The sequence below is a fragment of the Herpailurus yagouaroundi genome, unplaced genomic scaffold, assembly GCF_014898765.1.
Source record: "Herpailurus yagouaroundi ecotype Mexico unplaced genomic scaffold, PumYag 142, whole genome shotgun sequence".
In the NCBI taxonomy this organism is placed as follows: domain Eukaryota; kingdom Metazoa; phylum Chordata; class Mammalia; order Carnivora; family Felidae; genus Herpailurus; species Herpailurus yagouaroundi.
The window spans coordinates 16,489,696-16,561,098 of NW_024412397.1; the positions used below are offsets into that span (position 1 = coordinate 16,489,696).

Here is a 71,403-nt window from a genome sequence, read left to right on the forward strand (position 1 = left end):
AGCCACCCAATTTGTGGCGCTTCGTAAGACAGCCCTCGGAAACTGATATATCCCCTCCTGTCCCGTGGAAAGAAACAGCAAGCTGGTGTGCAAAAGCCACTCAGGACTGCTGCTGAGCTCTGTGCACCAGCCTTCCTGCCTAGTATGGTTGAGAGATTTCTAGGGGCCCCTGGGTGGCTCAGTTGGTGAAGCATCTGACTTCGGCTCAGGTCCTATCTCACGGCTCGTGAGTTCGAGCCCCAGGCCGGGGCTCTGTGCTGAGAGCTCAGAGCCTGCAGCCTAATTCCGATCTGTGTCTCTGTCTCTCTCTGCTCCTCCCGCACTCATGCGCTCTCTCTCTCTCTCTCTCTCTCCCCGTCTCTCTTGCGCGCGCACTCTCAAAAATAAATAAGCATTAAAAAAAAACCTTTTTTAAAAAAAGTGATTTCTTCAATGGGAACTCTGAGGCTATACTCTGCTCTGCTTTTCAGGAAGATTCGGCTTGTATATTTTGTTCCCTATGGTTTCACTCATGGCGCCCTGTTTGTTTTCTTGGAGCACTTGTCACTGTCTCTACCGTCCATCTCCCCACCTGGATCGTGACTTCCCTGGGAGCCTGTCTGGTCCACAGCCCACACCTCTCCCACTGTCTGGCATAAAGTAATCTCTGGACGAAGGCTTGAGTGAGTGCATGAACGTGCAAACGGCACTCCATCTTGATCTTTTCGGCTTTAAAGATTTCATTTTTTATTTTTAAGTAATCTCTTCACCCGACGTGAGGCTTAAATTCGCAACCCAAAGATTAAGAGGCCCCGCTCCACAGACTGAGCGGGTCAGGTGCCCCTAACAATCTTTATCTTAATGGACTTTGCTGCAGCTTCACCCTCTTGGTCACCTCCCCTCCTCATCTGAACGAGGCCAAATATTCTCCTGAGCATTGTGATTATTCCTTCTTCTTAATTTCACTGGCTTCTCTTTCTCTGCACATACCAAAGCCCTTGTGTTCCTAGGTTCTTTTTTTTTTTTTCCAAGTTAATTTATTTATTTTTAGTAATCTCTACACCCAACGTGGGGTTTGAACTCACAACCCCAAGATCATGAGTCACGTGCTCCTCCGACTGAGCCAGCCAGGCGTCCCCCACGTTCATTTTTTATCTCATTTTCTATTAGATTTTTTTAGTTGTCACTACCACCGATATCCATAGGACTCCCAAACCGTGGGCCAGATTCTACCCTGAGCTTCGTACTTGTATATCCACACCGTCTGCTAGATGTTTCTACCTGAATGTCTCCCGACTACGGCAAATAAAAGTCAGTCAGCTTTACCTCTTCTTTGTATCTGAGATCTCTCTCTGATTCTCTCACCCTAAACCACTGCCAACATCAAGGCCTTCATCGTCTTTCTACAACAATCTCCTCTGTGGTTTTCCAGATTTTATACTTACTTCCCTCACGTGCATCCTTTGTATAGGTGCAGGCTGAGACATTTAAAAGTCAACCTTCTAGTCACTCCCTATTTATACTAGCACAACCATTCTACAAGATGTAGTCCAAGACCCTGAATATGACAAACCAGACCCCACTTATCACTCGTTCTTGAAACCTGAAGACCCAGAAGCATCAAAGTGTCTTGCATGCTGGGTTAGTCTCCTCATCCTGCATTTGCTCTTGCTGGTTCCTCTGAGAGAAATGAACCGGTGACCAGGGTGCCTGGGTGGCTCAGTCAGTGGAGCGTCCGACTTCCGCTCAGGTCATGATCTCACGGTCTGTGAGTTCGAGCCCCGCGTTGGGTTCTGTGCTGACGGCTCGGAGCCTGGAGCCCGCTTCGGGTTCTGCCTCCCCCCTCTCTCTGCCCCTCCCCCGCTCATGCTCTGTCTCTCTCTGTCAAAAAATAAATAAACATAAAAAAAAAAAAAGAAATGAACTGGTGACCTTCTCATTCCCACTCATTGGGGCGGTGGACAGCCTTTCAAAACAGATGTCAATGATGCCCAATTTTAGTATTTATGCCCTGTGTAATCCCCTCCCCTTGAGTGTGGATCGAACCTAGTGACTTGTTTCTAACAAACATAACATAGCAAAAGTGATGGGATGTCATCTCCGTGATTAGGCTATAAAAGATTATGATTCTGTTTGCTCGCTCTCCTTCCTTCTTCTTGAATGCTTCTCTGATGAAGCAAGATGAGGAAGCCCACGTGGCAAGAAACTGGGCTCTAGCTAACCACCAGTTAAAGACTGAAGACCTCACTCCAACAACCATTAAAGAATTGAGTCCTTCCAACCACATGAGAGAGCTTAGAAGTAGTTCCATGCCCATTTGAGCCTTCAGATGAGACCACGTAGTTAACAACTTGATTGCAATTGAGGTGAGAAACCCGGAAGCAGAACAGAAGAGAAAATCTCTCTACTCCACGCCTAGACTCCTGACCCACAATGAGATAATAAGTGTGATTGTTTTAAGCTGCTAAAGTTGGGGAGGTAGGGGCGCCTGGGTGTCTCGGTTAAGCATCTGACTTTGGCTCAGGTCATGATCTTGCAGTTCATGGGTTCGAACCCGTGTCGGGCTCTATGCTGACAGCTCAGAGCCTGGAGCCTGCTTTGGATTCTTTGTCTCCCTCTCTCTCTGCCCCTCCCCCACTCACACTCTGTGTCTCTCTCTCAAAAACATTGAAAACAAAAATTAATTAAAGAAAGAAAGAGAGAGAGAGAAAGAAAGAAAGAAAGAAAGAAAGGAAGGAAGGAAGTTGGGGAGTTATTTATTACATACCAATATATAACTAATGCACTCATTCATGCAACATATATTCCATGAAGACTTGAATACCTTCTGCCAAACACACACACATGCACACACACACTTAGTGAACCTGAGAGCAATGCTTTGTGTTTACTACGTAGCACTGTACTTGACTTTTCTTAATGTTTATTTATTTTTTTTTAATTTCTTTTAACTTTTTTTTTTTTAATTTATTTTTGAGACAGAGAGAGACAAAGCATGAACGGGGGAGGGGCAGAGAGAGAGGGAGACACAGAATTGGAAGCAGGCTCCAGGCTCTGAGCCATCAGCCCAGAGCCCGACGCGGGGCTCGAACTCACGGACCGCGAGATCGTGACCTAAGCTGAAGTCAGCCGCCCAACCGACTGAGCCACCCAGGCGCCCCTGTTTATTTTATTTTTGAGAGAGAGAGAGAGACAGACAGACAGACAGAGCATGAGCAGGGGAGGGGCAGAGAAAAAGGGAGACACAGAATCTGAAACAGGCTCCAGGCTCTGAGCTGTCAGCACAGAGCCCGACTTGGGGCTCAAACCCATGAACCATGACATCATGACCTGAGCCGAAGTCAGACCCTTAACCGACTGAGCCACCCGGGAGCCCCAGCACTATATTTAATGGATTCATTGTAATCACCTGATTTTGTTTTGGTGTCTCCACTGAACTTTGAGACATTTGAGGCTGTGATGTATGTTCTTTGTTATCTTATCCTTATATCTCCAGTGTCAAATGTAGCTCTTGGTACATTTGGTCAAAAATTATTTTATGGATAAGTGAACAAATGAGTGAATGAATATCATTTTGCTAAGTGATGCACAGGGATTAAAAAAATACAGTTAGATCTGTGTTATAGGTGTAGAAGCTTATAATCAAGTTAGAGAGACTGACATAAAACCAACTAACAGAAATGTGAGTGAAATAAATGTTGGATCAAAATAAGAAAAATGTGCCATAGAAACATGAAAGACAGAATGTCCTTTCTGATCTGGGCAATCTGAAAATATTTCTCAGAGGAAATGGCTTTTGACATTGACCTTGAAGGTTAACCGAACTTTAAGCAGCAAAGATGGGAAGGAAAGGAATTCAAAATTAATAAAAACCATAAACAAATCCTAGAAGTGGAAAAATCTAGCAGAGTGACAGAGTCAGGCCTGGTCCCAGGGTGAGAGAAACCAGACGGAGATGAAAATTGGAGATCAATTAGCTTCAAAGGCGCAAGTGAGGTCACTACTCTTAGAGAACACATTGAAAGCAGAACCTTGGGAAACTGACATTTAAAGACCAACAGGAAAGGGGAACTTGCCAGGGAGAGTTAAGCGGACTCAGGCATGTGATATGGTATGCTAATCACTTTACATAAGTTTGAAGGAGGAGGTGATGTTCTGAGGTTGAGTATGATGCAATTTCAAAAGAGGCCTTTGGGATGGGGCAAGTAGGCCACTAGTAACCTTTAAGAAAACAGTACCTATGAAAAACTGGAGATGAAAGGTTTTGCTGATAAAAATACATGTTTGAGGAAGTCAACTACCCTCTAAAAAAGTGTCCCAATGATACCTTGGGAGACCTGCCTGTTAAGACTTCTGAGTCACTGGCCATTTTGATAGTGAAATGACTTATCTGATAAGCAACATTTACCTCTGAAATAAAAAAACACCTATACGACTCTCCATCTCGGGGTTGTGAGTTCGAGCCCTACTTTGCGGGTAGAGATTACTTACAAAAATAAAATCTTTAACAAACCGAAAGCAAAAGCCTGCCCTACCTTTCTCCAAAGGACTGCTTCATGGTTTATAACTGTTAATTCTGGACCACTTGCATGTTTCATCTGGTTGCACTCGTCCGTTTCCTCAGCTAAACTGCAAAGTCCATGAATCATGACTTCCTTCACATCTCCACTCAGTACGTACTTAATAATTCCCATAAAAACCGTGATAACCTCTGGCTTCTGTACACTCTTTGTAATCCCCCAGAGTATTTTTTTCAGCAACTATTTATTGGAGGCTTCCTAACTGCCAGGCTCTGGGCTGAGAGCATCACATCCATGATCTTCTTCAGTCCCCTTACAAATCCTGGGCTTCCACAGGGCTGGGGAGCTATACTTACTCTATTTTCACAAACGAGCTGACAGTGGGAAAGAGAAGGGAGATCTAGTTTATTTCAATGAAGATCCTCAGAGATAAAAGTGCATTACAGCCACACCGGGGTGACCAACTGTCCCAGGTTGCCCAGGCAGGAGGGCATTTGCAGAACATGAGACTTTCAGTTTTTATTTATTTATTTATAATGTTTATTTATTTTTGAGAGAGAGACAGGATGTGAGTGGGTTGGGGCAGAGAGAGAGGGAGGCACAGAATCTGAAGCAGGCTCCAGGCTGTTAGCACAGAGCCCGACGCGGGGCTCGAACTCACAGACTATAAGATCACGACCCGAGCCGAAGTTGGACGCTCAACCGACTGAGCCACCCAGGCGCCCTGAGACTTTCAGTTTTAAAACCAGGACTGGTCCAGGTAAACCAGGGCTAGGAAACTTTCCATAGTCTTTAAGGATGAGACAGTAAAATGCGTAATGGAAGGGCTAATATCTATGTCCTATTAGCAATATTCATTATGAAGAGAATTCCTATGTACCTATAAGATGACTTGGGTTGAAAATTACACCAGACTTTGTTCCAAGACATGTAGAAATACACACTTCTTCATTTCCCAGCTGATGCTTGAAAAAGTGTGGGTTGCAAGTGGCACACGTAGGCAGCCTTAATGCCCTTCTTCCTCCTGTCTGTTAATTTCAAGTCTGGAAGAAAAGTCCAGATTTATCATCCTGGCTGGCACTTTCCCCGGGCTCCCATGGGTCCTCGGTGAAGCGTTAGCCTGACTTCCTTATGTTCTTCTATATTTATATTATGAAACTTAAATAAAAGTTTAGTCCTAACTCTCAGAAACCTGTTCTTTTTAATGCAACACCAATAAAAGTTTCAAGAAGAGGAAAGGAGTATTTTTATCATTTTATTTGCAGGTGCCATACGGCGTTGGGTCTTTTTTTTTTTTTTTTTAAGATGGGCAAAGTAAGATGTTTTCGCTCTCTGCTTTCTGATAAACGTTTGCGCGCCCTCCCGACAGAGGATCTGGGAATCTCTTACTAAAAAGTAAACTTCGAAAAACAAAAGGATTTCACAATCGCCACAACCACCCAACGCTCCCTGCCCCTCCTCCTCCTCCGACACTTGTCCGAATGAATCATCAAGAAGGCAGACTCGTTAACTTAGATGTTCTCTATTGTTTGGGTTTAAAAAAAAAATGGTGGCAGCATGTTCTTCTTCCTTCCTCGCCGCTGCTTGGCTTTGCTGAAATAGGGCAGCCCAATCTGACAAAACACACAAATTGCTGTTTTGACTGGCTTCTTTGAACCCTCTTCTTTCCCTTCACAAACAGCTCCTGCAGGTCTGTCTCAGGAAGGTGCTGTTTTGGCATTCACCGGTAAAAAGCAAGCCGGTAGGGAGTGTGCCTTTCAGAATTAGTTCCATGCCCATTCCCTACAACATCCCTCCGGAGGGGTGAGATGCCCCAACACCTTCCTTGCCTCCAGGTTCCCTCTGGCTTCTTGGAATAACGTGACACCCTTTCTGAGGTCACGTTTTCATCACTGGGGGTTGGAAAGCACCTAGGAGCGCCCAGCTGCAGCGCTGTGCTGGGGGGGGGCGGGGTGGGGGGGAGCTGGCACTGACCTTATCAGTATTTTTCACATATCAGCTGGTTTAATAATCAACCCCGCACCCTCAGAAAACCCAGGGGCATAAAACTTGGCTGCATCTAATGAGGCACCGGAGCGGAAAACAAACTAGCTTTGCTCTGGGACGGGGCCCTTCCCCGGGGCCCCTGTGGGAAGCCGGCTGGACTGTGGTGGCCGGGGAAGACAGTTTGGAGGTTAGAAAGGCTCGAGTTCGAATCCCATGAGTGTTCCAGCCACTTGCCAATCAATCAATCGACTTCGGGGAGACTGCTGATTCTCTGAGGCGGGCCCCCTCCCCTATAAAATAAGAAAGCTAATCAGAGGTTCCAAGTAGGTGACCACAATAAAATTGTATCACCTTGTGAGTGATTACTAAGAAGTGTTTCTCTTGGGGAAGTATTGGTGATCTGAACACAGACTCAAGAGAAGTCCTCTGGAAACCCTGTGGTTTCCTAAAGCCAAAAACAGAAGCAGCGGGGATTCAACCTCTGTTCCCCAAATTAGCACATTTTATTTTCACAGTTTCATCCCAGGAGAGAGACTGCCTTTTATGATTCCCTGTTGAATTCCCTTACCCAAATCTGTCCAAAGTCACTACACAGGACCTTCTTCCTATTTTTTAAAAAAAATTTTTTAATGTTTATTTTTGCAGACAGAGAGAGAGAGACAGAGACAGAGCATGAACAGGGGAGGGTCAGAGAGAGGGAGACACAGAATCTGAAACAGGCTCCAGGCTCTGAGCTGTCAGCACAGAGCCCGACGCAGGGCTCGAACTCACGGACCGCGAGATCACGACCTGAGCCGAAGTCGGACGCCCAACCGACTGAGCCACCCAGGTGCCCCCCTTCTTCCTATTTTTTGACGCAGTATTATATAAATCAGGACCTGCATTTTTAAATGAATACATGCCAGGAGCTTTGGGCAATTCAGTAGTATTCATGAAGCCTATTATGTACAGAGTGAAAATAAAGGTTTTACCATCACTAGAAGGTTATAAATTAAAAACAGATGGCCTCATCAAGGGAAAACCTGCCACTTCCTTTCCAGCTTCACCACTGCCTTTTTTCCAAAAGCTTTCATTTGAGTCTAATAATCTTAATTGGGCAAGATCTTCCATAGCTTTGTAAGGAAGCTAATATCTAACCCTCCGTCTTGAAAGTGAAGTTAACTGGCATTTACTGAGCATGACTGTGAGCCACACACCATGCACATTCTCACCTTGTTTGATTCCCCCAGAAGCTTTGAAACCGGTGTATCTTACACTGTTTTATAAGAAAACGGAGACGAAGCCATTTATCCAGAGTCCTCCAAAGAATAAGTGGCAACACCGTAGCTGATTTCAAAGTCCAAAGCCAGTGATAATTGTGGCGAAAGAAAGTTTGTGGTTTTAAAAATAGATGTGAAGTTGGAAATGGGCAAATCTCCTAGCTCCGTGAGAGGTCATTAGTGAGAGAGCCTGATGAAAAGAAAGAAAAAAAAAAGTCTTTCATTAAGACACAAGAAATATCAAAGGGCTATTTGCACATTCCATTCCCAGCCCAAATCCAAGCCCAGGCTCCATGCACTGTGAGACTTTCTTTCTTTCTTTCTTTCTTTCTTTCTTTCTTTCTTTCTTTCTTTCTTTCCAGGCTCCATGCACTGTGAGACTTTTTCTTTCTTTCTTTCTTTCTTTCTTTCTTTCTTTCTTTCTTTCTTTCTTCCTTCCTTCCTTTCTTTCTTTCTTTCTTTCTTTCTTTCTTTCTTTCTTTCCTTCTTTCTTTAAAAAACTTTTTTTCCCCACTGTGCAGTCTCTGATCACACCTGGGAGCAGTCTGGGGACCCAGCCTTCCAAAGTAAGGGAATCCTAAGTCCCCACCTATAACTCCTCAATTCTCCCCCTTTTCTGGTGTTTTTTTAAATCAACTGATTTGGAAGAAGACTGTCGGTAGGTCTGAATTTGTTAAACTGATTTCTGAAAGTCCTTAACAGAGAGAGGGCCTGGATCGTACTGACACAGGTTTTGTTCTTGAACGATGACCTATGACGTGAGATACAGGGTAGGGTGTGTCCTGTCAGGTGACCCCTTCTATTTTCAGCTGCATATAAGAAGCAGCCCAGACTCAGGGACACCACCCCCCGGGGAAGCCAGAACACATGGGGACTTTTCATGTCCAAGAAAATACTTCTGAGTCCAAGATGTTTCTGCCCAACCTCCTCCAGGACTTCAATCGATGTGGAGGAGAAGAACTTGGAAAAGAGATTTTTGGAGGGGACTTTTTACACCCACTCTCCTACTTCTTTTTGCAAACCCTTCAGTTCACCGTGTGCCGTGAGTGAGGTCAGGAGCGGGTCTGCTAGGACCAGGCGTGTGGCAGATGTCTCCAGACCCCTTTGCCGTCCCAGTTTCTGTCTCAAACCACAAGTGACCTGAGAGGTGATTCGGGGGAACCACTCTGGCTCAGACAGACTGCCTGGCTCAGGGTCTGGAAGCTCACTGATGGCTTTGCCCTCAAAGTCGGGCGTCAGGCTTCCACTCTGTACGGCTGGCCACGCTCGGTGGTGACTTGTTTCAAGGTGCCAGTTATCTTCCTGCTGGGTCATTCCCTCTGACAAAGGTTTGAGGAGTTTGGCAAGATTTTTAACAATTTATGCTGTTCCAGCCCAAAGGGGGGTGTGTGTGTGTGTGTGTGTGTGTGTGTGTGTGTGCTGGGGCAGGGGCAGAGTTATTGCAAGGGATTAAACAGCCCAAATCACAGCACACAGAGTCTTTAGACTGAAGAAAACAACTTATCTCATTCATAGATACATTGATAGATAGATGATAAAGAGAGAGGTGATAGATGACAGACGACCTTTGTTTCCCGCCACCCCGCCCCCGCCCGCGTGTGTCATCAGTCCTCACGCAATTGCCATAGGAAGTATTATTCCCATTTTTTACCTGCGAGAGCACAAGCTAGGAGAAGCTAATGAGTTGCCAAGTTCTCAGGGCTGAAAAGTGACAAAGCCATGATTTGAGTGTTTGTTTCCTCTTCTTCATTGTTTCTTTAGAACTCTTTCTCATCCCCTCGATTTACACAAAAAATGACAGTATTCGGGGGGGGGGGGGGGCCCTGGCTGGCTCGGTTGGTAGGACATGTGCCTCTTCATCTCAGGGTCATGAGTTCAAGCCCCATGTTTGGCACAGAGCTTACTTAAAAAAATAAAATAAAATATTACAGTATTCATTAATGAGTGCCATGAGCACATATGGAATCAGTTGTACACACGAGATAGTGGAATAAGTATAGACTCAACATGCTAAAAATTTGAAAATTTCTTTTTAAAGGTTTTGATGGGAATTCTGTATCCTTTAGTTAGTAATTGCAAATTACAGCACAAAGAGATTTCTACCCCTCTTCTTTCCTCCCCGTTTCCTACCTGCATCCCTGCCCAGCCCCCACAGGCCCTGAAATGATGGGTTATTTGGGCAGTATTTAATATTTGTAGAGAGACAATACAGGCATTTCGCCTAAGCACAGGAGAGACACATACACAGAGATAAATAAATTCACCAAAAAAAGGAAAACTTGCTTTGGGAGAGACTATGATAAAGCTCTATAGCTGTAGTGTGTTGACGATGCAAAATCTTTGAATTACTGAGATGTTTTTGCCGGTTTTCTCTTAAATTGTTTGTGTAAATGTAAATGACACAATTTGATACCTGTTTTCTCGATTAGTGATGGTAGGAGAGCTGATAAAAACATCTCAAATAAAACTATCAGCATAGGAGGGGGTCCCTAGCGGGCTCAGTCCGGGGACCGTGCAACTCTTGATCCTGGGGCCATGCATTTGAGACCTACGCGGAGTGTACAGATTACTTAAATACGTAAATAAATTTAAAAAAAACCTATCACCATAAGAAAGTTTACCAAAGCATGTCATGTTATCCCTCGAAGCATAGCCCATTGTTTTTTTTTTTTAATTTTTTTTTCAACGTTTATTTATTTTTGGGACAGAGAGAGACAGAGCATGAACGGGGGAGGGGCAGAGAGAGAGGGAGACACAGAATCGGAAACAGGCTCCAGGCTCTGAGCCATCAGCCCAGAGCCTGACGCGGGGCTCGAACTCCCGGACCGCGAGATCGTGACCTGGCTGAAGTCGGACGCTTAACTGACTGCGCCACCCAGGCGCCCCAGCATAGCCCATTTTAACCTGATGACCCATTCAAATGATACAAGGACATAACTTCAGAAGAAATTCCATCCCTATAGGTGCTAGCTTTCTTGACATTTGAAGCACACTTTTTATTTTTTAAGGGTTTTTTGCTTTTTGGCTTGGTTTTGGTTTTCGGTGTTTGTGGTTTTGTTTGTGTTGTGTTTGGGGTTTTTGGTTTGTTTGTTTTATTTTTGTTTTGAGCGAGAGAGAGAAAGCATGAGGGCAGGGGAAGGACAGAGAGTGCGTGAGAGAGAATCCCAAGCAGTCTCTGCAGTGGCATCACAGAGCACAATGTGGGGCTCGAACTCCCCAGCTGTGAGATCATGTCCTGAGCGGGAATCAATAGTCAGATGCTTACCTGGCTGAGCCACCCAGGTGTCCCAGAGGCACTAATTTTTCAGCGGTTTAGTATATTTAGGATTCAGAATGAAGTTTCTGTGGGATTCAGTCTTCTTCAGCTCCCTCAGTGGTGGTCACAGCTTCTTAATTCTGGTATTATTGCATTTCTGATTTTTTTTTTTTCCCCGCAAAGGTCCATCAGTTTTTGCCACAGTCTAAAGGGTGAGGGGCTGCGCTCTGCTAATGTGATTCACTATTGCTTTAATCCAAGACGCAAAGCCTGGGAAGGCTTCACTTACACTTGCTGTGGAGGGAATGACAGTAACTTTGTTAACGTGAAGGATTTCGAACATGTTTGTGCAAAAGGCAGTGAATTTTTTCTTGCTCAATTTTATTTTATTTTTTTTAATTTTTTTAACGTTTATTTATTGAGACAGAGCATGAATGGGGGAGGGTCAGAGAGAGAGGGAGACACAGAATCTGAAACAAGCTCCAGGCTCTGAGCTGTCAGCACAGAGCCCGACGCGGGGCTCGAACTCACGGACCGTGAGATCATGACCTGAGCCGAAGTCAGACGCTTAACCGACTAAGCCACTCAGGTGCCCCTTCTTGCTCAATTTTAAACTAACTAGAAGCAATTCAGAAGCAAAATTATACTTCTATGTAACCATTTTGCGAATAGCACTTTGCCATTTCTAGGTGACTTTTCAAATATACGAGTTATGGTTTTCTCTTAGATATAAATGCAAGTCAGGGGCACCTGGGTGGCTCAGTCGGTTAGGCGTCTGTCTCTTGGTTTCTGCTCAGGTCATGATCTCATGGTTCATGAGTTTGAGCCCCGCATCAGGCTCTGCACTGACAGCATGGAGCCTGGTTGGCATTTTCTCTCTCTCTCTCTCTGCCCCTCCTCTGCTCTGTCTCTCAAAATATATAAACTTAAAAAAATTAAAAAATAATAAATATATAAATGCAAGTCAAACTGTTTTTTTAATTCCTGGTAGCTTTTTGTTAGTCAGCATTTACAATTACAACGATGTGGGCATCGTGGGAATTTTTTTACATTCAGAGTCCTGAGTGGGGGAGGGGGGCTTCTGGGTGGCTCAAGTCAGTTAAGCGCCTGACTTCTGTTCAGGTCATGATCTCCCCATTCAGGGGTTCAAGCCCCATAGAAACCATAAGCTCAGTTGAAAAGGAATCCAGGCTAGGCTAGGTATGAAACAGCATTCTCAGGGCCTCTGCTCAAACTCAGGCTTCTTTTTCTTTAACCATTAAAAAAAAGTAAAGATTGATACCTTTCAGGGCACCTGGATGGCTCAGTTAAGTATCCAACTTCAGCTCAGGTCACGATTTCATGGTTTGTGGAGTCTGCGCCCCGCGTCCCAGCTCAGGGCCTGGAACCTGCTTCAGATTCTGTGTCTCCCTCTCTCTGCCCCTCCCCCGCTCATGCTGTCGCTCTCAGAAAATGAATATAACATTTTAAAAATTAAAAAAAAAAAAGAGTTCTCAGAACATACATAGTTCTCAAACCTGAAGATTGTGAGCTGTTCAAGGCTTTCCTGCTACTCCCTGTATAAAAGAGCAGCAAGGCAGCTCGTAGCAAACCTAATTAACACCAAGGGTTCGATTCCGGCTCTCCAAAGAGGCAATCGGACAGGAGTCACTCTTCCAGAGAGGCTCAAACCAAATCCTGCAGATCCCCCACCCTTTACAGAGCCAATCGCCCCCCTGCCCCCAAGCCCTCCTCCTGAGATGCCCCGGGGCAGCCCTTCATCTCCCCCTCCCAGGTCCCCGGCTGGCTGTCACCCTCTCCCTCTCCCATGGTCACCCTCCTCCTGAAGCCCCTCCTCTCTCCCTCCCCAGCTCAGGGAGGCCATACACATTCCACACTTTCAGCAGGAAGACGCCATCCAGTTCCAAGCTACAAATTAGGAGGATCTTTGGAGTTCTCACTCACACTGGAAGGGCACTCGAGTGACACCTACTTCTGCACACGACTGGCTTCGGATGAAGCAATACTTGCTGCTCGGGGTGGGGGCGGAAGAGGGGTGAAGCGTGAGGCCATCTAAAAGGAAACTGCCAAGGCAGAGGCCCCAGGGCGGCCAAGGAGGGCTCCCCGGGTCTCTAATGAGGTCCCACATCTCTGAAGTCTCCTTTAAATAAATCACTCTCCAGGCAGTACTGCGAGGGCACTCGAGACCCACGCCTGGCACGAATATCTTCTTTTTCCGCTATCTCCTCTGCCAGTTAAACCGTAAGTCCCTTGACAGCAGAAGTCATGCTAAACGTCCCCGTGTTTTCCACTCCTGCCCCAGAGCTGGAACCCAGGAGGCGGTGATCAGCCATGTGCCTGCAGACGGAAATCGGTGAAACGATTTTGGTTTCGTAAGGAACATTCGGCAGCTTACGTGACCGAAGTAAACACGCAGCCAAGACTGGTGATAATCTTTAATAGTTTACAGCTACAGTATAAAGTTTTACCTGTATAAATACAATTACAGACCATAAATATCCATAGGGCAAAAGATCTGCCTCCAGACAGATCAAAAAACATCGTTGCCACGAAATAAACTAACAGCCTTAAGTAACACTGCAGAAAAACAGATACTGAGGTAATTTTTCATCTAAAGTGACTACAGCCTATCATGAAAACATTCTTACTGTTCAAGTACTTATGAAAGCCTGGTCTCATAATCTAAAAATGTAACTTTAACGAATACGCTTTGAAACTGAACAACATATTTTAATTATAAATAGGTAAAATAAATAAGATCATTCTTGCTGAAATTCAATCATGACATTATTATTTCTTTTTTATGTATTTGGGGGCTTTGTCAGTAGTCTGGCCTTCTAACAATAAAAGGGGGGAATTCATGATACCTTTCACAGAACCTACGTATTATTATAATGCAAATTACACATATAGACGAGATTTCCATTCTGGATGAGCAATCCATTCTTTTTTTAAAAAAGTATATCCTATGTAAAACATGCTTAATTTCTTTTAAAGGACCACTTCTTGCAAGAGGTACACTGACTAGTATGAGAAAAGGCAACTTACAGATTTTCAAAACTTCTTTAGAAATACATTCATTTTCCTATCAAGTTACTTGAGAATTTTTGTTTCACTAAGTTTTAATTACAGCAGTAGAAAGCCTAAATCGTTTTTTTCCCCCCATTATTTCTCAGTATGCAAATCCCCACGTTCTTTATGTTGTAACATTCTAACCGGTAAGAATCTTACTGGCACCATATAACATCTCTATCACATTTCTTCCCAAGTACAGACTTTCCAGCGAAGATTCAGAGGAACATAATTCAATGAAGGGTCATCCGAACAGAAGCAATACATTTTGAGTCAAAAGGAAAAAGCTTTCAAATTACCCTATATTTTGTAGTGACCTACGGGATCAACATTCACCATGACATTGTGTTTCCAGAATGAAATCTTTACTTTTAACAAGGTAATATAAAAACCGAAGACTATACAGCACTTTTCTGTCTTCCAAAAGTGAAAACCAACACTGAACATTTGCTCTTTCTTGCCCTTGCCCACCGTTATCCGTTTGCCAGCACCCCTGGGCAGCAACCTTCAGCACACATACCAGACTAATTTTCGAAGTAAAAACTCAAGGTATAAGTAATTCATTCCTTATGTTGCACAGTTCCTCCATTCTTGCTTTACAAATGAACAAAGTGGTCTTATAGCGTTCTCCCGAGCCTCAGAAAAATGACTTCTGGGAAATCCCCGACAGAAATCCTCTTGGATGTATCCCATCCTGGTTTCCAAGGGCATCCAAAGCAAGTGAGATCTCCCTCACAACCTCCATTACGAGGCAGTCTCTTCTAACTGATGAAATTTGCATTCACTGGGGAACCTTCCGTCTCAAAGCCATCTCCTCATTCGAAAGCTCCCAAAGCAGTCAGGTTCCCGAGCGGAAGAGTTTGGATATCAGATTCATAAGCTTCTGTCGGAAATTCAGTTTGTCTCCAAATCTCCGGAGCTGCATGGCACATTCCACTTCGGGCTCTGAAAAGGAAAGCAAACCATCAAAATCATGCTGACATGACAAACTGTAACCGGCAAGAGCCCCATCCGAGGGGCAAGCTGAGCGTGCATCCAGTGAAGCGTTTATGTCAACTTTAGCTCTAAGCACACCCATTTTCTGAACGTGAGAAAGGTTACTTAGAACACACACACGACATATGTTAACACGGTGTGACTCATAAACAAAAAAACAACAGTTACAGTAAGAATGAAGACTTTTACTTTGAAGTCTTTTTTTTTTTTTTTTAACGCATACCGGATGAGGCAAATGTCATCTTTCTTTCAATAGGGACATTTATGTCACACACCGCAGTTTAGTGAGTCTTTGCCAGCCTCAGATGATGTCATCCTTTTCTCTCTCATTTAAGGCTGGTTGGGGGAACAGAAGTCGGAATTCTAAACTTTTTTATGTTGTTTTCAAGTAGGATTTATTTTATAAATGGCAGTAATTCACAGCTCATATTATGCCTTCATTAATAGGCAAATCCAAATGTGTTCTTATCCCCATTTAAAAAAAAAACTCTTTGAAATCTAGTAAGTCTCATAAAATCTTGTATCCAAATTAAGCCCACATTCTCTAAAATAACTTAGAAATTTATATTCTACTGTAAATCAAATTCTTCCTACAAACCAATTTTTTTTCATACAATCTTCCTATACTTTTTTTTTCTTTGGGGGCCAATAATCTTTTATTTTTTTTAATATAATTTATCATCAAATTGGCTAACATACAATAACACCAATACATAAATTGGTGTCAAGTGTGCTTTTGACAAACCAAATTTGTACCAATCTGTTGCCTTTATGAGTGAAGCAGAAAATACAACGTTTAACTCACATGTGTACTACGTTTGAAACGTGAGATATTATAATTAAACAAATATTAATTGAAGAAAAAGGATTACTAGGAGAGTTTAAAAAAAATGATCCCTTTCACCAAAAAAGGGGGCAGAAAATAGCTAGTTGTTTCCTAAATCTTTATTAATTACACTTCTACAAATGTAGTAACAAAAAAAATTGTAACTAGGTGGAGTGGCGATCTTCACTAAACCTATTATGGGAATCATTTCACAATGTATACATATGTCAAATCATCATTTGATATATGCATATACCACATCAAAGCTAATACAATGTCACAGGTCACTTATATCTCAATTAAACAATGTATTACTATCTAATTAAGTTTAAGAGGGCCCTTATTACTGGGAACGAAGTTAAATGGCAGGCAGGTTATTCTCAGGTTAGGCCTTCCCAAAACAGGAGAATTCTTGGACTTCCCAAAGGGTAGGCCAAGCTTTCTCCCTCCCAAGCAAGACCCGGGAGACAGCAACAAGGTACCGAGTTAGCCTTGGCCGTATCGTCAATCACCACTTCCTTTGCACGCCTCAGGGGCTCTATAAAGCGAAACCAACTTTAAAAGGGGGCCATTATCGTCTGATGCAATAGCAGTAGGACGGATTTCGAGCCCAGAGCCTTTCTGCCTTCTTCGCTACAGCCCCTTGGCAGATGACTGCCTTGTTTGGTAAGAATTAGAAGGGGGGGGGGGGGGCCCCGAAAAGTTATTTGATGGGGCTATATGTGGGGAGGAGGGGAAAGTGGATGGATTAAAAACCACTGCAGACCAACTCCTGTTCTTCTCCTATCCCATCCCCGCAATAATAACGATTGTTAACATGTTGCACTTTTAACAAAGCGGCAAAACTTTCTAGGCTCCTGGCCGCAGTGGTCCTCGCAGGGCCTCTGTAGCGCTCCATCAGTCCTTTGTGGGAAGCGTGAAGGTACCAAGCCAAGTACTGCTTTTTTGCGTTGGGGGGCCCGAGAGTGGCCACACTCAGAGTGGGGACCTCCATGGTCCTCGCCTCAGGAGGAAGAGGGCTAGTCTCAGGAAGCGCTGGAGGCTCCCCGAGCCTCTCTCCCGCCCCCACCTGCCGTGACAATGACTTTCTCCTCGTGATGGTCGCCCGCACTTGCACTTTTCCTCCCCGCGGCCCCAGGGCTGAGCAACTGGGGATGCAAAGCAAGCGAGGCAAGCGAAGCAAGCGAAGAAGAGGCTTTCTTCCTCCGCCCAAACCGCCATCTGCATCCCAAATCGGGTTTCCTCCCGCGCCGTCTCCACGGTCCCGGGGGAAACCCCGCAGGGCTTCCTGGAGGCGCCCCCAAAGCACATGCAGGGGCGCAGACCTGCCCGACCCGGAGGCCGCGTGCCGACGGACTGAGCCCGCCGCGACCGAGACCCCGGCCCCGGCCCCCGCCCCGGCCCCGGCCCCGGCCGGGTTCTCAGCGGGACCCAGCTGCTCCCTACCTGCCGGGGCCCGCGCGGGGCTCGGCTGCGCGCTCTTACGCGTCCTCTTCCCAGGCATCTCCGCCAGCGGCCGCCGGCCACCGTGCCGCAGGAGCCCGGGGTTCTCGGTCCCCTACCCCGAACACCTCGGGGCGGCGGCACGCGAGCTGCACGCGCGCAGGGGACGGGCCGGACCGGGGCGGCGGGACCCAACTCTACCAGCGACGACAGGCGCGCGCGCGCACCTCAGGTCTGAGCGCCGGCCGGCTCCCGCGCTCTCCTCTTATGGGGACTTCCCGGGGACGGTGACGTAGCGAAACTTGACTCTGCGCCCGCCCCTGTCCCCGCCCCCCCCACCCCCCCGAGGGCAGCCGCGTGGGGAGGACCTGCCCGGACTCGCTCGCGGTCCGCGGCGGCGCCGGTCCGCGGCGGGGGGCTCAGCGCTCCCGGCGCGGAGACCCTGCCCCGCCCCCGGATCGCTCCGGTCGCGGACAAGGGGCCGGGGGGGGGGGGGTGGATCGGGGCCGAGAGGCTGCGCCCGCCCGAGGTCGCGGTCGTGGCGGGAGTCCGGGAGTCGCGAGAGGGGAAAGTTCTCGTGGCGGGAAGGCTGGGGGTGGGGAGGCCGGGCGCTCGGCGCTTCCCGTAAACCCGCAGTTAGAGACTCCGGGCCAACCCTGGAAGGAGTGCGGGAGGTTGGGGGCGGGGGAGGAAAGCTGGAACTGGTCGGGGGGGGGGGGGCGGGTAGTTGCGGGGCAGGGGAAGGGAGACAACTTTCATAGCAGGGGAGAGGATGCCAGAGGCGTGCGAGAAAGTACCAGCTTGAAACCCCGGAGCCAGCAAGCCAACGCTGTTTTGGTTTGAGTGGGGGTGCTGGTGTGTGTGGATGCGATGTAGGGCGACAAAGGGACGAGCTGTCGGCCCGGATCAGGTCTGTGTGGAGCACATTGCCCCCGGATAGGTCCATGTTTCTCCCATCTGGATGCTGCGTAGAAACACAAGGAGAGTAGACCGTCAAGTGCCCTTGTGGACGGGGGAACGAGGTATCTGGGGAATAGGAAGTTATTTGCACGATGCTTGCCCGGGCCAGGAGTAACTCCATTCTTATCAAGAGAAGTGGTAATTTGGGGTGGAGAGAGGGTACTGGGGGCCAATTCACGATAAGGGCTTCGGTAGACCATTTCTCATTCTGTCCCCGGAACAACCCTACGAAACTGTCATTCTTAACCATAAAAGCCGCTTTACAGGTGTGAAAACATTGGCCGAGAGTCGTGCCAGGATCTGAACCTGGGCCGGGCCCTACGGAGCAGGAGTTCGTACCCACAGTGGCCTTCCCAGAACGGGAGGGGGGTTTTGGGTGGTTGTGGTTGTTGTTGTTGTTGTTGTTGTTGTTGTTGTTGTTTGGGTTGTTGTTGTTGTTATTGTTTTGAAAGTGAATGGTCTTAATTATCTGCACTGTTCAGTGGCGAGGTTACAAATTGGCCACTTAGGGCTGTCTGGCTCCCAGGAGTGTTTGCTTTTGGTTCAGGGTATTGACTTGCAAAATGTCTTCTGAAGATTTGAAGTGGTTACCAACATTTAAAAATTGAGAGATTACATTAAAATCCCCGATCTCTGGCGTCCTTTGTAAAAGGCGAAGCTCTGACAACCCGGGCTCCCTTTCCGAGCAGAGCAGAGCTGGCTGGAAGTGTGGGAACCTCTCCGCTTGGACCGGGGGCGGGAGCTCCCATCCGCCACACACCCGCCTGTTGCGTTTGCCATTTACATTATGTGGCCCCAGTAGGCGTTTGAGCTTGTTTATTTACCTGAGATCACCCGATCAACGCAAAGCTGCAAGTATTTAGTTATTCATGGCTTGGTCCTACAGAAGTATAGACAAGGCTATCATCGTGGAACCAGACTCCTCCTGAGTTTAAACAACGTAGTTTTGAGTGTGGTAAACACTCAGAGGGTTAAGAGGGGGCCGCACTGAGGAGTTATCCCCCGACCTGGGAAGCGCCGCAGAGATGCGGCCTCCAAATCTTTTGTCACAGCCCAAAGCCACGGGGACTCTTGCAGGGCTCATTTTGACTGTCTGAATACTTAAGGAACACCATTAACTTTCTGACTGGATGAATTAGGAAACATCTGGCCACATCGTGCACCCTGAAATGCAGGGAATACATTCAACGAAAGAAAAGCCAGTCCTACGGTTGTTTACCTACAGAGAGGGTGCCAATCTCCTCCTGGAACATTATCATTACAAAAGGTTGTTGGCCACGTGACCCCTACTAGGTACAAACCTTAGGCAAGTGGTGCCTTTTAGCGAATTGCAAATTCAGCTTGCTGGGAGGGGAAGGGAGGGGAGAAGCTAAGAGGAGATAGGCTTCAGAGGTGGGTCAAGTCAGCAATTTATGGAGGATTTTCAAGATTCTGGATTTGAGGGCGCGTGTGTGGATCAGTTGGTCAAGCGTCTGACTTTGGCTCAGATCATGATCTCAGGGTTAGTGGGTTCAAGTCCCTCATCTGGCTCTCTGCTGTCAACATAGAGCCCAGTTCAGATCCTCTGTCTACCTCTGTCTCTGCCCCTTCCCTGCTCGCTCGCGCTCTCTCTCTCTCTCTCTCTCAAAAATAAATAATCATTAAAAAAAGATTTCTAAATTTGAGATGGTTCATAAGCTGTCAGATTTAACATTCTATTAAGGGAATTAGAAGCTGAGTGTGGAAAGGCTCTCTTACCTGTATACTTCTCTGGAAAAGTGACGTATCATTTACTGAGAGCTTGTGAGAAATAGAAACATATCAGCGTATTTTGACCCCTGGGACTGACATCACAAAGACTTATCAGGAAGCATTAGAATACCCAGTTATCTGTTGAATGGGAGAAAAGGCGAAGAGGGGAGGGGCTGGGGTAGGGAGGGGAGAGGGAGAAGGAGGAAAAAAAGAACGGTGAGGACCATTTTTAAAGCTATTACCAGGTATCAGTTTTCATGGACCAAGTTCAAAAATAACAGTGTAGGGGCGCCTGGGTGGCGCAGTCGGTTGAGCGTCCGACTTCAGCCAGGTCACGATCTCGCGGTCCGTGATTTCGAGCCCCGCGTCAGGCTCTGGGCTGATGGCTCGGAGCCTAGAGTCTGTTTCCGATTCTGTGTCTCCCTCTCTCTCTGCCCCTCCCCCGTTCATGCTCTGTCTCTCTCTGTCCCAAAAATAAATAAACGTTGAAAAAAAATTAAAAAAAAAAAAATAATAACAGTGTAAACCTGGCTATGCCTGTGTTGTCATGAGAGCGTTTTTTTTTAATTACTAAAAAAAAAAAAAAAAAGAAAAAACACAAAACAGAACAGAAAACATGATTAGTAATAGAACAGTCATTCGCGTGTTTCGTGCAGAAAATAGGATTTGACAGGAAGACAAAGAATATGACAGATGTAAGGGGGAATTTCAAGAGAGCTGTGACAAATACAGACAGGCTAAGGACCTGAGTCTCTGTATTCCGATAAAAGGAGACTTGCTTTTTTCTAGTTTGGTCATTGTTTTTTTCCTGCGAGGCACGCTGGTTAAAGGAAATGGGCCCGATGCATTCATCAGTTACATCTCTCTTTAAACAGCCACTGTGCTGGGCTCTGGGAGACAGTGCTCCCTACCCCCCGTGGAGGTTATGCTGAAGAGACCAACACCTCACAAAGCCAATGTGCATGAGAACCACCCAAGTCTCTGGTGAAAATGCACATCTGATGGTGAAAATCTACCTGAGCTCCACAAACTCTGGTGATGCCCTAGTGCCTGTCCCCGGGACCTCGCTTTGAGTAGCAAAGGCTAGAGGGTGATACAGGTAAGAACACAGGCGGTTACAAGGAGATGTGCGTCAAGGCTGTCCCACGGAAATGATGGGGGACTATGGGACGGCCCCGGAGGGCCATGGGGCAGGAAAGGACATCTGCGTAGAAAGGGACTGAGGCATAAATGGGATCGGCTAAGCAATGAGGCCAAAGAAAAGAAGTATGTTCTGGGCAAAGACTGCAGGGCAGTGTGAGGAGGAAGGGGTGAGAGGCGAGTGGAGACGGAAGCCACCTCAGGAGTCTGTGTATTATTTGGGGGGGGGGGGCCCCCGGGGGAACCACTGAAGGGTTTAGGCATGTGGGTGATAGGGTCAGACTCTAGACAGTTCACTCTGGCTGCACTATTACTAGATGAGCTGAGCTAAGAGGTGTGACGCTGTGACTCATGAAGATATGTGCTGTGGTCATCCTCCTCCAAGATGGTAGTGTCCACAAGGACAGTCACAGTATTAACCCCTGTCTCATCAAAACCCCCACATTTCCATGGGGCGCCCGGGTGGCTCAGTCCGTTGAGTGTCTGACTCTTGATTTCGGCCCAGACCGTGATCCCAGCGTCGTGGGATCGAGCCCCATGCTGGGCTCTGTGCTGAGCGTGGAGCCGGCTTAGGATTCTCTCCCTCCCTCTGCCCTTCTCCACCCGCCAACCTCCCGCCAATAAAAAAAATACGAAAATAAAATTCCCACATTTCCTGATTAGGATAGGACCACATTCTATTGGAGCAAGACTTGATATTTTTCAGCACGATTATAATTTTCTCCTATATTAGGGTCCTAAGGCTGCCACGACAAAGTACCACAAACTGAGGGGTTTAAACCAATGGGAGCGTGGGCACCCAGAGGGCTCTGTCAGTGGAGCGGGCAGCTCTTGATCTCACAGTCGCGAGTCCAAGCACCGCCTTGGGAACAGAGCGTAGAGATTACTTTAAACAAATAAAATAAAATCTTAAAACAATAGTTCATCCCCGCACAATTCTGGAGGCTGACATCAAGGTTTGGTATGGGCAGGGCTGTGCTCTCTCTGGGGTCTCAATGGGAGGAAATCTGCCTTGTCTTCTCAGCTTCCCGTGGTCGCCTGCAGTAATGACCTTCCTTTACTTGTAGATACATCGCTCCAATCTCCGCCTCAGTCTTCACATGGCCTTCTTTTCAAATTTCTCCCGAAGACATCAGTCATTGTTTGAGGGTCCTCCCTGCTCCAATAGGATCTCATTTTAATGAGACTCCATCGGCAAAGACCGTGTTTTCCAATAAGTTTACGTTCATAGATGGAGGTAGGGGATGATGAGATGGGGGGGCCGTATACTTCAGCATATCTTTTTGAGGGACGCAGCTCAAGCCATCACATCTCCCTTATCAAGGGCCTTTTAAAAATTTCTGTATATACATTTTCTTTCATCCTATTTGCAATTTGCACAATTTGTAAACCAAAAGGCCCTTAGTAAACTTGACAGTGGGTTCAAGCGGCCAGAAATAAAGCTCCAGAGTAGTGTGGTTAAGATAAGAAATGAGATGGCTTCTAAGGGAACAGGTTTAGGACACCTGTCAGCCACAGAAGGCATGCACATCTTAGTTGGAGACTGTGGTATGATGCCTTCCCTTCGTCCCACCCCCAGGCTTCTCACTCACAAGGCCAAATGAGTTTTTGATAAATTCTTGGGTGGAGCTTGAAAGCAAATTTAATTTTCGTTAGTGCAACGTATAAGCACATTGTAAAATTTGGACCGCATTTTAAATTTGTTTAATCCCCCAAAGTTTCTATGCTTCATTTTCTTCTCTCTGGTTTACAAATGTTATGTTTGGGGGACCGGGGTGGCGCAGTCCATTGAGCGTCTGACTCTTGATTTCAGCTCAGGTCATGACCCCACGGTCGTGGGATCGAGCCCTCTTTCCCCGTGCTGAGCGTGGAGCCTGCTTGGGATTCTCTCTCCCTCTGCTGCTCCTCCGTTTGCGCACATGGTGATGCGTGCTCTCCCCCCTCCCCCAATTAATATATTTTTTTCTGTTTTCTTGCTGGATAATCACAAATAACGATCATCAAGCATGTTTGTGCTTTATTCATCTGTGAAGATTCCAGAAGAGAAATAGGCAGTGTTATGGCTCAACAAGTATCAACTGAACAGTGGAAATCAGTCGGTATCGGAGCATTTTAGCTGAGCTGTTGATTTTCAACAACTGGTAAGTTCAACTGACTTAGAGGATTTAATCAAGACATGATTAGGAAATGCTGTGTTTATTAGCATCCAGAGCATCTGATGATAAAATGATTTTTAGGTGGTTATTGAATAACTGCTAGCAAGGCAATTCAGTCTTGTGTGCGTAGAAAACAATGATTGTTTAAGTGTAATCTGTGTAACTACAACCTCAGGATCAATTTAAAATGGAGACTTGATCTCACATTATTAGTGTGCTTCACAATCCATGGGGCCCTGGCCTGAAAATCCTCATTTTCACAAGCTTCTACACTAATGGAGAGGATGAAAAACCACTTAAGAAATGATACCCGGGGCACCTGGGTGGCTCAGTCAGTTAAGCTTCTGACGCATGGTCTCTCGGTTCGTGAGTTCAAGCCCCACACCAGGTTCCACATTGGCAGTCAGTACGGAGCCTGCTTGGGATTCTCTCTTTCTCCTCTCTCTGTCTCTGCCCCTCCCCTGCTCATGTGCTCTGCCTCTCTCTCTCTCTCTCTCTCAAAAATAAGTTAATTAATTTAGAAAGATGATACCTGACCTCAAATAGTGTAGAGTCTAGTTAAAGAAATAAAATATATATGAATTAGCAAATAATTAAAAATGGAATCTCATTTGTTATGAAATTATGACACATGGAAATATTTTTACAAGATAGTTAAGTGAAAATAATTTGTACATTGCTTTTATTGGATAAGCGTTATATTTCACAATTAAAAAAAATTATGTAGGGGGGCGCCTGGTTGGCTCAGTTAGTTAAACGGCCGACTCTTGGTTTTGGCTCCGATCATGATCTCACAGGTGGTGGGTTCGAGCCCCGAGCTGGACTCTGTGCTGACCTGCAGAGTCTGCTTAGAATTCTCTCCTTCTTTCTCTGCCCCTCCCTGCTCTTTCTCTCTCTTTCTTCTGTCTCTCTCTCTCTCTCTCTCTCTCTCGATAAATAAACTTTATAAACAAAAAAAAAACAAGTAGGGAAAGGGGCAAAAAAAAAAAAAAAAAAAAAAGACTTGTTAATTATCCTCAGGAGACAAAAGAAGCCTGGACCTCCAGGATAAACAGTCTTAGGAAAAAAGGATAAAAACCGTGATAACACATTCACAATCCGACCCATAGCATTTGCCCGGCGGAATGGGAAGAGGCAGGGCTGAAATTCTTGGTTCTCATGATCGACAAGAGGCAGAAGGGGCAAAACATAACACGATTGATAAACGAGAGGGGAACTAGAAATTAGAAGATGTTCCGAGTGTCCAGAAGCTTTGAGTGTTACACCTTTGAGCAGAATTCTCAGCCGGCTGTAGGGATGGTTGCTGCCTTTAGCAGAAGGTACAACGTCAACTCCGGCACACTGACGTGGAAATGGAGGCGGAATTCTTGCTTACCCTCAGCCATGCCTAATTCCATCTGCCGACAGCACCCCAGGGGGGACTCTGTGTCACTGACCTAGTGGACTTGTGAGCCTTGGGAATGACATGTAGGGGGCCGCCAATGCATCTCACTGATACCCACCTCGTTGAGCCTTCTTCTAACTCACCGAATCCCTTCCTGCTTCTGAGCCTTTACCCTCGCCCTGGACTCTGCCTAGAATGCTTTCTCCTGATTTTTCCATAACTAGATAGATAATTCCGGCCATTCAGGTCTCAGAACAAATGCTACTCTCTTGGCAAGCCCCCCCGCCGCGGACAATCCTGTCTAAAATTGCCCACCCCTACCCTCCATATGACTCTCTACCGTGAGATCTATTTTCTTTAGTTGTCCGACTTGTTTACTGTCTGGTTCCCCTTCTGAACTCAAACTTGACATGTGCTCACACCTTATATGGCGTGTTCTCTCCTGGTCCCAGCACCTAGACCTATGGTACCAGGCACATGAGCAGACCTCAGCAAATATTTGTTGAGTAAAATCCCTGGCCATTAATGGGATGTTGGGAAGGACCTTCCACTCTAAAACAATTGTGTGGACTAGGTTTTCACTTTTCCACACACAGAGGAGAAAACCAAAACTGAAGATTACTATCATTTGCCTGAATTTGCAGTGCTAAGAAGTAAGCCAGTGGCCATGATAATCCAAAACTTCTTACTCTACGCTTAGTTCATTACATCTAGTTACTGGTTGATAAGAAAGGGGCATCTGGGTGGCTCAGTCGGTTGGGCGGCCGACTTCGGCTCAGGTCATGATCTCGCGGTCCGTGAGTTCGAGCCCCGTGTTGGGCTCCGTGCCGACAGCTCAGAGCCTGGAGCCTGTTTCAGATTCTGTGTCTCCCTCTCTCTGATCCGCCCCTGTTCATGCTCTGTCTCTCCCTGTCTCAAAAATAAATAAAAACGGTAAAAAAAAAAAAAAAAAGGTTGACAGTAATCAGAAGAGATCACAGATGCTGGGCATTTGCAATCTGCCTCTTTTTTTTTTTTTTTTCCTATAAAAGTATTTCTCTTCAGCAACAAACCTCCAGATTTAAAAGTTGAGATGCTCAGAGGAAGAGGTGATGATGATGAACACACTTAGCTGGGCACTGTCCGAAGCGTTCTGTTTTCCTTCTCCTTCTAGGGCCCTTCTCAGCTGCTTCCCTTCTGACAGAGGCCACTGCCTTCCGCCCACCCCTCTCTCTCCCCCTGCCCAGTCTCACGCGCTCCCGCAGCCCATCCTGACCTACTCTTACCCCACCCACCCCCTCCAGATGTCCAGGCCGAAGACCCAGGACTCACCCTCCTCCCTCCCTCTCGGGCACCTTCACAGCCAGTCTGTCTGAAATCATCCTGAACGCCTGTTGGCTCGCTCTACACCGGTTCATCCACTCACCTGGGCCCCTGCAGGGGCTCCCTGCACCCCACCCCCACCCCCACCCCTGTACCCTACCCCTCTTCTGTCTGTTCTTCACAAGGGAGCCAGCTTGACTTTCTCTAATGCTAATTTCCCCTGTCCCTTCTTCCAGGCTTTCTACCCATTGTCCACACTGCTTCCAGAGTGGAGCAGATTTTTATTTTTAAAAAACAAGATCTGGGGCACCAGGGTGGCTCCATCGGTTAAGCGTCGACTTCAGCTCAGGTCATGATCTCCTGGTTTGTGAGTTCGAGCCCCACATCCGGCTCTGTGCTGACAGTTCAGAGCCTGGAGCCTGCTTCAGATTCTGTGTCTCCCTCTCCTTCTCTGCCCCTCCCCTGCTTGCACTCTCTCTCTCTCTCTCTCTCTCTCTCTCTCTCTCTCTCAATCTCTCTCTCTCAAAAATAAATAAACTTTAAAAAAAATTTTTTTTTAATCAAAACAAGATCCCTTCTCTGCTTAAAGCTTTTGGGGATCTCTGATCGTCCCTGGAGTCAAAGCAAATATGAAAAAGCCACCTGCCAGAGCTCAAGGGAAAAAATGGAGTGAGAGTTTATTCTTGCTTATTCTTATTCCCAGACAGGACAAGGGAGGGGGTAGTGCCCGGGAGGAATCCCCCACCCCCAGCTATCCATGTGGGGGAGAGGACAGGTGGACAATGCTGGAGAAGGAGAGGGAGGGAGGGAGGAAGGGGAGGAGGGAGGGAGGGAGGAGGGAGAGAGAGAGGAGGCCGGTGTGAAATCAGCAGCCCCAGCACTCTGACACAAAGTGAGGAAGAAAAGCCATGAGAAATTATAAAAGATGTCAAGTCAGATACCACATCGGTATTCTAAAATAGTCTTACAGGGGCGCCTGGGTGGCTCAGTCGGTTAAGCGGCCGACTTTGGCTCAGGTCATGATCTCGCAGTCTGTGAGTTCGAGCCCCGCGTCGGGCTCTGTGCTGACAGCTCAGAGCCTGGAGCCTGTTTCAGATTCTGTGTCTCCCTCTCTCTCTGACCCTCCCCTGTTCATGCTCTGTCTCTCTCTGTCTCAAAAATAAATAAACGTTAAAAAAAATTAAAATAGTCTTACAGTCCAGCAACAACCACTTAGAAAATATAATGTTTAAAAAATACCCATTAATGGGATGCCCGGCTGGCTCGGTCCGTAGATTGTGCCACTTCTGATCGTGGGGTCGCTGACAACCTGTGCCCACACGCCGTCCTGTTCTTCACACACGACAGTCAACACCTGGTTCTCAAACAGGCTTCGTGTGACAGGATTTTGCGCCACGGCGGGCTCATGTCAGTGGTCGGAGCTCAGGTGAGGGAGGCGCAGCCGAGCTCTGATGTCAGTGTAGTAAATGCATTTTTAACTTAGGATATTTTATTTTATTTTATTTTATTAATTTTTTTAAATGTTTATTTATTATTTTGAGAGAGGGAGAGAGAGAGACAGAGTGTGAGCAGGGAAGGGGCAGAGAGAGAGGGAGACACGGAATCTGAAACTGCCTCCAAGCTCTGAGCTGTCAGCACAGAGCCCGACTTGGGGCTCGAACTCAACCAACCATGAAATCGTGACCTGAGCTGAAGTCGGACGCTCAACCTACTGAGCCACCCAGGAGCCCAGCGACTTAGGATATTTTCAACTCATAATGGGTTTATCTGTTTTTTCGCTGACAAGAAGTACCCGAAAGAAGATGGGACTCCCAAAGAAGGACGATGCTAGGTACACCTTAGGTTAGTGGGGGACTTAGTTCTCTGACACCCTTTTTTGTTATTTCATTGTATTGATATTCCAGCATCACTGTTTACTTGCTCCGTGTACTTGAGCAAGTTGCTTCACTTCTCTGAGCCAAGGTTTCCTATTCTGGAAAGGGAGACTAATAATGATACCTCCCACCCAGGGCTTTGTCCTGAGAATGAAAACGGATAATGAAGGCAAGTCAGGTAGCAGCTGTGGGTGCCACATGGGGAAGGTTCCTTCCCCGTCTGCCTCCCCCCATCACCCTTCCCAGAATGAGGAGGGCAGGGCAAGAAAGTAGCAGCCCTCCCCCCAGGAACCCCCCCCCCGCCCCCCCCCCCACCAGCACAATTCCCAGTGGGTGCCTTCCCCATCCCAAGCACACAGGGGGGCTCTGCCCGGGAAAACTCAAAGCGTCAGCATGATGGGCCAAATTCCAACCAGAATGCAAGTATTGTAAACATGACCCACTTTGTCGAGTTCCTCAGAGAAAGGAAAGAGGTGACAGGCAGAGAAAGGAAACTAAAAGAAAAAGAGGAAATGAATCACTTTCTCAGTCTTAGAGCCTAGAGGCCCCACAGGCGGGGGACCGGGGACCCCAGTGCATCAGCAGGTGACTTGTGGTTTGCTTAGGTTTGTTTGTGTGTTTGTTTTTGAGCTGTCCTGCGGGAGATATGCAGGAGCAAATATCCAAATGTATCTTTCTAAATAAAATCCCAGCAGGAAAAGGAGCGTGGAGTCTGCACCTGCTGTTGGGGGTGCACGTGGGGGTCTCCCTGCTCCCAGACGCAGGCTCACAGCCGTCCTCAGCCTGGGGCCTCAGCTCACGGACACGCCCTGGGTGCAGGGTTCTGTCAGCTTGTACGTCACTGCCGTCAGATATTAACTCTGATCCTTTATGCAGGAACAATGCCAAGTTAGAGAGACAGAAATCCTGGATTTACTCCCAGCTTTGCCACTTAAAACCCAATGTCTTTGTTGGAAAAGGACTGACTTCCTCCAGGGCCTGAGCTGTTAACTGGCTGGCAGTCGTGACCTTGCCCCACCTCATGAGTTTTGGGAATGATTCAATGAGCGAGACAGTAGATTTTATTTTATTTTTTTAAATGTTTTTTTAACGCTTATTTATTTTTGAGACAGAGAGAGACAGAGCATGAACGGGGGAGGGGCAGAGAGAGAGGGAGACACAGAATCCGAAGCAGGCTCCAGGCTCTGAGCCGTCAGCCCAGAGCCCGACGCGGGGCTTGAACTCACGGACCGCGAGATCGTGACCTGAGCCGAAGTCGGACACTTAACCGACTGAGCCACCCAGGCGCCCCGAGATAGTAGATTTTAAAATATGGTATAAACTGAGGCTCCTGGCTGGCTCAGTCTGTGGAGCGAGAGGCTCTTGATCTTGGGGTTGTGAGCTCGAGCCTTATGTTGGGTGTAGAGATTACTTAAAAAAGAAAATCTTTGAAAAGAACACATGGTATATAAACTGGGGGGTGATGTACCTTGGGATTTATCAGGACAGCAGTTCAACCAATCAAGAGGCAGTTATTAAGCTGTAATGTAACATTGGTTATACGGGGCAGTTCCAAAAAAAAAAAGAAAAGAAGTGACTTCACCAGAAACTAGTAACTGTGCTTCTTGGAGCAAGATTGAGTGGTTGGCAGGCAGAGGAACGAGGAATAGCTAGTTTTCACTGTATGCTCTTTCGTAACTCGTATCCAAAAACGCGTTTATAGTCATTGCTCAAAGAATATGCCAATGAAGTTCAAATGGACGTGGACCAGTTTTCCTCCTAGGTATACAGGGAATAGAAATGTATGTATATATGTACAAGAATGTTCACAGCAGCGCTATTTATTTTTTTTATTTATTTTTTTTAATGTTCATTTATTTTTGAGACAGAGAGAGACAGAGCATGAACGGGGGAGGGTCAGAGAGAGGGAGACACAGAATCTGAAACAGGCTCCAGGCTCTGAGCCGTCAGCACAGAGCCCGACGCGGGGCTCGAACTCACGGACCGTGAGATCATGACCTGAGCCGAAGTCAGCCGCTTAACCGACTGAGCCACCCAGGCACCCCGAGCAGCGCTATTTAGAGTGTCCTCAAACTTGGAAGCTTTGCAGAGAATAAGCTGTAACGGTGGAATGGATAGCTACATTGCAGTCCGTTCACATAGTAGAATACTCTGTGGCGACGAGAATGATTGACCTATAGGCAAAACACTCCAAAGCAGCAAAACTACCTGTGACGTTGAAGTCATGATAGGGGTTACCCTTAGAGGAGTTAGTGACCGAAGGATCATAGGAGGGCTTCTGGGTGTTGAGAATATTCCATTTCTTGATCTGGGTGCTGGGGGCCGGTGGGAGGAGGCAAGTTCACTTTGTGAAAATGTATCCCGTTCTTTCCTGCCTGGATGTTATACATCAATTCAAGGTAAAAAGAAATAAATGGCCATGAAATCAGAGGTTTGGAGCCATGCTAATGAGACTCACAAAGAAATAACAGAACATTAGAAGAATTTTTCCGTAATCACTAAATGCCAAACTTTTATTTTATTTTTTTCCCAAACGAATAAAAGTGTTTGTTGCAGTATTATAGAAAACAAAACAGAAACAAACAAACAATGACACCAACAAAACCTACCGAAAACTACCAAAATACCCAACAGGAAAAGGATGGTTTATTAAGTGTAGAACATCAGCAGGAGGTAACTTGATGAGCCATTAAAATGAGAATTACAAGAGCTACGTAGCTACATAGAAACAAATTCTGCTAGAAACACACTTTGCCTTACTACCTACCATTATTACTTTCTGAGGATGTGGAATTTGTTCTGGGGAAAGGCAGGTTGTAGCTGAGCATGTGGATTTTTTTTTTTTTTTTTTGTAGGCTGCGGGGGGAGGGGGGGAGCAAGGACTGAGAAGACCTTGAACGTTTTGTACAACCGAGGCGAGGACCAGATGTTTGCAGGGGGACTCAGAATGCGCAGACGATTGACAGAAATGAGAGCTGTGGGGGTGGGGCCGACACCGAGAAAAGCCCTATAGGGCATGGGATGGCCAAGAAGGGATTTCAGGGAACATCAACATCCAATCTGTATTTTTAGATTGTTTGCGCATAGCATAAGCTCTTCCTTGTCTCCCTGTCAAAACTGTCAGAAGAGTCCACTTTGTTCCCTAATAATCGTTGTGGACAAATGCTTCAGGAGAACTTCAGGAATCCTCCACAGCTGGATCAGTGAGGCATGGCTAAGACAGGAAGTGTGAAGCTCTTCCAGGCTTTAATACTGTCACGACTGAAGCTAACTTTCTAAAGTTTCTTTCTTGGGCTTCAGCTTCCTCATCCATAAAATAGGGACATAGCACTATATCCCCTTTCGGAGGATTGCTGTGAGGGTCAAGGAAGTAAATAAAGCAGTGAGAACAACACCTGGCACGTAGTAAGCCCTAGGTCCATATTCGTTATTATCAGTCGTCATCAACATCATCACAATTCAGGGCAGAGACGGTTCACGAGGGCTCAGGATGTAGGTGACAGATGTTGTAATTAGGGCTGTGGACCTGTACTATTTTTTTTTTTCTTCTCAAAGTTGGGTCAATATTTCTGTTGCATTGACTGAACACTTTAAAACAGAGGAAGAACAGCTGAGCAGATAGCCTAAGTATTTAGCCCTTACTTAGACACGTTTCCTCTGCGATCATTTAATAAATGCTGAATTTTTAAACACTTGTGTTACAATGTGCTTAACGTTTTTGTTCAGTCTCTCAGTGGCAGTTTAAGAAATTCACAGATGCTAGCATTTGTTAGTTAGAAGTTACAGTACAGAGCAAAATGTGCTATTAAAATCGGAGTCCGGTTCGTTGGTGTCTCATTCAGTCCTACCAAGTCACAAAACAATGAAATAAAGATACGATATACGATAGGGAAACCTGTGACATAAGGTCACAGAGGTAGCAATACCAAAACATGAGAGTTAAGAAAGTCAGCGTGGGAGCAAAAGATAATTTTATACTCCTCAGAAATGGCAAACATTCTATATAGTGTAGGAAACAACAATAAATGTCCAAGGTAGAGGGACACCTGAGTGACTCAGTGGGTTAAGCATCTGACTTCGGCTCAGGTCATGATCTGAGGTTCGTGAGTTGGAGCCCCCCATCGGGCTCCGTGCTGCGGATTTGGAGCCTGCCTTGGGATTTTCTTTCTTTCTCTGTCTCTCTGCGCCTCCCCAACTTGCTCACATTCTCTCTCTCTCTCTCTCTCAACATAAATGAATAAACCTAAAAAATATACATGTACATATATCCTAAGTAGAAGTCACGTGAAATGTGGAATCAGTGACTTCTGATCTCAGTGGCCATCAAGGTGACAACAATATGTCTAACCACTGAGTCTTACGACCTCAAAATCCCAGCGCTCTAATGTGGGTAGGGCACAAGGCTGGCAGTTGGTAGAGTCAACTGGTTTGGACCCAGATCTTGGAAATCCAACATCCGAGCATCTTGTCTTCTCAGGTTCTTGAATCACAGGAAGCTCTCCTTCCTCAATGTTGTTGTGCTTACTTGTACTTGCCCTAGACTCTGCCGAGGATGATTCTCCAATCCTCCAGATCCCAGCTGAAATGCCGCTGAGACCTTCTCTGCACCTAACCCAAAATAGTCGTCCCTCTTGATCCCTCTTGGTCTCCATCCCTGGCTTTCTTCCTTCGTAACATAGCCAAAGCGGTAGCAGCTTAATTTCTTGGGTGGCCGTACTTGACATCGTATTCGCTTATCAGTGTCCGGAACTAGACCGTCAGCTCCACGGGCTGAAGGCCATGTCCGCCGTGTCTCCACCTCTCCTTGCTGCACCTGGCACAAAGGAGATGCTCGACAGATGACTATTTTAAATAAACCCATCTTAACTTGTGCCGGGGAGACATGGATAGTCTGGTGGCACAGACCAGGCGTAGTGGCTGTGCCCTGCCCCTGCCCTTCACCTTCCTTTCTCAGGGCCGAGCTTTCCTCGAGTGTCCAAGGAAGGTTTGATTCCTTGCTGTCTAAATTTTCTCTGTGCTAATTCCCAGCTCTAAATTGAACGGATTCACAACCACAGGCCATCGGCCTGGTTCTATTTCCAGATAGGGTTGCATGTCACAAGGATAAAAGTTGCACATTGGTGTCTATTTTAGGCCCTCGGGCAGCATGATAGGTGATGACAGCATAACTGATTGGAGACATAACTTTCTGCGCAGAGGGCCATTGAACCTGAAAAGTCCGCCCTCTGGGAGTCAGCTGCCCTAATAGCTCCTGCTTTGCCTGGTTTCATCTTTTTCCCTTCTCCTTATTTCAACACAAGCTCCAAAAGCACAGGGATTTTAAAAATCATTCCTGCGCTTCCCCTTTCCGGGAAGGCAGCAGGCCCTCTGAAGGCCTATGGCCCCAGTGAGGTCTGACCTCTAGAAGCCTCAGGATTTCTCCTCTCTGTTCCCAACTGTGTAGTTCGGTCAGCGGGCAGGCATGGTGGTTTTGTACACGGGGTATTAATCACCTCTTGCCGAGCCTTCAGTTATCTTATTGTCTTTCTGGAACTGAAAGTATCCTACTAGGAAAATTAGTGCCTGGGCAAGGTGGGGGGGCAAAGGTTGTCCCAGATGAACAGAGAGGAAGCCCTGGACCATGATAACAACATAGCTTACGGGGACAAAAATTAGAATGTGCCCGGGGGCGGCTCTGTCCACAGTCTTTTCTGGAGCTGTTTTGATCCAGCTGTGAGAGAATCTGGAGCGGTGGGGGCTTCCTTTCCCGTCACTATCCTTTCGCACAGACACACGTGCAGGTGCACACGCATGCGCACACGCGTGCTGTCGCTAATCTGAGTCCTCCAGGGCTCTGGCCAGGGGCTCGGTAATCTGCCCCGCTGATCGGAGCTCCTGATGAAAGTGAGGGTACATTTAATCTCTTCACAGGGGCCCCACCCCTGTTTTTTCCTCTGGCTGCCGGTTTCCTCTGGGCTTCGAGGTGGCCTTCTTTGATGCCTGGGTCACAACCAACCCCGAGGGATGTTGCTATCAGGCCTTGCTGGGCACCTGTATCCACAACTCACCAGCGCTGAAGTGACAGTTGGATGACTTTGGTCATTGTTTCTTCAGCCAGTGCTTTCTTTCATCTCTGCCCCCCCGAACTCAGCCCCCCTGCCCTGAAGCTTTATTACCAGAGGGGTTTATTGAAATAAATAGCCGCTAAGCCCCAACTCGCTGGCTCCCACCCCGGCCAGTAGAATTGCTTTCTTTCCTTCACAGGTCCGGAATTTTAAGGGAGCTGGGCAATTTCCAATGGACTCACTGTTATTACACCGAATGATAGCGATGCAAGGAAAGGGGGGGGGGGTGGAAATTCAGATATAAGAGAGACTAGAAGTCAGTGTTACTATGACATCTGACAAAAAGGCACTCCTCCCCCAATGTTTTCTAGGAAAGGAAAATGCCACGGACACAACCAACTTATCTTTCTTGGCAGGGCGTGCCTTGTAAAGGTTTTGCCCCCTGAGCAAAACTAAACCCTCGATTTCCAGGCAAATCTATCTCACTGCTACCATCCTGACTGCTGGGTATGAGATGAGGGGACAAAGAACACTGGCAGCTCCTGAGACCTAGAAATGCAGAATATCCGGGCCACTTCAGACCAACAGAGTCAGACTCTGCATGCTAACATTCCCAGGGGGTTCTTACAGTCCTCAGAGTTTGAGAAGCACTGTCTAGCCTCACTCCCTGGTACCTTTATTTTAACTAGCACCGTGCACTCTAAGAGACCCTATGTGATGTCCGTGTGCCCGTAAAACGAGAGGTCAGGACATTTGTAGAACAATCGGAAAGAAGAGAAAGCATTCTCATTTCCGTGCATTTAGCAGTTTGGAAAACAAAAGCGAACCAAACTTCGGACACCTGATGGCGCGTGTAAACATTCGATGCGCCCGTCCTTTCCTTGTGTGATTTGTTCGTAAAAAGAAAAAAGAAGATGTGGGTTTGGGTTTGTTCTTGCCATTTTTTTGTGGAAGACTGAGCAGGAAGCCTGACTTGATCTCCATCCTAACAAAAGCCACAACCGGTAGAAACAGAAGCTGATCAATTTTAAATGCTTTAAGAGCTTTTGTGAAATAAGCAAGCAAATGGGATGTTTCGCATTAGTTGCCTCTGTGAGGGAGCAATGCTGATTAGTCGGGCTTTGAGAGGAGGGGCCGAGAGGGCTGCTGGGAGCTGGTTCCTTGCTAATTATGGGGCTTCGATGGACCTTTAAAATGACCACCATTGTATTGTCATGTGGTGGGGGCTAGAGTGGCGCCCCTTTGACTAGATCCTGAGCAAGTTAATGGTGGACTGTTTAGATTACTTATATACTTGAGGAGTGGGCACAGACAGAGAAAAGGGTTCTGGAAAGAGTCAGCTGAACAGGACACTGAGGAGGGGTCCAGTAGGGGAGGAGCTGGCTGGGTAACTCCATTTAAATTTAAGCCTCATTTTCTTAAACACTAACTACACAGAATAACATCTAGGTCAAAAATCAGTACAAATCATATTTTCTTTTTTCTCCTTTTTAATTTATTTTTATTTATTTTATTTTACTAATGTTTATTTTCGAGAGAGAGAGACAGAGAGAGAGACAGCACAAGCAGGGAAGGGGCAGAGACAAAGGGAGACACAGACTCCGAAGCAGGCTCCAGGCTCTGAGCTCTGTCAGCACAGAGTCGGGCGTGGGGCTCGAATTCAGGAACTGTGAGATCATGACCTGAGCCGAAGTCGGACGCTCAACCGACTGAGCCACCCAGGCGCCCCTCTCCTTTTTTGAGAGTAAACTTTACACCCAACATGGGGCTTGAACTCACAACCCCGAGATCAAGAGTCACATGCTCCACTGACTGAGCCAGCCAGGCACCCCAGAACACATCATATTTTTTTCATGTTTATTAATTTTTGAGACAGAGAACATGAGTGAGGGAGGTGCAGGGGTGGGGGGTGGGGGGCAGCGGGGAAGAGGATCCGAAGCAGGCTCCACACTGACAGCAGTGAGCCCATGTGGGGCTTGAACTCACAAACCATGAGATCATGACCTGAATCGAAGTCAGATGCTCAACTGATTGAGCCACCCAGGTGCCCCCACATCATATTTTCTTAAGCATGAACATACATAGAATACTAAACATGCAGAGTCTCCTCCCAAACGTTAATCCTAAAGATTTGATTCTTTTAAACATTTCTATACCAGTTCAAATTCTTCTCCAGGTTGAAAGATACTACTTTAAGAAGAAACTATCTTTTCAAACTAAACAAATGTGGGAATTATGTTCCTATATCATTCTGGGGGTTGACATGTTCATTGGATTTTCGTCAGACACCCTGATGAAACACCCCGAGCCTTATTTACGGTCTAGAACATGGACCTCATCCCTTGACACAATCCTCTTCTACTCATGGGCTCCTACAATTCATATCCTATTGTCGCTCTCTTTTTTTTTTTCTTAAGTTTTGTTTACTTATTTTGAGAGAAAGCATGAGCAGAGAAGGTGCAGAGAGAGGGAGAAAGAGAAAGAGAATCCCAAGCAGGCTCCGAACTGTCAGTGCAGGGCCCAAAAGTGGGGCTTGAATTCACAAACTCGTGACCTGAGCCAAAATCAGGAGTCAGATGCTTAACTGACTGAGCCACCTACGCGCACCCCCACCCCGCCCACCATGCTGTTGTCTCTTGATTTTGTATTTCTTTGGATCTTAAAATATATAAGTGTGCTGTCCTTCTCACCTAGATTCTCTTCATAAACTTCCAGTCTCAAGACCACACTCTCCCACCCCCAGCTTTATTGAGATAAAATCACCATGTAACATTGTATAAGTCTAAGGTGCACAAGGTGTTGACCTGATTCATTTCTATATTGCAAAATGAATACCACCATAGCATTAGGTAACATTTCCAGCCTCTCACATAATTTCCCTTCCTTTTTGTGGTGAGAACATTTCAGATCTATTTTCTTAGCAACCTTCAAGTATATAATACAGTATTGTTTACTGTCATCACCATACTGCACATTAGATCCCCAAAATTTATTTACCTTAAAACTGAAAGGATCGTTACAACTTTTAATTGATAAGAGGTCTCTTACTCAATTCTCTACAGAAGCCATGGCTTTGCATGACAATTTGGTCACAATGTCCAAGATCATTCTACTATTCTACTGACACACTCCAGTACAGACGCGCGCGCGCGCACACACACACACACACACACACAGGCACAACAGCCAGGGCAAGTGAAAATAGTCATGAAAGGCAAGGGTTTCTAATTTCTGTTTTTTTTAAGTTAGCACAGTTTTTTTTAAATGTTTTCTTTCTTTTTGAGAGAGAGAGAGAGAGAGAGAGAGAGAGAGAGAGAGAATGAGTGGGGGAGGGGCAGAGAGAGAGAGAGGGAGACCCAGTATCCGAAGCAGGCTCCAGGCTCTGAGCTGTCAGCACAGAGCCCGACGTGGGGCTCGAACTCATGGATGGTGAGATCATGACCTAAATGGAAGTCAGATGCTTAGCCAACGGAGCCACCCAGGCGCCCCCAAAGATTTCTAATTTCTGAGTTAAAGAATATCTTGTAGGGGTGCCTGGGTGGCTCAGTCGGTTAAGCGTCTGACTTCGGCTCAGGTCATGATCTCGCAGTTCGTGAGTTCGAGCCCCGCATCGGGCTCTGTGCTGACCGCTCAGAGACTGGAGCCTGTTTCAGATTCTGTGTGTCTCTCTCTCTGACCCTCCCCCGTTCATGCTCTGTCTCTGTCTCAAAAATAAATAAATGTTAAAAAAAAAATTAAAAAAAAAAAGAATATCTTGTAAATGAGAAGAGAAATATCCATATTTCCGGGGTTTCTTGGGAGCCTAGAAATAATTTTCAACAAATCAATACATTTCTAATCAAACAAAATGTGTAAGGTAATGTAATAAAAATAGTAGAAAGAGACAAAATAAAGAGAAAAATGACATCTGGAAGGACTAGGAATGTTTGTGTAATCAAATGGTTTCTGACTTGGGTAAGATCTCCTGAGTGAAAAGAGGAAATGCTCTATTCTTAGTTCCTTGGATATCCATCTATGTAAAAGAGGAAGAGAAAAAAAGCCTTCTCCTCCACCCTGCCCCCACCAGCAAAAAGGGTGGGTTTTATCTTAGGACAAGTTAGTAAAATAAATACGCTCTTTTCATGATTTCTCTGATTATAGACTTTTTTTTTTTTTTTTTTACCGTAATGCCATAACCTGTATGTGTGCTGAATATTTCTGATGGAGCTGAATGAAGGACACTCTACTATCCGAAAAGGACTTTGGGGACTAAAGCACAAAATTCTGACCACCTGGCGCTGAAATGTGATGGCTTGCGTAAGACACTCCTTGAGATATCCAGACTCCCCCCTGCCCTCCATCTTGAGAACATTCTTTGCAGCTGTGGTTTCTGATGTCACTTTCCAGTGGGAGGGGAAGTTCTCTGAGATATTACTTTCAGCTGAGGGTTTGTTTTTGTTTTTAAGTCGTAACTTTTCAGTTCTATATTGTTATTCAGCAATTATGTCTCCTGTTTTTGCTTTTTGTACCTGCCGGCTCCTAGATATCTAAGATAATGGAAGTGGGTTAGATAATGGAAATGGGCATAAATCTCATAGTTCCTCATCCAGTTGTCACTGTCACAGTGTAAAAACATAAGTGTTGTTTCCATTTCTCAAGATAGAAAAATTGCCGTTGACTACATAGCTAGTGAAATGGGGCGGAGTTGGGAGTCAAACATGTTTTTAGTTCGCTTTTTGTTGTTGTTTTTGAGAGAGAGAGAGAGAAAAAAATGGCACAAAAACCAATCAATCTATCTATCTCACATCTTCTTTATCCCTTTATCACTTGATGAACATTTGGGCTCTCTCCATGGTTTGCCTATTGTTGATAATGCCACAATAAACATTTGGGGTGCATGTACCTCTTTGAATCTGTATTTTTGTATTCTTTGGGTAAATACCTAGTAGTGCAATTGCTGGGTCATAGGGCAGTTCTATTTTTAACTTTTTGAGGAACCTTCATAGTGTTCTCCAGAGTGGCTGCACCAGTTTGCATTCCCACCAACTGTGCTAGAGGGTTCCCCTTTCTCTGCATCCTCGCCAGCACCTGTTGTCTCCGAGTTGTGAGTTTTAGCCATTCTGACAGGGGTGAGGTGGTATCTCATCATGGGTTTGATTTGTGTTTCCCTGATAATGAGTGACGTTGAACACCTTTTCATGTGTCTGTTAGCCACCTGGATGTCCTCTTTGGAAAAGTGTCTATTCGTGTCTACTGTCTTGGGTAGGAGTTAAAGAGACATCTACATCTTAACTTGAATAGCAACAGTAAAGTCTGACATGTGATTGGTATATTCTGGGTGGATGGGGAAAGGTTCAAGTTCTTGATGGTGGATAACAGATTATCTTCTCAATTCCACTGAGGAAGGTGAAGTCCAGATGACTTCTATCTTTCCCTTTATAGGCTTTGGTATTGGTTCTATTCTTAGACGGTCCTACCCCAGGACACTTATAAAATTATCGTCCACTGTTTTCTTTCTTTTTTTTTTTTAAATGTTTATTTATCTTTGAGAGAGAGAGAGAGAGAGAGAGAGAGAGAGAGAGCACAAGCAGGGGAGCGGCAGAGAGAGAGGGAGACACAGAATCCACAGCAGGCTCCAGGCTCTGAGCTGTCAGCACAGAGCCCCCCCATGCAGGGCTCGAGCTCACAAACTGTGAGCTCAAGACCTGAGCCTAAGTCAGACGCTTAACCAACTGAACCATCCAGGTGCCCCACCCTCTACTGTTTTCTACCAGTGTTTTCTTTTGCTTCATTAGGTCAGCCATGAAGGAATTTCTTTCTTCCACCCCGCTCCCCAAAACGGGAAAATAAACTGCCCTCCAGAAAGGTTCTGCCCACTTACATTCCTGCCAGTAGTGAAGGAGAATAAGCATTTTCATCGTGTCAGGGCCGCACCGCATACTTTCATTTTGATATTTATCGATTTGTAAAGAAAATCACATCCTTCACATTTCCCTTATTTGCCATGAAACCATGCCTTAACATCGGTCTATTTACAATTTTTTTTTTCCGGTCAAAACTTGTTCGGTTATGTGCTTGTTCTATTTCTCGGCGGGCTTCCCTCTTTTTTTAATGGATTTGCACGAGCTCTTTATATTTTCGTACACGTTTACAACAAGATCCGGAGGGAGAAGATGACAGCCGTGACCCTTTTTTCATGATGTCTGTCGCAAATATTTTGAATTGTAGTTTAAACTCTGGGACACCGATAAAGCCTCAGATTGCGCAATCTGAGTTGCCGTCGGAAGGTAACCTCCTGGGTGGGGGCCCGGGCTGGGCGGGGGGAGGGGGAGGAGAGAAAACTTCCCAAACAGCTTGTGGGGAATGCCAGGACAAAACCAACCCTCCCCAACAACAAACAACACCAAAGCTTGACCCATTTTCATGCTAACACGCATCCATTGATGGTGGCCTCAGGTGTGTGAGTCTGGGCTCCCCAAAAAGGGCCACAGGGGAAACTGTTAGAAGGGAGGAGTGGCCAGCAGGGAGGGGAGAGGCTCAGGGCTCAGCCTGTAACACTCCACAAGGATGATCTTACAGAACACTTGGAGATTGCCGTGGGCAAGATGATTTTGTCTCTGCTTAGATTTACCCTTGTGATACATACATAAAATATGCACAGAACACACATAAAATACTGTGCCCCAGAACAGAAATGTACTTTTTCCCTTAAGCCAGAGCTCCAGAGTTATAGATGTTTGGGCTCCCAATTGCAACCCCACTCCCCTCAACCCTAGCCCTAGTAATTATAGATCAGTGCTTTTCACTAACCAGGGCCATCAGGGCAACACAGAGAACAAATTATTCTTATGCTAAACCTTGCCTGTGATGCTCCACGTCTCAAAACCCCCGTAATGTTGCATCTTCCTTTGTCAAAGCTCTGGATTTGGAATCCCGGCCCTGTCACAGCTTCACCTGGCTCTTGGGAGGTCACCATTGGTACTTTTCTGTTTCATTAGAATAATGGAGGCACGACCTCAGCCGGAGCAATTTCTTACTTGACACATCCCCAAAGGCAAGGGAATTAAAAGCAAAAATGAACTATTGGGACCTCATGAAGATAAAAAGCTTCTGCACTGCAAAGGAAACAATCAACAAAACTAAAAGGCAACCAACGGAATGGGAAAAGATATTTGCAAGTGACATATCGGACAAAGGGCTAGTATCCAAAATCTACAAAGAGCTCACCAAACTCCACACCCGAAAAACAAATAATCCAGTGAAGAAGTGGGCAGAAAACATGAATAGACACTTCTCTAAAGAAGACATCCGGACGGCCAACAGGCACATGAAAAGATGCTCAACATCGCTTCTCATCGGGGAAATACAAATCAAAACCACACTCAGATATCACCTCACGCCAGTCAGAGTGGCCAAAACGAACAAATCAGGAGACTATAGATGCTGGCGAGGATGTGGAGAAACAGGAACCCTCTTGCACTGTTGGTGGGAATGCAAATTGGTGTAGCCACTCTGGAAAACAGTGTGGAGGTTCCTCAAAAAATTAAAAATAGATCTACCCTATGACCCAGCAGTAGCACTGCTAGGAATTTACCCAAGGGATACAGGAGTACTGATGCATAGGGGCACTTGTACCCCAATGTTTATAGCAGCACTCTCAACAATAGCCAAATTATGGAAAGAGCCTAAATGTCCATCAACTGATGAATGGATAAAGAAATTGTGGTTTGTATACACAATGGAGTACTACGTGGTAATAAGAAAGAATGAAATCTGGCCCTTTGTAGCAATGTGGATGGAACTGGAGAGTGTTATGCTAAGTGAAATAAGCCATACAGAGAAAGACAGATACCATACGTGTTCACTCTTATGTGGATCCTGAGAAACTTAACAGGAACCCATGGGGGAGGGGAAGGGAAAAAAAAAAAAAAGAGGTTAGAGTGGGAGAGAGCCAAAGCATAAGAGACTCTTAAAAACTGAGAACAAACTGAGGGTTGTTGGGGGTGGGAGGGAGGGGAGGGTGGGTGATGGGTATTGAGGAGGGCACCTGTTGGGATGAGCACTGGGTGTCGTATGGAAACCAATTTGACAATAAATTTCATATATTAAAAAAGAAAAAGAATAATGGAGGCACGTAAGTAACAGGGGCTTGATGTGTTCCACGCCCGACGTACAAGTTTCCACTGGCGTCTGCACATTACCTAGTTGTTAGGCAGCCATACCTGGAAATGTCTCCTCTTTAAACTCGCTGGGAGTACATATCCTCAATGCATTAATGCCAGATAAAGTGTCCCTGTTCAGTCTTTGTCATTATTTGCTGCACTTTTGCTCGTCCTGAGCCTGCTAATAATGCTTTCATTGACCGTTTCCTGATGAGTATGGTGGGATGCGCAGGAACGTTTCTCCACGGCCATCAAACACGTCCATTCACCGTCATGGTCACTAAGCTTCTGTGCATCCCTGCTTTCAATCCGAGCCCAAAGCCTCCCCAACCAGCACCAACAAATGAAGCGGAGTGCAATGGTCACAGGTGAGGACTCTTTCCTTGTTGCTGAACCTTGGACCTACGACTAATACTCCAATGTGTGCTGAACAGAACTGGGTAAACAAAACACTCTCTGCTGCTTGTAACCTTCCTGAAAAGGCTGTGATGAGTTCCTTGAAAGGGAAGGGCGACTTCATCAACTCCGGTAATTCTAGGAAAGTGTGGTGGAGCGTCTACGCAGCTATGGCAGGAGAACCTGTATGTCTTCCCTTTGGTTGTCTGTCTCCCCCACCATTGTTTCCCTGGCACTGAAGGGTGACCCGTCTTATCTCAAGATGAGGTTAAGTCAAGGGAAGGAAGATAAGCACAGAGGGGTGGGAGGGAATGGAGACAAACCGGCAGAGGTGGTCTGGCAGGAGTGCATAGGAGCCGAGGGATGGTGTCGACACGGAATGACCTTCTTGGAACACTCTGAAAATCTCTGCCTGTACCTAAGGCGACTTAGGTGACAGGCGTCTTCGTTCCTTTATGCAGGGTTTCTGATAGAAGAACATCATGGCGTAGTCTGAGTTATAACCCACGGTGAGGATAAAGTCATAAAAGGAGCTCTCCAGCTGCGCGTGTAGGGAGAGCACTCTCGTCGCTTAGTGATACTGGCCTGACCCTGAATTGTTCCATAGCTGGGGCAACAGGGTTGGGGGAAGCTGGGGGAAACAACTGGGACTCCACAAGTGGTAGGGGAAGGAGAGGATTGTGACAGTCTGTATTGCTGATGGTAAAACAGCTCTTTTTTTTGGTCTGGCCTAGGGTATAATCGGGAGAATTCAGGTCTGTTACACTTTCCTCAGTGTAAAAGGCAACCACCCACTAACCCATTTCTGACAGTTTTTAATCTGCGAAGCTCTATGGAATTTAACTCGTGCAGGTGATTTTCTGTAATTTCAGGCTCTCAGTGATGTTTCATGTTATTCTTTAACCTGAACTCCTACTCCAAACGTTCATTTCTTTTTCTGACAACCACATGAGGTCATAATAACTGTGTTTACTAATAGTTTCTCAAGTTCCTCTTACTCATTGGCAACTATGAAGCCATATAATCACTTTACAAATAACACATGACCAGGGTTTTTATCTGCCTTATCACACTTGCATGGTTTTTAAATTGAGTGTTTTCCCTAGAACTTCTTAGAAATCAAACATTCGGTTTGGAATTTCTTCCACCTACTGACATAACTTATTTTTACCTTTTGCCTTGGCCTTTGTTCAGATGTGTGTCATAAAGGCAGTAAGCCTTGGCTGGAAAAGTACTCTTTCCCTCCTGCCCCCCCAGCAGGGAGGGAGTAATCCTATCTGTCATGCAAATTTTGTTTGCCAGAGGGTCGGTCCTGTAGGAAAACACTTCCCATACCACTGAAGGTGAATACCGAAGACCACGGTGCCCAAACTTCCCACGGCCTTGGTTCATTGTCCTTGTGTTAAGGATCTCAGCAGGTGCGGGAGTCTTTGGAATAGGCAGAAATACTCTTGGCTTTGTGTTGGTTGCCTCCAGCTGGTTGGGACTTTCTATGGTGAACTTCCATTCAGGGATCTCCATTTTGGATGTCTCTTCCTTCCCCCCAAGGAGGTCTGAAACTTTTTGGAGAGTGCCAAGGGTTGGTACTGGGAAGGGGATGCTTCACTGGGTGGTGCATCCTTTTACAAGGAGAAAAGGAGGCTCTTCCTGGTATATTTGGAGGCGGCGAGGGTGATGATCCACCAGCTGAGGAGACGTGAACAGAATTTGCAATAACCACTGTGCTTATAGCCAGAGAGGCCTGCTCCTGACGCTAATTACACAAGCCCAGCTCCGGGCGAATGTGCCCCCCGGGACTAGAGGAACTCTAGGCTTCTTTACGAATGTCAGATGTCTGTCGGCACCCCGGAGATAACTGGAACAAGCCCCCTTGCCCTGTCTCTGTTTCACTAATTACTGGTTCTTTAGGATGTTGTCCCTGCGTGAGCCAGACCTGGAGGTATTGTTTATCAACCAATTTTATCTATTTAGAACAGAGACTCGTCTCTTTCTGCCTTGATTTATAGCCCTATAAGTTCAACTGACAGATTTCCTGCTACCGACTTAAACTTCTCGCAGAGGGGATCCAGTACCCAGCGCTGCACCTGGGAAAGAGAAGGTATTCAATGTTTATTGAACGGATACAGTGAAATGTGGTTATAGTTACGGAAACATCATGAGGCGGTAGAACATATGGTCAAACAGAGCTGACACAGTCTCTCCAGTTCTTGTAGAATTGTTACCATCTATTGATCTCCAGTGAGACGTCCTAGGAGAGACAACATATTTCTAGTCAAAGCCACCACCTTGCAAAAATAGTTGTAAAGTCCTCTTTTAATACAGGAAAAAGACAGATGCTCAGAGAAATTAGGCAACTTGCCTGAAACCACACAGCCGAGTGAGTGGCTAGAGCAAGTGGGTTCCTTAAGCTTGCTGTGCGGTCCTATGAGTCTGGTGCAGAGCAAAGGCCTTGGCTGGCTGTCTTCCTGGAGCATGGCAGCTGCATTGGGATCTGATAGATCAGAGCCTTGGCACCACGTTGAAGGGGGGAGTCACACGGGCCACCAGCCATTCGCACTGCCTGCCTCTCGCCTAGGAGCTCCCAAAGGCAAGCAGAATAATCAAGTATCCGTGTTAAGTGGGTAAAAATCAACCTGCATTTGCCAGTCCTTCTGAGACAGGAAAAATACCGATAGAAATGTGTTTGATGGGGCGCCTGGGTGGCTCAGTCGGTTAAGCCTCTGACTTCGGCTCAGGTCATGATCTCAGGTTTCGCGGGTTCGAGCCCCGCATCGAGCTCTGTGCTGACAGCTCAGAGCCTGGAGCCTGCTTCAGATTCTATGTCTCCCTCTCTGTCTCTCTGCCCTTCCCCTGCTCATGCTATGTCTCTCTCTCTCTCTCTCAAAAATAAACATTAAAAAAATTAAAAAAAGAAAAAAAGAAATTGTTTGAGACAGCCAGTTCCCTTCCCCAGCTCTGCCTCAATCTCACTTCCCCTCAAAGACAGCAGGGTGATCGAAAGGTTTTGGTTAGACCCCATGACAGGCCTCAATCTTCCACCAGTGAGTCACTGGGAGGAGTGGTGGTCTTTGCTCTGCCCCTAGAATGATCTCTCGCTCTTGCCCTTCTCCGCTAGAGTCCAGAGTGCCCGAGAGCTCTCCTGTCTCATCTTCAAATCCCCAAACCTGACCAGTGGTGTCACTCCTGCACCAGTGCATGTGTTTAACCTGGGAAAAGCCTCTCCTTCTAGGAAGAAGTGTTTCTTGTCCCCTTCTGTGCTGTCACAGGCACCAAATGAGTTATAGGAACTGATAACAATGTCTATAGCTTCCTTTAAAAACTCTACCTTGACAATCCGACCACAGTCTATTTAGCCACGTTACCTGTTTCTTCTCGTCTATAGCTGCTTCGCTGCTGGAGAAGCAAGGCTGTTGGACAAGCAGCGGCTAAGGTGCGAAGGGAGATGGGTAACCGGGTGGCTTTCGTCCCTTGCAGTCATGCAGAGCACTGCAGCGGCCGATCAGGTGAGCTCAGAGCCAAGGGTTTATGACCTAGTCCCATAAACTCGGACAGGGTACTTAATCCTAATTTCTTTTGTCTCCAAAGCCAGAATTATACCCACCTCACTGGGTACCTGTATGTATTAAATGAGATCATGACATAAAGCGTTTAGTCCATACTAAGTGCTCAGTAGCTCCTGGTATTATTATTATTACAGGGAGTACTGGAAAAAGTCTTGTCCTGTAAAGGCTAGAACTTGCCCCTAACTCCTAACCCATCGACATCTTCCATCCATTTCTTTGCTCTGACTCTGCTAGGGTAGAAGATCTCATAAAGTCTTGTCCTGTAAAGGCTAGAACTTGCCCCTAACTCCTAACCCATCGACATCTTCCATCCATTTCTTTGCTCTGACTCCGCTAGGGTAAAAGATCTCATAAAGGAATCCGCCAAGGGCTCACAGTTGAAGGTGGGCTATATATCTCTATATCTCTATACCTATATCTATATCTATATCTATATCTATATCTATATCTATATCATCTATCTATATCTATCTATCTATCTATCCAAAATGTTTATTTACTTCTGAGGTGGGTAGGGCCGAGGGGAGAAGGGAAACACAGGATTCAGAGCATGCTCTGTGGCTCAAACTCATGAACCCTGAGATCATGACCTGAGCTGAACTGGAAAGCTTAGCTGACCGAGCCACCCAGGCGCCCTGAGGCTGGGCTTTATTAATTTGCTACGGCTGCCATAACCAAGTACCACACACTGGATAGCTTAAAAATAACAGAAATTTTTTGTCTCACCGTTCTAGGGGCTGGAAGTCCGGGATCGAGGTATCGCAGGGTTGATTCCTTCAAAGGGCTGTGGGGAGATTCTGTTCATGCCTCTGCCCTAGCTTCTGGTGATTTGCTGGCCATCTTTGGCCTTCTTAGATTCTAGAAGCATCACCCCAGTCTCTGCCTTCATCTTCCCATGGCGCTGCTCTCTGTGTATGTCTGCCTATAGGACCAAATTACCCCTTTGTATAAGGACACAAGTCACATTGGATTAGGGCCCACCCTAATGACCTCATCTGTGGAGACCCCAGTCATTTAACCCGAGTTAATTTAAACTTGCTGCTATTCAGACGCCTAATATCTTGGCTTCTCCGGTCTCCAGAATCAGCTCTAATATTTTTTGTTTGTTTGCTTTTTAATAGCAAAAACTTCCGAGGAACAGAGGCACCCGCAAAATTAATACGAATTAAGGATTCCCCGGGGAATTGTTTTTTTTCCCCTGTGGTTTAGAAAGTTTGGATTCTTTATTTCTGTGACAGGGCTTTATTCTAGCAACTCAGTGACGTATCGTATTGTCTCTACTGTAGTGTGGTAAACGGCTGGAAAAGACAGAGAAAAATAAAAAACCTATCAAAAGAGAGAGAGAGAGGGGCGCCTGGGCGGCTCGGTGGGTTAGGCATCCAACTTCAGCTCACGTCATGATCTCACAGTTCATGGGTTCGAGCCCCACATTGGGTTCTGTGCTGACAGCTCAGAGCCTGGAGCCCGCTTCAGATTTTGTGTCTCCCTCCCTCTCTGACCATCCCCCACTCACAATCTGTCTCTCTCTCTCTCTCTCTCTCTCTCTCAAAAATCAATAAACATTAAAAAAAAATTTTTTTAAAGAGAGCGAGGGAAATGGTTACATTAGAAGTCCACCAAATGCCTAATTCATACAGGCACTTGTGTGTGTCTTATATTTTGAGACTAGAATCCAAAATAGTGACCTGTATCAAGATTTCGCATTATGGCCAGCCACCTGGAGGGTTTTTTTTCTTTTCTTTTTTTTTTTTTAAACTTTTTATTTTGGAGTAATTAGAGATCCATAGGAAGTCGCAAAGATAGTCCTGAGAAATTCCCTACGTCCTTCAAGCATTTTACCTCAGTGGTGGCACATTATGTATCACCCACTGCTTTTTAAAGATGATTGTCCTGGGCAACAATAATATACCGGGATTATTTGCTGGAAAATCTGAGCTGACTCATCCACCCAAGCCCTGCCTTTAAAGGAACCCGGAACCACAGTGCCCCTGGCACCTTCCGCGGTCTCCAGACACAGACATGCAGCTCTGAGCTGCATGAGTTTCCTGATCTGATTTATCTGGCTCTTTTCCAGGCGGGGATTTCCACCATCCAGTGTGGGAGGCCGCAGCCCACTTGGATGAGACAGAAGGGGAAATTTCCAAGGGGGGACAGTGTCAGCCCTTGCCTACAGGGGACACCGAGGATTTGCGATTGGGAGGCTTGTGTATCCTCTTGGTTTCATTCTGCTCATGTTCATCGGTGGGTACCCGGAAGAAGGTGCCGTGGGGGCTTTGGAGAGGTGGGTGCTTCTGTCCAGCTGACAGACGACGGGGCTGAAGAAATGAGTTACAGGTAAACTGGTGAGGGGGACGGCGGCTTCTCGGAGCTTCGGGAGGTGTCAGAGGCATCCAAAGGAGGAGGACTGACTTTTGCCTGGAGCCCGCCTTGGAAGCAGGGAGTACCGGGGTGGGGGGAAGGTACGAGAGGCAAGGGAGTCGGGAGGAGGGCAAACACCCCAATTCTAGCCAAAAGCCCGTTTGGCTGTTCTGCTGCTGTCTTTCCAATTATAAAAATAAGGATTCTCAAGAGTTTAAAGAAATACAGAAAGATATAAAAAAGACAATAAACCCACCTGTAACCCTACCACCCAGTAGTTTAAAAAACGAAAACAGAACAACAACAAATGTGGCATCTTTCTTGTAGGAGAAATGCATGTTATAAGAAAAGCGTTGGGGCACTTGGGCGGCTCAGTGGGTTGAGCGTCCTACTCTTGATTTCGGCTCAGGCCATGATCCCGGGGTCATGGGACTGAGCCCTGCTCCAGCTCTGTGCTGAGCGTGGAGCCTGCTTAAGATTCTCTCTGTCCCTCTGCCCCTCTCCCCTGCTCACGTGCACTCTCTCTCTCTCTCTCTCTCTCTCTCAAAATAAAAAAATAAAAGTAAACAAATAAAATTGTTAACAAATTTCAACCATTCGGCTCAAGAGAGACGTTAAGGATGTTTTCCTCTCTGGAATTACATTTGCTGTACTGAAGCATCCACCCTTTGGTCTCATGGAACCTTGGGAAGCCCCCCAGAATACTCCTATTACCCTTCTTTGGAATAGCACCTTCTACCTCCCCCCATCCCTCATGGCCCATCGACTGGCCTCCATTAGGTATTGGGGGCGTAGAGACGAAAGATGGAGCCCTTTGCTCAAGCAGGGGCTGGGGAGCAGATAACATCCCCCCAGTGGCACAGAGATAACAGGGTGCTTTGGCAATAGGATGCAGGGTCGCCTTGCCAGGTTCCTAGGGCTGCCATAGCCAAGTGCCCCATGCTGGCGACATAAACAACGGATGTCTATCGTCTCTCAGTTCTGGAGGTTGCAGGTCCAAGGCCAAGATGTCAGCAATGCTGCTTCCCTCTGGGAGCTGTGGAGGAGAATCTGTTTGGGCTCCCTCACGTGCTCCCTTGGCTTCTGGTGACTTCCTGGTGATCTTAGGTGCTCCTTGGCCTGTAGAAGTGTCACTCTGACTTCTGCTTTCACCTTCATGTGGTGTGTTCCTCCCGTGTGTGTGTGTGTCTGTCTTTGTGTCCACATTTCCCCTTTTTATGAGGACCCAATCGTATGGGATTAGAGCCCACTCATGGTCTCGTTTTAATTTGGTTACCTCTGTGAAGACCCTCTTTCCAAATAAGGTCACATTCTGAGATACTAGGGGTCAAGACTCCAACATATCTTTTTGGGGAAGACACAATTCAACCCACAATGGTAGGCAACCGTGACTGGGGAGGAGTGAGCTGGTGGTGGATGTAAGGGGGTGTGTGTGGGGGGGGGGGAGCGCCTGAGGACTTGTGTGTCATTGATTACGTAGACCCATCAGGCAGAGAGCCCAAAGAGGGAGAGGGGAGAGGAGAGCAAAGCTGGAAAGGCCTTGATTCTCTCTGGGGAGCACGAAAGCTTTCAATCTGAGAGGGCTGTGGTCACAAAAGTGTCACAGGCCAGTGTTGTGGGAGATGGACTAGAAAGCCAAATGAGGGGCCAACGAGAAGATACTTTGCTATCATCTGGGCACAGCTGATGAGGGACAGCGTTCAGATTTTTGAAGGTACTTACCTTCTCTCCCTTTGGCCATCCATGCTCTAGATTAAATGAGGCCAGTGCCTTCAATGACACAGAACACAGTCGCCTCCTGCCCACCTCTCCAGGTCACCCCCATCCTACTGCCCATCCAGCCAACTTCCTGTCACCTGCTCTGCCCCTACCGACCGGGTTCTGGAGAGGTCGGAGACTCACCCTGCTGCTTTCTGCCTCTGTGAGTCTACACAGCCCTCTGCCTGAATAATGCTTTGTCCCTGTTTGTGTCCTTGGCAAACCCTTGGGCTAAATTCAAGAGGCGGCTCACATTGGTTCCCTCCTCCGAGAAGCCCCCTGACTTCCCCAGGTCAACTTTCTTGACAATAGTAGTAGCTCTTACGACATTGGGTTGTACTTCTCTGCTGATGTGGCAGCTTGCTTCTAGCTCATGGTTCTCAGGCTGGCTGTTCTTTTATGTCACCTGGAGAGATAGATGATAGATAGATAGATGACAGGTAGATAGATAGATAGATAGATAAGCAAGAAAGCAAGCAAATACTCCTGATGCCAGGGCCCCACCTATATAGATTCTGACTCCATTGATTTGGGTTACGGCCCTGTGTTTTTTGTTTGTTTGTTTTAAGTTTATGTATTTATTTTGGGAGAGAGAGAGAATCTCAGAGTCCAAAGCGGGACTTGAACTCACAAACTATAAAATCACGACCTGAGCCGAAATCAGGAGTCGGATGCTTAACCGACTGAGCCACCCAGACTGAGCCAGCCAGGTGCCCCTTGTTTTTGTTTTTTAAAGTTTTAATTAGTTAATTTTTTGAGGTAATCTCTACACCCAGTATGGGACTCAAACCCCCCACCCTGAGGTCAAGAGTCACATGCTCCTCTGTCCGAGCCAGCCAGGTGCCCCTGGGGCCCTGTGTTTTTTAAAAGCTCCCCCAGGTGATGTTAACACAAGGCCAGGACTGAGGACGCTGCTCAAGGCCAGTGGTTCCCAAACTTTAGCCCGCATCGGGATCACCTGGACGGCCTGTTCACTGGGCCACATCCAAAGTTGTTTGGAGGGGAGGTCCGAGAATTGCATTTCCGACATACTCCCAGACGGTCCCAGGAGCTACTGGTCCTGGGGTCGCACCTTAAGGACCACCAGTGGCTCCTTCTACTCCACTAACCTCAGAATCTGCAGTGGGGGTTGTTCGTTTTTCGCAACGCAGCCCAGTCCCACAGAACAGAATCTGATTTTAACGAGATCCCGGGATGATTCATGTGCACATTAGGGATTCGGGAGCACTGCCCCAGACAGTAAATTCCTCTCTTAGGAACCATGAAATCTCACTTTTACATCGATTGCACCCAGCACAACCTGACACACGGTAAGACGCTAAGTAAATATTTGCAAAATGAATGAATGCCCACGACCACACTGAATGTTTATTCCTGTCAACTTGAGTGATTTAATTTGTTCGTATGTAGAAGCAAGGCTATATGTAGTTATCCAAGCAGAGCAATGAGATTTGGTGGGAGCTCCCGCACGGAAGATCCAGCTGTGGGCCTTGGGGAGGACACGCTAATTGTAGTATTCACCCACCTTTGAACCCAAATTTAGCGCATCCATTTTGGGCCAGGTCAACACTCCGGCCCTGGGCATAAAACGCTGAGGAGGACTCAGTCCCTGACCTGGAGGAACTTACCACCTAGTAATCGTGACACATTTGCTCATTTCTTGTTATGACCGTGCAGGCCAGGTATTAGTAGAGGAGATGGCAGGAGGGGGTTCTGTACATGAGCCACCATCTGGAAGGTCCAAACCAGGGCCACCTGCTGGGCTCAGCAGAGCACAGTGATCACCGACCAAGAGTAGTCAGTACTCAGGAGGCCAACAGAGCCAGTGGGCCACACCTGGAGTGTATGGCAGGTGGCAGGGTCACCCTCCGGGTGTCAGGAACAGGACTTCCGTTCTCAGAATGGGGACCGGCTAGAGCCGAGCAAGCCGAGCAGACCGACTTTCAGAGTCTGATTAGTGGGCAGCCTGTCAAGACAGAAAGGTGGAGACCTAATTGCTAGGATTGAAGAAGAAGAAAGATGTGAAAACACATGAGTTTTCAGAGCCAGATCTGGTGTCCCAGTGAGGAAGGAAGAAAGGAAGCCAAGGGGAAGGGAGGCGAGGAAGGAGGGATCCTTGAAGGGCACGGTTTCCTAAATTCCCTCCAGTCTGTAAGAACTGAACCAAATATTCTAGTTTGGTTCTAACTGAAAGGGAAGTAGTCCTCTTCTGCATCTATGGCAGGTTTCACTAAATCTAGAAAGTTCTATGGGAGCTGCAAAGAGAAGTCTTGGAGGGCTCAGGGCAGGGGGGAGGGAATGAGACTTAGAAATGCAGTCTGGTGAAATGTGAGCACTCTAACAGGAGCTGAGAGTTGACAAAGCCCAGGTGGTCAAGGGGCACAGGACGAGAGCCTTCCTTTGTGCCCTTTCGTTACTGTGGATTGGCCCGTGAAGAGTGCCTCAAACCAATAAAACATCCAGGAGCCAATCCCAGTACTTAACTCTGAATTACTGGGGTGCCAACAGGCACCAGGCTTATAAATCTGTCTTTGATTATCTGGTTGGCTTAGCCAGGTCTCCAAAAGGAACAGTAAAGTTTTATGGTGTAGTTTAACAAGCAAACCTCTGAGTCAGGCTTTATCCTGGAAGAAATTTTCCCTGGCAGCATTCAAGGTCAGACTAGATCACCCAGCCCTGCCCTGATGCCCCAAGTGGGTAGGCTGAGGTTATCCCGTTGAGTCTGAATAGATTTCTCATGCAAGTCTAGTGAAGTGCCCTTGCCTTCATGTACATTTATGTGCACGCACACACTTAGCCTTTTTATAAGAAGTGCAATTATGAAGACTCTGCTTGCTTGGTCTTTTGTTATTGCTATTGTTTTTACCGTTGCAGTTTTTGTGTGTGTTTTTTTAATGTTTATTTACTTGAGAGAGAGAGAGAGAGAGAGAGAGAGAGAGTGAGGGGGGGAGGGGAAGAAAGAGAGCAAGACACAGAATCTGAAGCAGGCTCCAGGCTCTGAGTTGTCAGCACAGAGCCCGATGAGGGGCTCCAACTCATGGGCTGTGAGATCACCACCTGAACTAAAGTCAAATGCTCAACTGAATGAGACACCCAGGCGCCCCCTAATAATTTTTTTTATGTTTATTTATTTTATTTTGAGAGAGAGAGAGAGACGGAGCATGAGTGGGGGAGGAGCAGAGAGAGGGAGAGAGAGAATCCCAAGCAGGCTCCGCACTGTCAGCGCAGAGCCCCATGCGGGGCTTGAACTCAGGATCCGTGAGATCGTGACCTGAGCCAAAGTCAAGAGTCGGACATTTAATCAACTGAGGCACCCTCTTCCACTGTCATTTTCAACTTCACTTTAGGGTGGTAAACTTAGAGATAGTATTTTCTCATTTCTTTGAAATAGTTTTTTATTGCTACTAATTAGTATTCAACTTGTCTTCAATTTATTTGTTCTTCCATAGAAATACCATTTAAGTATGTTCAAATTGCTTAAAATGTAAATAATTGTTTAGAAATATCTACTAAGCCCCAGAAAATAACAAATAATTTAGTTATTGGTACTCAATAATTCAGTTAGTACAGAAGAACATAAGAACTCAAAACAAATACTTAATGCTATTTCTGGAAGTAAATGGAGCCATGATTGGGGATTATTTCAATCACAATGGCAATCATCTTCCCAGCGAAAGTTCTGTTCGTGAAAGAGAGATTTTCAACTTGCGTTGTGGTACTTCCATGACTCAACAGGGTCCACAGAAATCTAGAGTGGATGGTCGAAAATGACAGGAAGGAATTCTGACCAAAAGAAGAAAAAACAAATCCTGGGGCGCCTGGGTGGGCAGTGGTTGAACGTCCGACTTCAGCCAGGTCACGATCTCGCGGTCCGTGAGTTCGAGCCCCGCGTCGGGCTCTGGGCTGATGGCTCAGAGCCTGGAGCCTGTTTCCAATTCTGTGTCTCCCTCTCTCTCTGCCCCTCCCCCGTTCATGCTCTGTCTCTCTCTGTCCCAAAAATAAATAAACGTTGAAAAAAAAATTAAAAAAAAAAAGAAAAAAACAAATCCATGAGTCCTTCAGTGAAAGAGTGGGATCCAAAAACCATCGCGGTGCCCTGATCAAAAGTCCCAGCCAGAATTAGTTTCTCACATTAAAAACATGATGTCTGTGCCCAAACTCCCAAGTTTCCATTTTCCCTCTTATCTACCCATCTGATTCATCTCACGGTTTATTTGGCCCCAAAGCAAATTCCAGAATCATTTTGTCACTGATTCCATCTCGGAGCTGTAAAAAGCACTCATCAGATTCTGCTTCAAAAAGCTACTTTAATAATTACAAAGTTTAAAAGCCTAATTTTAAAGGAATCTGGATGGAAATTTTTACATCCAGATAAGAGTAGTTGCTTTCAAGGTTGTCCTCATTTGGTGTTACTGCTGAGAAAGTTCTGGAAACTTTTCAGAAGCCAAGGTCGATTCTTTGAATACTCCCCGAGGCTCCAAGTCTTTTTGCCTTTGTTTGGAGCTTTGCTTTCCAGAAACAACATAAAACTTATTTTTTGAGTAATGCGGGTGGTCTGTTGGGTAACACTGTTTGGGTCTAATATCCCATTTGGACTCATGGGATGGATTTTCTTGTGTGATTTGTAAATCAATTCTGAAAGCAATCTCAGAAGCGTTTTATAGGTGTTTCAAACAAAGTTAAGATCCTAGGCAGGAAGTACATCTTCCCAGCATGGCTGTTTCAGAGTGACATTAATCTGGCTAGAAATCACAATGCATTTTAAAAACGAATTCGTGTGAATTTACAGCCATGCTTCAAACACACACACTTTGTGAAGGCGAAGTGCTTTAAAGCAAGATAAAGACAATTTTTAAGTGTTTTACTTTTTAAAGTAAATGTTTTATTCTTGCTTAGGGAGAAAACAGTCTGATTGCCTTCCCCAGCACGCACAAAAGATGAGAGTTGAGAACTATTTCATTGCCCCCAGGGCTATTTTGCAGAGACTCAGAGATGAGAGGAGAATAGAAATAAGGAGAAAACCGCATGCCTTGTGGTGAGCAGGGACAGTGCTCACCCAGTTTATGGTTCTGGAACAATGGCCTCCTTCCTCGCCATCATTTACACTTGCAAAAGCAATCATGCTAATAACCCCCCATATCCCGCGATTACGAATTTAGCATCCTGGATAGTCCGGATCCCAAATACCACTTAGAGTGGCTTGTATTTATATGTTGCTCTATGGTTTTTATAGGCCTTTCTTGCACGGTCGTCCCCAGAGGTGGACAGAGCAGGTAACTTCCCCCTTTTAAAGATAGGGATGTTGGGGGTGCCTGGGTGGTTCAGTCGGTTAAATGTCCGACTCTTGATCTCAGCTCAGAGATCTTAGTTTGTGAGTTTGAGCCTCGCATCAGGCTCTGCGCTGACAGTGCAGCCTGCTTGGGATTCTCTCCCTCCTTCTCTCTCTCTCTCTGCCCCTCCCCCACTCTCATACACACATGTATGTGCACGTGCGCCTTCTCTCTCTCTCTCTCTCTCTCTCTCTCTCCTCTCAAAATAAATAAAAATATAGAGATATTGAAGCAAAGAGGATGGAGTGCTTTGCACAAAATTGCAGGACTAGTTAGCTGCTGATACAGATTTCAGACTTTGCATCTAATTAAGCCCAAACCTAAGGTCTTTTGTGGCAGGACGCACCCGGAGTTGAGTTAACGTCAGCATAGGACCAGGCATTCCAAAGCTGGCAATGGAAAAAAAATCATATATGAGGCCCACTTAAAACATAATTTATTATGAAATATTTTAAGGAAACCTGAACTATACATATTCGCACAACGGATATCTGTTCGTGTACCCTCCGGCTGAACAATGAAACTGTTTACGCTAGAATTGAAGTTTCCAACCCTTCCCCACCTCGCCTGTCTGCTTCCCCAGGAGTAGCCCCTCGGCGGGGGGATCATTTGTGGGGTACTTTCTACTTGAAGACAATTTGCTTGGTCCTTGGCAGCGTGAATCTCAAGGGGTAAAGGGCCTTCTCTGACACTTTGACCTGTGATCACCTGCCCCCTTTGTGGATTGACTGGGACTGGGGATGGGGGGGGGTGAGAGGAGCCTTGAGGTCTTGCACCATGCGGTGACCCAACTAAGTGCACTCTGAGGTGAGTTAACGCTCTTCAGTGTTGACCAGGTAGGAGAGCAAAGGGGAGAGGGAAATTCTGCCCTCCCCAACCCCAAGCACCAAACTGAAGGTTGCCCCCCTGGCACCCCAGTTTCATTCTTTCCCAAAAGGCTCTACTGAGGAGAGTCAGGTAGGTGAGGCCAGGGAGCCTCTTCTCACTTCTGCCATCTTGTTCCCTTCCCTACTCTGGTATCACAGGCGACCCGAGTGCCCCATTGCCCACCCTTCCATGCCCATCTGCCCAGAGGAGGCTCTCTCTCTCTCCCCATGAGCCCGCCAGGCTTTTGTTTTGTTTTGTTTTGTTGTTTGTTTGGTTGGTTTTTGCCCCCACTGGACATGACCAGCTGTCACTCCTGCCGTGTCTTTCAAAGTGATAATTTTGTAAACTGAGCTGTGGTGAAGGGAAGGGATTGGGGACACACCATAAAAGGCGTGTTCTGGACATGAGAACAGTAGTTCACTGCCTTGGCCATCCGGCCTTGCAGGAATGTTTTCAGGGGAGGGAGTTTCCCAGCCTGGCTTAGAGAAAATAGCTTGAAGGTATGGGAGTGGGTGGGAGATAGCTTCCATCGGGGAAACAGTGCCTCAGGATCTCAGTTCACAAGAGAGGAATATGGCTCAGGATGCACACTTATTGAGGAGCCTCAAATTTGCCTCCTTGATGTACTCTCCACAGAATGGCCCCCAAGATACTCTGGTGGTAGTAAAATGTTCTTCAGACAACCTCAAAGCTGTCCATTAGCAGATCACGTACGCTACCTATCAGGCGCCTTGGACTGTTTTTCTCATGGAATCTGTGATTACTGTTCGATTCTGAAATCCGATTTTAGCATAACTACATTCTACTCATTTGTCAAATGCGGACACTTAAAATACTTCATGTTTGGAGCCCCTGGGTGGCACAGTCGGTTGAGCGTCCGACTTCCGCTCCGGTTATGATCTCACGGTTCGTGGGTTCGAGCCCCACGTCGGGCTCTGTGCTGACAACTCAGAGCCGGGAGCCTGCGTCAGGTTCTGTGTCTTCCTCTCTCTCTCTCAAAAAATGAATAAACATTAAAAAAATAATAAAAAAATAAAACACTTCATGTTTGTGGGGGCGCCTGGCTGGCTCAGTCAGAGGAGCATATGATTCTTCATCTTGAGGTCCTGAGTTCAAGCCCCGTGTTGAGTGTGGAGATCTCTTAAATAAGTAAATACATGACTAGGAAAACAACAAACCAAAAATACGAAATGTTCGTGGAATTAATTTTTCCCAATTTTTTATTTTGAAATATTGACATTTTCTGGAAGAGTTGAAAGATAATGCAACGAGCGCACACCCTTCGTCAAATTCATCAATGGTTAACCGTTCGCCATTGTCTTCTCTGTCGCCATTTCCATACACACACAGGCCCATGTATTTGCATTCTCCTTCTTACTAAATCATAAATTAAGTTGCAGAAATCATGGCACTTCATCCCTAAATACTTCAGTGTGTAACACTGGAGAATAAGAACATTTTCCTAATAATGACCATGCTTTACCATCCCATACCAAAGGTACAGATCATCAACAAATGGGGATTACGCTCCACCCCCTGGAGGTGGAGTATCCATGAAAATGATTCCAAATTCTCTGCTCAGAATTTGTCTTTTCTCTCCCATTTATTTGTGTCGTGTTAAATTAATTAAGCAAGGAGACCATTGGACTGAGGTGACTCTATTGTCATGGTGGCTTATGGAAGCAACCCCAAAATCGAAGCCTGTAAATACCTCAAAGTTACAAAATTGAAACCTAAGGATGACCAATTAGTCACCAATTAAGCCAAGTAGGCCTTAAGCTAGAGCCAATCAATAATTTCCTGCCTTTGTTTCCTCCAGAGCTCCTGTGGGTAGAGCACTCCTGACTCTTTCCACCATTTAGGTGCTGCCTGACTGATTCAAATAGATTTTTTTTTAATTGTGTCTTTATTTTTGAGAGAGAGAGAGAGAGAGAGAGAGACCAAGTGCGAGCAGAGAGGGGCAGAGAGAGAGGGACACACAGAATCCAAAGCAGGCTCCAGGCTCTGAGCTATCAGCATGGAGCCCAGTGTGGGGCTTGAACTCATGAACCGAGACATCATGACCTGAGGCTGGACACTTAACCGACTGAGCCACCCAAGCACCTCTCAAATTGATTTTAGTTCAAATGAACTTTTTTTTTAATGTTTATTTTTGAGAAAGACAGAGCACGAGCAGGGGAGGGGCAGAGAGAGAGGGAGACACAGAATTTAAAACAGGCTCCAGGCTCTGAGCTGTCAGCACAGAGCCCGACTCGGGGCTCAAATTCACAAACCGCAAGATCATGACCTGAGCCGAAGTCCGAGGCTTAACTTGAATGAGCCACCCGGGTGCCCCAATTTTTTTCTTTTTTAGAGAGAGAGAGAATGTGCATGCATGAGGGAGGGAGAGGGGCAGAGGTAGGGAGAAAATCCCAAGTAGGCTCCACACTCAGTGCGGGTGGGGGGTGGGGGCTGGGGGGTGGGGGGGGGGCTGTATCCTATGACCCTGGGATCACCACCACCACCCGCCCCCCCCCGCCGAAATCAAGTGTCAGATGCCCAACCAACTGAGCCACTTAGGCGCCTGAAGGCTAAGTTTCATTATTTAAACAATAATGTCACTTTGTACATACAAATTGTAAAATCTGAAAAGTAGAATAATTTTTTAAAATTATTAAAATATAGTTGACATACAACGTTGTATTAATTTGGATGTACAACAGAGCGCACTAACAATTTTACGGTTTTTTTTTTTTTTTTAAGTGCTGTAAGAAATGCTTTCAGCTTTCATTGATTGTTCTCAGGATCCGTACATTTCAATTTGTGCATCATTCCTAACAAACACACCAAAAATCTAAAAAAATCACGTGGTTGTGATTCTTCTCTCAAAGTCACTCCAGCGACCTTCCAGCTTAGAATTTGGAGGCAAATTTTCCTTAACAGGATATCGAGTATGAATATTTTCAAATGTCGATAGGCTGTTACGTTGTTAGGTCCCATTAATTCACAATTTAATATCACACACCCTGCATGCTCAGATTTTCAGTCTTGCACAGCACATTAACAGTGTTAATAGGACAACTGGATTACCGCAGCCAAGATGTTACAGCGTGTACAAAATTCTGACAGAGAGAGCCAAGATCAAGGGGTGATTTAATTTAGGAAACAATTCTACCAAAAACAACGGGGAATCAAAGTAACTTAAAATGTTCAAGACATATTAAATGCACGGTCAACTGCAAATTGCCATTTAGTCTGCTTGGTATTATAGGATATAAAAGCCACGCCCGCTATGGACTGTGAAGCTAATACCCAAGACGGTCAAAGCCCTCCACATGTGGGGTGCCTGGCTGGCTCAGTAGGTAAAGCGTGAGACTCTTGGTCTTTGAGTTGTAAGTTCAAGCCCCATGTTGGGTGTAGAGATTACTTAAAAATGAAATCTTAAGGGGGAAAAACAACACCCTCCCATACTCAGTATCCCACTATTTTCTGGTTGTACCAAAAAATAAACAACCAGCAAACGATTTTACCTCTTAAAAAAATAACATTTACACCTCTTTCAAGTCTACTCATTTTGAGAGAGAGAGCAAGCAGGAGAGGGCAAGAGAGAGAGGGAGAGCGAGGATTCCAAGAAGGGTCCACACTGTAGACACGGGGCTCCGACCCATGAACTGCGAATTCATGACCTGAGCTGAAATCAAGAGTCAGACGCTTCACCGACCGAGCCCTCCAGGTGCCCCTAACATTTACGCTTTAAAAATAGGATGAAGTGGGAGTCCCTCCTCCTTGAAAATGTTTCCAGAGCTACTACAAAAACTTGCATTTACAAAAGAGTTGATAAACATATTCCTCCGGATTGGACAAGAAGGGAGCCAGGGACCACTGGTAAGACATGGGCTATGATATTCATCAGACTTGACGTCATCAGAGGCTGTTCTCGGTTTTCTGCAGGTAATTCTTCTTTTTTTCTTGGTTCACCACTTCAGCCGGTTTTCCCTTTGCTTCCCTTCTTCCCTTTGCACTTTTTTGTCTGAAGATTTATCCTTTCCTGCCACCATATTTTTTTTTTTTTTTTTTTTTTTTGGCCTTTGTTTCCACATTTGCAGGAGCAGGGTTAGCGGACCGCCTCCTCTTGGGCTCCTGCTTTGCGGCCCCTTCTGTGGAGCTCACCTTCCTCTTGGGCATCAGGGTGGCAGGGCAGGTGCACCCAGAGCCTTCTCGGAGCTGGGGCTGCCTGGCCGCTGCCACTCCTCTAGCCACCCTAGCTCATCATGGGTTTTGCGGTTAGGTTTTATTTTGTTCTGAGCACTTTCTTGCTTTCTGGCACAAGGAGCAGCTCTGGAGGCGCCTGGGGGGCTCAGCCGGCTAAGCGTCAGATTCCGGCTCAGGTCATGATCTCATGGGTGGTGGGTTCGAGCCCCGCGTCGGGCTCTGTGCTGACAGCTCGGAGCCCGGAGCCTGCTTCGGATTCTGTGTCTCCCTCTCTCTCTGCCCCTCCCCCGCTCATGCTCTGCCTCTCTCTGTCTCAAAAATAAATAAAAAACATTTAAAAAAAATTTTTAAAAGAAGATGTTGACTCTCTGGCTCATCTGGTATATATTCTGCCTCAGTCCTAGGGTCAGCCTTTCCTCCAAGGCGCTTTGCTTCCTTTTACTGGAAAAGGAGATGAGAAACCAAGACTTGGGCACCAGATGTGCTCGTGGTGTTGCTACTGAGGTGGTGTTCCTACGCCCCCTCCGTTGACAGAGCAAGGAAATAGGTGTGTGTATACTAACCCGGGCACACGCACTGCTCAATAAATGTTTCTATATGTAGTCAGCTGTGTGGACGTGAAGCTAAACATTAAGCACAAACATGCTGATGTTTCCAACTCTAATCCATTACCACATGGATGGTTCCAGCCTCCTCCCCTTGCTTATCTGTAACCTCTCATTCCAACAGTGACAAACCTGGCCCCTGCCCTCTGCCATCTACTTGACTGTTCATTGGCTCACAAAAAAATTCTAGGGGCGCCTGGGCGACTCAGTCGGTTAAGCCTCTGACTCTGAAATTCGTCTCAGGTCACCGTCCTAGGGTTGTGGGATCAAGCCCGTGTCGGGCTCCGAGCTGAGCCTGAGATTGGGACTGTTGGGATTCTGCGTGGGATTCTCACTCTCCCTCTGCCCCTCCCTCATTCCCGTGTGCATGCTCTCTCACTCTCTAGAGTCAAGGGGGGAAAAAACTTCTAATGTCTGTATCCGTTTCTGCCATTATTCTTTCTGACGCTTTTGTTGCCCCAGATGTGGCCGGTGGGATCCCTCCAAGCTGTCTCCTTTCACACACCTCCATCTTTAAGCATCTCATTGCTTTTGGCACAAGAAGATATGCTAGACTCACCTGGGCTTTGTCTCAGGCATAAACTTAGCCAGATCTTCAACGATCCCTGATTCCTTTTAGTAGAGAATTATTATTCATCTTAGAGATTAGAGATTATTACATTTAGAGAACAAGATCAGGGTGTTTAGTTTGCTAATTGCCCCTAGGTGGCTCTTTGCTTCGTTTTGCTTTGCTTCACAGCCCGTTCAGTGGACAGAACTCATCGTATCTACGTAATGAGCTTTTAGTGACACTTCCAATTCAAACCCAAATCCAACACTCTAGAATTTTCCTTCATTTCATCTCTCTATATTCCTTCTCCCACAGTGAGAGCTCGAGTTCCTGGCAATATCAGGATATTTACTGTACACACATATTTTCAAAATCTCCCCATTTAAAAATATGCCTGAGCCTTAAAAAATGGAATTGCGTAAGTTGCCCTCAGTCTTTTAGAGGCCCTGCCTGAGATCCTTTTCACAACACAGGGGAGGCCACCCTGATTCCATCTACATTTGGGCGGGCCCTGATCCATCTGGCAATGGAAAATAGGAGATAAGCCAGCAAATGTCAGCGAAACCATTGTCCCTCAATCCTGGAGCCTCTTGACACTATCGTCCTGACATATCGTCCCAATATATTGATATATTTTTTCCATTCATTTAACTTAAGTTTTTTTAAGTTTATTTATCTTTGAGAGAGAGAGAGAGAGAGAGACAGAGTGTGACTGGGAGAGGGACAGAGAGAGGGGGAGACACAGAATCCGAAGCAGGCTCCAGACTCCGAGCTGTCAGCCCAGAGCTCACTGCGGGGCTCGAACCCACCAACCTCGAGATCGTGACCCAAGCTGAAGTCAGACGCTCAACCGACTGAGATACCCAGGCGCCCATCAGTTCATATGACTTAAATTCGCACCTAAATGGAAAAAGGCAGCCCCGACTTTGGCAGGGCCTGTTTGGCTCTGAATTGAAATTGTCCTACTGGTTTTGTATCCAGAGACTCTGGACTGAGCCAGGGAAGTCCTGTGTCATGAGATGGCACTGGCTGATCCTTAAGAACCTTACAGTTGCCAACGTTTGAGGATTAGGAAGCACCTTGGAGAAAGTTAATGCCATGGGACCACTGAGGCTCACTGGAGAAATTACCAGAAACAGTGCAGCATCCGGGGATGAGCAACATTTTGAAGGGTCTGGGAAAATCCATAGAAAGAATGGACAGTGATCTCATGGGACTGAAAAGTAGGCCGTTGGAATAAATTCTGGTTCTTCTTTCTTTCTTCCCTTCCTTCCTTCATGGACTTCACGTGCAGAATTGAGTTCACCGTACTCCTCATTCACAGCTCACTGTCAGCATGAGTTACGCAAAGCAAATTTGTTTCTTTTTCTCCTTTTAGCCACACAGCCACCCCAGTGGTTATATATATCGATATATATCTAGATATATCTATATCTATAGACATAGATATAGATATATCTAGATATATCTAGATATATAGATATATATGTATAGAGATCTATATATATGTGTATATATCTTTTAAGTTTATTTATTTTGAGAGAGACAGAGAGAGCATGAGTTAGGGGCTGGGGCAGAGAGGGAGAGGGAGAATCCCAAGCAAGCTCCGTGAGGTCAGAACAGAGCTAGAACCCACGAACCACGAGAGCCAAAACCAAGAGTCAGACATCTAACTGAGGGCACCCAAGTGGATTTACGTCCATTCTAACGAGGCTGCTATATGTTCTTACAAACAAGCTTGTAAAATGCTCAGTACTGAATTTGCCACATCTGTGTGGATGTCTTTAAGGAAGACACTGGTGACTTTGGGGAAACGCCATCTGTGCCTACTGGGGACAGGACAGAGTGTCACTCACCATGGAGCAAAGGAGTAATTCTCAGCCTCCACCAAGGCTGGCTAATTCGCTGAGAGTTTGTTTTGCAGGGAGTGAGGGCAAGAGTGCGAACAGGGGTGGGGACAGGTGGGTGGGGATTTAGGGTCAGAGGGTATTCTTTTTCTTTTTTTCCTTTTCTTTTAATGTTTATTTTTGAGGGCGGCAGGGGCGGAGAGAGAGGGGGACAGAGGATATGAAGCGGGCTCCACCCTGACAGCATGGCTAATTTGGACGTGATGTAGGCATAATGTGCTATATGCGGTATATTTAATCTTTAAATGAATTCAAGCTTTAAAATTCTGTTTTGAGAAAAAATTTGAGGTGGTTAGAACAGCTCTAAACATAACCCAGGTATCATAAATCTACACCTAGTTGTCCCTGGTTATCATTCTAAATGACATCTCAAAGCAAGACAGCCATGCTGATGTGCTGATTCTGAGCTGGGGGTGCTAATGGCCATTCTGGATTAGGTCTGTTGTCCTAACCTAATTATCACCAGTGCCTCCTGTCGTTTCCAGGAGTGTCTCTGTTGAAGATTATGTTTCTGCAGCGTCTGCGCCCTCTAGTGGCAAAAGAGTGGCAGTGGGAAAAGTGGGGGAAAGTAGGCTTTTGTGAAACAGATTCTGCAATCAATTTGTATCCACTCCAAGGTGTAAAATCAGGGCTGCAAAAAAAGATATCTAGACTCCTAAAAATCTGGTGGAAATAATTAGAAGATCACTCAATTCAGAGATACGAAACAAGAACCTCACAAGTGATGAGGGTTTTTGTTGGTGGTTTGGACTTACTGGCAAAATGTAAAATATTGCCCAAACCCAGGAAATACGTGAAAAATGAACATGCTGATGATATAGGTGCTATAACCTTTCAGGGAAGTTCTTCGGCAGTTTTCCAAACGTGATGTGTTAATACTGTTTGACCTCGGGGAATTCTATCCCTGGGAGGTTTTTGAAGGACATATGAAGGGTCAAAGAGGTATTGGGGGGAATAATTATAGTTAAAAAGTAAAAATTTGAAAACAACCAATGTTCTCTCTCTCTCAAATAAATAAATAAATGTTAAAAATTTTTTTTTCATAAATTAGCAGGATGCCCGGAAGTGGCTCATCTGAGTGACCAATGAAAAGAAAGATAGTTAATATCAGCAGGTTCTTTTTTTCTTCCTCAAGTTCTGAATATGTATTGCCCTTGTTTTAAATATAATTACATATTCGCATCACTTGATTTTTAATAATCGGCTCTCCCGAGCCAGTACAAGCCAGCTTCAGCAGCCCTGAAGTCTCTAGGAGGCCTTGGCATTGAGCTGTCCACCGGAGACAGCCGTGGACGTGCTGCAGGTTTATGATTGCATTTTCTTATGGATCATGTGGGAGGAAGCAGGGGAGGAATCTTTAGGCAGAAGGCCACAAGGTTCACTTAGACTCAGCTATTCCCTGGTCTCCCTTCTTCCTGATCTGCACAGAGGCTCGGAAGTTGAAGGATTTACCCAAAGGAACAGAAAGGAAAGAAAAGAAGCAGGAAAGGCTTCAATGCAGAAGGAACAGACCCAAAGCTCTGGAAGGGGGTTAGGTCAGGGAGGAGCTGAGGTTGGAAAGCCTCTCTGGCCCTTGGTTCTCATCCTTTGGCTCAAGAAAGGCAGACGTAGGGGGGCGCCCAGGTGGCTCCGTCGACAGAGCGTCTGACTTCGGCTCAGGTCATGATCTCGCAAGGTCCGTGGGTTTGAGCCCTGCGTCAGGCTCTGTGCTGATGGCTCGGAGCTTGGAGCCTGCTTTGGATTCTGTGTCTCCGTCTCTCTCTGCTCCTCCCCTGTTCATGTTCTGTCTCTTTCTCTCTCTCAAAAATAAATAAATATTTTTTTAAAAAAATTAAAAAAAAAATGCAGACTTACTAGAGTGGGTGGGGGAACAGATACCTTTTATCGGTCTAACCAGCATAACTAGTAGTGGGTGTGGGCAGAGCTCCCCTATCTGTCCTGGCTCCCATCTTCCCTCTTCTGGGGGTTCTTGACTAACCTCGGGGGGCGAAGAACGTCCTGGGCGGGGGGTGGCAGGCAGAGCCAGGATTGGGAAAGCGATCAGGGTGAAGTAGAAAACATAGGGTTGCCAGATCATTCAAGTAAAAAGTCCATCAGGGCAGAAGAGAGGATGTTTCCCACACTGGCCCCTCTGCCCTTGCCAGGAATGGAAGGGGGCAGGAAGCTTCCACTAAAGGTTTCCTACTGTGTCCTTCGTGCCATCAGCATCCCCGGGATGTCGCAGGATTTTTTGCTATTCCAATTCTTCAATTTTTTTTCCTGCTATTTTCTGTTTCTCTAACAGTTGATTGTGAATTACCTCCTTGGACTGAAGAATAAACATTCTTCCTACACCTTCATACGTGTTAGTCTCATCTGTCAAAGTCATAATCTCTGTACCTGTAAGGTGGGCATGCTTTTTCGTTCTGTTTAGCTATTCAGTCTGTACGTCTGCAAGCTTCACCTTCTGTTGAGTGTCAATAACTTTGGCTTGAAGTTCTGTGAAGACCTTCAACTCCGGATCCATGGGAGCCGCCATCTTGGTTTCTATCACCAAGTTCTTAGAAGGGAATTTTGCTAAATGCTTTTGAGGCAGAGAGATTTGATAGCAAGCATCAGAACATGGTTTGAACTGGCGGTTTCATGATCTCACATGGTAAGAACTTCGTGGGTCATCGAGTCCAGGACTAGTTAGAGAGGCAACTGCATGGTGTCTTCTGGGCCACGGGCTCTTTCGTCTTCCCCCCCAGGCTTCGTCAGCATAAGGGGAGCCCTTCAGGATTTCCAGAGGACCGCCACAGTTCCGCACCCCCAGGGACTCAGGGGCAGGTAAACAGTATCTGGGGATACTGGTGGCTTGGGAGCCACCGCGGAGTCTCCTTTCTGTGATTGGAAAGAAGTTTTCCAAGCACAGCAGCTGTTTGGGAAATGGGCTCTCTCAGGAGAAGGAAGGGGAAGGGAGGGGCTCTTGGACAGATATAGTGTGTCTGCCACAACTTAAGCTCGGTGTTTTCATTGACATTTCTGCCAGAGCCCTGTAAGATGCCACATTGCCCCGCTTTACAATCTGGAAATTGTTCCTCCGGGGGCTCCCGTTACATGCTCCAGACAAGGTTGTCGTCAAGACTTGAACTCAGGTCTGTGAGACTCTACGTCCCGGACTTGTACCCACTATGGAAGGTGTGGTTTCCAGACCCCAGTACAAGACAGTCTCATAAGTTAAACTTGTAATAGGCTTATGCCCCAGGTGAGCACCCACAGGTAGTTTTCATGCCTGGAAATGCTTCAAATGCCTCAAAGAATCAATCTTTGACATCTGAGACATCACTGTCGAAAGGTCAACGTGTGATCTATTTGCATGCATTAACGTTGTCGCTGTGAATCAAATATGTACCCGATATTCTGGGATAGAACACAAGTTAGGTAAGTTGTGACGAGTGAAGGGAGAGACAAGCTGAGGTAAACCTGGTGTTGGTGGGGGCCGTTGCTATGGTACAACAGGGAGCGAGCAGGGGACACCCAGAGGCAGGGAGGAAACTTCCCTGGAGGGCGACTCCTGAGGAGAGGGAGGGCCTGGGCGGCCTGCCCCACACTTCTCCACTCACCTTTCATGTCCCGCCCTCCCCACCTGTGCATTCAACTCTACCCGAAGGATGCATGGCTCCCTGAGGGTCAAGTTGCTAAAATTATTTCACTAACCTTTCTCGTCCAGAGGAGAGTGAAAACACACTCTAGTTAGCTCTAGAAATTTTTGAAACCATCTATTTCATTACATTACAAAAATTTACATTTCTTTTTTTTAATGTTTATTTATTTATTTTGAGGGAGAGAGAGAGAGCTCGAGCGATCAGGGGAGGGGCAGAGAGAGAGGGAAAGAGAATCCTAAGCAGGCTCTGCACTGGCAGGGCAGAGACTGATGTGGGGCTAGAACCTATGAACCGTGAGATCATAACTTGAGCCAAAATCAAGAGTCCAACGCTTAACCCACTGAACCACCCAGGCACCCCCAAAATTTGCATTTCTACAGCAAGATGCCTCACACGTGTCGTTGGACACATGTGACCACCAGGCCCCAAATGTCACCACACACTGAGAACCGTGCTCATATTTGCAGAAAGGATCAGAACCCCAAGCCCTGCCCATCCCTCATCTGTTTTCTTGTCTTGTCCAGGCTTTCTTGCCCTGTGTTCTTGTGGAAACCCTGAGGGATTTGACATGTGTACCTAATGCTTCTTTTCCCACAAGCTCATGAGTCCTCTCACATTTGTCCCTAGGTTCACTGAATCAACAGCCCCATAAGGGACCTGACAACACCCCTTTCGCTTCTGTGTTTCCTTAGGAGCCAGAAAGGAAAGAGGCTGTCGTCACTAAGTCATCTCCATGTCTCATAGCTCCATAAACCCTGTGTTCCACCATCTCTGAACCCTCTGCTGGCCATCGGTCCCTTTCTGCCCTGCTGACCCCTCTCTCCTGGACCTTGGGGAAAGGTCTTTCTGTCGTTGTGTCCTGTTCTTCGGCTCCTGCTGCAGGAGGCTCCTAGTGGAAGGCTCCACACCACAGTCCTCCCCTTAGAGCAGTCAGGCTCTCCAAGCTTGGGTTGGTCATAGGGAGGTGAGCCCACACTATCGAGAATCACTGCCTTTTCCTGACTCAAACAGCCTCCTACTGAATTTGACCCACCCCACCAGATTCGTTCATGTGGTGCCTTTTTTTTTTTTTTTTTTTTAAATCTCAGGTGTTCTCTTCTCCTCCACAGTCTGGCTGTCGCTGGGGTCTCAGCCCTGTAGATATATCCCTAATGAACTCTGTGAACAAGGTTCAAATTCTTTCCCATGGGAGTTCCCGAGGTCCCATTCTAATCCCAACCCCTGTTAACATCTCCCAAACACATGGTGTCCATTCAGAAAGTGCCACACAGGGGGCACCTGGGTGGCTCAGGTGGTTAAGTGTTGGACTCTTGATTTTGGCTCAGGTCATGATCTCACGGTTCGGTTTGTGAGACTGAGTCCTGCACCGGGCTCTGTGCTGATGGCATGGAGCCTTCTTGGGACTCCCCCCCCACCCCCCGCCCCGTCCCTCCCCTGCTCGCTATCTCTCTCCCTCTCCCTCTCTCTCTCTCAGAATAAGTAAGTAAACATTAAAAAAAAAAAAAAAGGCAAGAAAGTTTCACACAGAACATAAAGACAAAGCTAGTCTTGGAGTGGAAGGGAGAGGCAGCCAATGACTCTTGAGTTCTGACCTGGCCAAGACAACTTAGTACATAAAAGGTGTGTTTTAAATTGCTTATTAATGAGTAAAAGTGCTAGTTCAGGGGCGCCTGGGTGGCTCAGTCGTTTGAGCGTCCGATTTCAGCTCAGGTCATGATCTCACAGCTCGTGAGTTCGAGCCCCATGTCGGGCTCTGTGCTGACAGCTCAGAGCCTGGAGCCTGCTTCTGCTTCTGTGTCTCCTTCTCTCTCTGCCCTAAACCACTCGCAGTCTGTCTCTGTCAAAAATAAATAAACATTAAAAAAAATTTTTTTTTAAAGTGCTGGTTCAAACAATGTCCTACGTTTCTCCCTTAAGTTACCTAAGGACATAGGTGGTCCTCACTGAGACGTGAACGGCTCCAGGGCGTTCCCTCCCCCATGTGCCTGGGCACAGTCTATCTTCCTCTGACTGAATTCTTCCTTCAAGATTTGACCAGGTGCCATCTTCCAGAAAGCCTTCCCTTAACCCCCGCATTCAGCATCAGCCAGACACATCTCCAGTCTGGACGTGCCACAGCACATCTGCCCCATCATTATTGCGATTATCTGTCCCTTGTCTCCAGCCGCCATTTTATTATCTGCGCCTCATTGATGGAGCTTATGACATTCATCTTTGGATTTCAGTCGCTTAGCCAACTGAGCCACCCAGGTGCCCTGGGGGTTACCTGTTTTTATTAATTAATTAATTAATAATATGAAATTTACTGTCAAATTGGTTTCCATACAACACCCAGTGCTCATCCCAACAGGTGCCCTCCTCAATACCCATCGGGTTACCTGTTTGTTTTTTTTTAATTTTTTTTCAACGTTTATTTATTTTTGGGACAGAGAGACACAGAGCATGAACGGGGGAGGGGCAGAGAGAGAGGGAGACACAGAATCGGAAACAGGCTCCAGGCTCTGAGCCATCAGCCCAGAGCCTGACGCGGGGCTCGAACTCCCGGACCGCGAGATCGTGACCTGGCTGAAGTCGGACGCTTAACCGACTGCGCCACCCAGGCGCCCCAAGGGTTACCTGTTTTTAATAACAGAATAATTGTGTTCACTCATCTATCCATAAACATACAGTAGTTGTCTTGGAAAAATAGAACATTGGACCCCCAAACGACCCAAACTGATTTTTTATTTTACTGTTTATAAAATTAAGTTGTGGCTTTATGGCTTGTGCTTATTTTCATTCTTTTTTTTCTGTGGAGCATTATTTATTCCCACTCTTAAAGAAGCATCAGAAAGAACAGTCAACAAAAATGTTCTTTAGAAACATGGAAATTGCTTGTTTGGGCCGGGGGGGGGGGGGGCGGGGGTAACATTAGCCATTTTCTTTTCTATTTCCCTTGCTCCTTTATCCTTCCTCGTCTTTCTGTTTTGTTGGTCTCTGAAACGTCTCAGAACAAATGTCTTCAACAGCTTTTGTCTGACTAGACTCGCAGTTCCTGCTACAAATCCATTTTTGGGTGTTCAGTTGTTGCTATTTGGAGTTCACCAAAAAGCAGCCAGAAGGTGCCTCCAAGTTATTGCGGAGACTGCAAGAAGTTTTTATTTTTTAAGTTTATTTATTTATTTTGAGAGAGAGAGAGAGAGAGCAAGCAGAAGCAGGGGAGGGGCAGAGAGAGAATCTCAAGCAGACTCCATGTGGAGCCCAACGCAGGGCTTGAACTCACAAACCGCGAGATCGTGACCTGAGCCGATTCCAGGAGTCAGACGCTTAACTGACTGAGCCACCCAAGCACCCCATAAAATGACTATTTTTTTTTTAAAGTAAGCAATCTTCGTGCCCAATGTAGGGCTTGAACTCACGACCCCAGGATCAAGAGTCACATGTTCTACCAACTGAGCCAGCCAGGCGCTCCTAAAATGACTTTTTAAAAATGATGTTTTGCAACGCTTTGTTTTGGGGGGCTGTGTGGAAGGAAAGGAAGCCATTAAGGGAAGCAAGGCGGCTTCTGGTGCTGTAAGGACAGACACTAACCGCGGTGGCTATCGGTGGGGGGGGGGGGGGGGCCCTGGGGGGGTCAAGATCCAAAAGTCAAGCCTGAGCCAGGGGGCGCGCTTAATTAAAGATTTGCTTTCGGGATGTGGTTTACAGGTGGCAATCAGAGCTCATGTAGCAGCACGAGAGATCACATTACATTCTGGAATCTCTTCACACTGCCAGAGCCGAGAGCAATGTTAGCCTGAGGCCAAGAGATGGCACTGTCGGCCCAGCAGAGAGAGCCAGCTCCCCCCCCTCCAGGATGACAGGCCACCCAAATGCACAGCCTGGGATTTTTCAGATTTGCTTTCTCCTTGGCTTCAGTGGCTCCCTCAAACCCCAAATAACTGCCCATGCCGGGCCACATAGGAGTCTTTTCTCCTCACCCTGAGGAAGGCCTGAGCTCCCAGACATACATGACCTAAAGCTGAGCCAGCCTCCTGGGGAGTTTCTAGTCCTGCTGAAAAGGGGATCTGGCAGGGGTTAGGAGGGGAAGCTTGTGAGTGCTCTTGGGAAACCGGGGCGGTCCCCCGAGAGACAGCCTGGCATAACGACAAAGTCACAAAATCAAGGCCGGGTGAACGAGAGAAAAAAAAGAGGAACCGAAGCG

The 71,403-nt window shown here is 46.5% G+C and overlaps 1 protein-coding gene and 1 long non-coding RNA gene across 3 annotated transcripts; one reads left to right on the top strand and one right to left on the bottom strand.

Annotated features, from left to right (window-relative positions):
• Positions 1-13,420: 13,420 nt before the first annotated feature.
• On the bottom strand, positions 13,421-17,586 carry PMAIP1 (phorbol-12-myristate-13-acetate-induced protein 1). Its single transcript, XM_040478662.1, has 2 exons — positions 17,341-17,586; positions 13,421-15,017 (listed from the first exon to the last, which is right to left on the bottom strand). Exons 1-2 carry the CDS (start codon positions 17,396-17,398, stop codon positions 14,911-14,913), a joined length of 165 nt encoding a protein of 54 aa, XP_040334596.1. The 5' UTR covers positions 17,399-17,586; the 3' UTR covers positions 13,421-14,910.
• LOC121032862 (uncharacterized) lies at positions 16,475-25,848 on the top strand. 2 transcript variants are annotated; one of them, XR_005791563.1, is made up of 4 exons: positions 16,475-16,560; positions 20,904-21,127; positions 23,174-23,309; positions 25,740-25,848. It is a non-coding gene; the product is annotated as an uncharacterized LOC121032862 (long non-coding RNA). The 2 variants fall into 2 exon arrangements; XR_005791562.1 differs by lacking the exons at positions 23,174-23,309; positions 25,740-25,848 and adding an exon at positions 22,193-23,043.
• Positions 25,849-71,403: the final 45,555 nt, after the last annotated feature.

Bases quoted from the DNA above. Each gene is read 5' to 3' on its own strand.
- PMAIP1 (XM_040478662.1), bottom strand. From the start codon at position 17,398: ATGCCTGGGAAGAGGACGCGTAAGAGCGCGCAGCCGAGCCCCGCGCGG. The intron at 15,018-17,340 runs GTAGGGAGCAGC...TTTCCTTTTCAG, and splicing joins CCCCGCGCGGGCCCCGGCAG to AGCCCGAAGTGGAATGTGCC.